General features: G+C 40.1%; 1 protein-coding gene across 5 annotated transcripts; it reads right to left on the bottom strand.

The window, feature by feature from the left end:
- Positions 1-4,783: 4,783 nt before the first annotated feature.
- LOC139456172 (RILP-like protein 1) lies at positions 4,784-58,535 on the bottom strand. Of its 5 annotated transcripts, XM_071237730.1 has the most exons (9): positions 58,128-58,535; positions 41,144-41,294; positions 39,269-39,387; positions 37,975-38,247; positions 37,150-37,328; positions 32,567-32,593; positions 24,990-25,094; positions 17,201-17,250; positions 12,599-12,687 (listed from the first exon to the last, which is right to left on the bottom strand). In XM_071237730.1, exons 1-8 carry the CDS (start codon positions 58,419-58,421, stop codon positions 17,202-17,204), a joined length of 1,197 nt encoding a protein of 398 aa, XP_071093831.1. In that variant the 5' UTR covers positions 58,422-58,535; the 3' UTR covers positions 12,599-12,687; position 17,201. The 5 variants fall into 5 exon arrangements, with proteins under 5 accessions (XP_071093829.1, XP_071093828.1, XP_071093830.1 ...); XM_071237728.1 differs by lacking the exons at positions 17,201-17,250; positions 32,567-32,593 and adding an exon at positions 35,634-35,654 and having other exon boundaries at positions 4,784-12,687; XM_071237727.1 differs by lacking the exon at positions 17,201-17,250 and having other exon boundaries at positions 4,784-12,687.
- Between the last annotated feature and the right edge of the window lie 6,357 nt (positions 58,536-64,892).

The following is a 64,892-nucleotide window of genomic DNA, read 5'->3' as shown; positions in this document are numbered from 1 at the left end:
CCATGCAGAGTTCTTTTTATGCGTGAAGTCGATGAAGACGCCACCAAAGAACCTTACACTTACCTGTTCTTGGACCTGAAACCAACCACCTTGCAAGAACATGAGTGTACACTTTGTTGTTCTAACTTGTACACGTGTTGTACTGACTTGTACACGTTGTTGTACTTATTTGTTATTGTTGTTGTATTTACTTGTACACGTGTTGTACTGACTTGTACACGTTGTTGTACTTATTTGTTATTGTTGTTGTATTTACTTGTACACGTTGTTGTACTTATTTGTTATTGTTGTTGTATTTACTTGTACAGGTTGTTGTACCTACTTGTGCACGTGTTGTACTGACTTGTACACGTTGTTGTACTTATTTGTTATTGTTGTTGTATTTACTTGTACACGTGTTGTACTGACTTGTACACGTTGTTGTACTTATTTGTTATTGTTGTTGTATTTACTTGTACACGTTGTTGTACTTATTTGTTATTGTTGTTGTATTTACTTGTGCACGTGTTGTACTGACTTGTACACGTTGTTGTACTTATTTGTTATTGTTGTTGTATTTACTTGTACACGTGTTGCACTGACTTGTACACGTTGTTGTACTTATTTGTTATTGTTGTTGTATTTACTTGTTATTGTTGTATTTACTTGTACACGTGTTGCACTGACTTGTACACGTTGTTGTACTTATTTGTTATTGTTGTTGTATTTACTTGTACACGTGTTGCACTGACTTGTACACGTTGTTGTACTTATTTGTTATTGTTGTTGTATTTACTTGTACACGTTGTTGTACTTATTTGTTATTGTTGTTGTATTTACTTGTACACGTTGTTGTACTTATTTGTTATTGTTGTTGTATTTACTTGTACACGTGTTGCACTGACTTGTACACGTTGTACTTATTTGTTATTGTTGTTGTATTTACTTGTACACGTGTTGCACTGACTTGTACACGTTGTTGTACTTATTTGTTATTGTTTTTGTATTTACTTGTACACGTGTTGCACTGACTTGTACACGTTGTTGTACTGACTTGTACAGGTTGTTGTACCTACTTGTGCACGTTGTTGTGGAATCTGTTGTAGCTGCCGAGAGCTATCATGGTGCCGAGTCCCAGACCATAGGAGAAGAGGATCTGGGACGCCGTATCTATCCACACTTGTAACAATAAGTCGTACTCGTAGTGATGCTTCGGTGACTTCTCCTCCTGCTACTACTTCTCCTTCTCCAACCCGTGAAGATCCAGGTACCGAAAAAGTCTTCAGCAACCCTTGCTTGCCATAAGAGGCGACTATACTTGTCGTAAGAGGCGACTAACGGGATCGGGTGGTCAGGCTCGCTGACTTGGTTGGTATATGTCATCGTATCCCATTGCGAGGACCGATGCTCATGATATCAGTCATTGGATTGTCTGGTCCAAACTCGATTATTTACAGACCACCTTCATAAATAGCTGGAATTTGGGTGAGTGCGGCGTTAAACAACAAACAAACTTCTCCTCCTGCTATTACTAATGCTGTTGCTATTTCTCCAAATCAAACTTGTAGTCATTTTTGAGGTTGCATATACTTCAGTCTATATCTGTCACTGCTAACGGCAGTCTATGCCACTACAGTGAAACAACGCTACTCGAATTGCATTACCTCGAGCTCGCTTGTAAGACCATAGTTTCATGGTAGAGTGAGAGCCGTAGACAAACCAAAGATCAAAATCGCAGCAAATTCGGGGTTCGATCCCACGTTCTGTGGATCCTGACAAGTGCTTGACGTTAGAGGCGACTAACGGGACCGGTGATCAGGAGTGCCGATGTAAACATACCGTGTCAGTGAGGGGTATATACTGGGACAACACGTCTCATTGGTTGAAATTCGATCCACTTTTTCACCCAAGTCTTCACGGGTTTGAGTTAACACTTGATGTAACTCTCTCCAAACACGACTTTCTTCAAGATAGAAAAGCTAACAGCCAACACAACGTTAAGAACATAATAAAAAAATCTAGTATCTTTGCTTGGTGCAGTTCTCACAGTAATATAACAAATGTTATATTTGGGATAACACTTTCTTAGTAAAGTACAGATTCTCGTACTTTTGGGGGCTTGAGACCCATCCGGGAATTGAACCCATGCTTGCCAGAGGGAGGCACCTAATCGCCAGCACACAAAGTCAGCGATCTAACCCACTCAGCCACCGAGGCTTCCACACAAATGAAAGTCCGACAACTGGTAGTCTAGATCACGTACTTTGAGTACCCCTCTGACAGGACTCAACCCCCCAAAAAGTACGAGAATCTGTACTTTACGAAGAAAGTGTTATCCCAAATATAACATTTGTTACATTTGACCACTTTCTAGATGGCATTGTGTATTCATCTCACAGTAATAGCTAGAACCACAAAAGGATGTCATGGTAGTGATCACATCAAAGTGGTCATAATGATGATGGCATAAATGCAAAATGGTGGCGCAAGGTGAAGCCTCATCACTCTTGTACAACAGTCTGTTGAAAATATCATGACTGTAGATTTTCAGTTGGTAGTTCCATTTGGCCAAGGCACGTCCCACATGTTCTAGGGTGTCCAGGCCCTGACAGCGGCCTTCAGGGATGCCAAGGCGCCGAAACAATTTCGGTGCCAGTTTTCTTTGAACATCCGCTCGATCCGTTCTCGTCAGTCTCTTTCTCTGGCTTGACCATTCTTTGGTAGGGGATTGTGCCACAATAATGGCCCTTTGTCTTTGTTCTTGATCCGTACAATGCACTTTTTGCGATCTAAAAATGCTTCCAGCCCAGCCACGTTATTCAGAGATAATCCCACTTCCATTGCGTCATCGATTGCAAGGTTCATGTTGGACTGCTGGACTTTTTCCACAGCATGCAAGATATCTTGGCCATGGAGATCTTCAATGTGGCGAAATGGAATCCGTATTGGGTACTCGGGTACAAATACCAGTACGGTTACCATCCTGGGCTGACACATCTTGGTAGATGTCATGAAGTACTGTCAAATACGCGCTGCAGTTCTGTTGACAGGTTGTATGGTGGAACGTCTTCCAAGTAGCCTTGGTTAAATTCCAAAATATGGTTTGGTTAGATGTTCTTAGCCGTCTGGCTCGAGACACCTCTATTTTCTTCAAGCTATACGGTTCACTCTGCTTGCCAGCCATGATGTAAATGATAGCCTGAAGAACGTGTGCTTTTTTTTTAATTTAAAGACAAGGCTTCCAATTTCACCATGGGTCAAAATCCACCAATCGCCACTCAAGAAAATGAACCAGTCAGCGTGCAGAGTTATGGTCCAATTAAAACATTGGGACAGCACCCGAGTTGTGCTTTCTCTCCCATCGGCTGCACGGCAATGCACCATGTGCAGAGGCCGTCTGCCGGTGTACGTCCATGGCACTGTGGCATGTGATAAGTCATTTCAGTGTGCTTATTGCCATTCCAAACTGAAGGACACTTACGTGAGGCGTTTAACCCACGCCAGTAAGTGTCCAGTCAGGAGAAAGATGGCGACCCATCAGTGCCTGTGCTGTACAGCAAATATGTGGTGAGGTAGTCTCACGATCCAACGGCCCTTTTCAGAGCCATCGAACTCTCCCGAAAGAACACTTTGATCATTGCAAACCCAAAAAACAAACCCACCCTCCCCGCCAGCTTGGACGCCCACGCCTCCCGGAACCGGAAGTGCCGCCATTTTTTTTACCGGAAGTGTCGCGATCTCGGATGGATGCCGGGGTGCCGGTGGTCCCAGGGTAGCACACCGTACTTGGGTACACACCTATGCTACTGAGGGTGTTACTTTGTGTTCTTAATGCCATCAGTATATTCAAAAGGAAGCATATCTTCAAACTGGTGTCCCACAGCTGGGATATCGTTTATAGTGGTGTAAATCCCAAGTCACTCCCCTTGATTTCCAGGCAACGTATCGGTACTGTAAGACCTTAATTATTTCGAATAAAAATTCTCAGCATGATATCAACCACAAGTTCCGATTATTTACATGCCAGAAATCCGGGATAGAATAGGTCTTCAGCAACCCAGGCTTGTCGCAAGAGGCGACTAACAGGATTTGGTGGTCAGATTCACTGACTTGGTTGATGCATGTCATCGTATCCCAACAGCGTAGATTATTTACAGATTGCCATCAAATAGCTGGAATATAGCCGAGTGCAGCGTGAAAAAACAAACAAACAAAACAAACATAACTTGAGTCTTGTCGACTGGAACACAACACCACAATCTCTCGCTGGAAGCTAAATGAAAAAGCACAAGTCAGTTTGATTTTGAAGAGATTTTATTGAGTGATGAGCTTATGGCAGTAGAATGAGACAAATACTAGCACGCATTGTTCACTGGAGGCTCCCAGCATCTGCACAGATCTTAGCCCTGGCTGTTCTCAGCTCCCTGGGGAGAGTACAGTTCACCACAGGCAATAGTACTGTTTAAATGAATATCCATACAACCTTGACCTAATGCTAGGGTTAATGTCAAGATGAGAGCTGAGAATAGCAAGGGTTAAGTTATAAAACAGTTCACACAACATACAACCACACAACATTCGTATATTGTATCAGAATGCAAACTGCACAATTTTCATTGGGAGGTGGTCTTCTCATTACAGCTGATGACCTACTTAAACAAATACACAACAACAAAATTTTCTTTAAAAATATTCGTCACTTTCTGTTTTTTCCCTTTGAACAGTATATCAGTGTTAGGTGGGGCAGGGCTTGGTATGGATTTTGTATCTAGATCTACAAAATATATTCATTATATATTCAGAATTTTTAAATATAGAAAAACACCTTGCAACAAAGTAGTTTTTGTGGCAGGCAATGTTTTTTTTACAACAGTCTGAAGAATAACTATTTTTTTCAAGAATTTTCAGGGACAATTTATTTTTTTCCATAAAATCTCCCCCACAAGAATACCAAATGGTCGATCCCTAAACGACAAATTATGAGAAAACATTACAATTTCTGCTGAAAATACAGTCAGTCAAGTTTAATTAGGCAGCAAGAATGTGTTCAACCAAGAAGCAAGTGAACACCACCAGAATGACAAGACGACCTCAGTGAGACTTGAAGTTGCATACAGCTGTAAGTTAGGAAGATATTTGCATAATAATTGAGGCACATGTACACCACTTCTTACACTGATCCGAGAATGAATAGAAGCAGGTGCTTGTATGGTGGACACAAAGCTGTAGTGTCTCATAATAAACCAGAATTCTATTTGTTCTTTGGTAACGTGACATCTTTCTTGAAGACAATTGGTCCAGTCCTTCTAGACTAACATGTAGTGTCTGAAATGAACATATTTTACAAACAAGAACAGTTGTTAAATTACAGTTGTAAAAATGTGATAAAAAGGAGTCCAGAGAATGTTGGCAATAATCTAGACTTGCCTAATATTATAGACTTGCCTGGGCTATTTTGGATATATTTGATTCAGGGTCTGTATGACAGACTACAGGTCTTCCTGCACACAGTGATACTTCTATAATGGCAATTCTGCTTTGTTAAAATCATTGAACTGTCCCTGAACAAATGAGTTCCAGTGCTGTGATGATCTTATTTCTATACTTAGGTGAGTGAGTAGCGAGTTTAATTTTACGCCGCTATTAGCAATATTCCAGCAATATCACGGCGGGGGACACCAGAAACGGGCTTCATACACTGTAACCATGTCGTGAATCGAACCCGGGTCTTCGGCGTGACGAGCAAACGCTTTAACCACTAGGCTACCTGACCGCCTGTTGGGCACCATCATCAAGACTTCACTGCTTTGTATATGCAATGTCTCCATTTCCTGTGAAGACACATGGCCACTTTGCAGCATAGTTGCTATTTTCAACCAACCAATCAACCGAAGGCCTGGCTCCAGAGAGGGGGAAGCCGACAAGTGCTCCGACCAATCAGCATTTAGATATGAGAATGTTTCCAGGTGGAAAACGTGTGCAATGTTCCATAGCCTTGTGGTGTCTGCTCTACACATGGCATGGCATGGAGGTCTTTCATGCACGGAGGAGGACTCATTAATGTCCAGAAGTTCACGCAGCCTCAAGTCAGTAGTTTATGAAAAAAAAGACACCTCACTACTACACAGCACAGCAGACATATGTACTGACAGGTAGAGGAAGGTGGTGTATACAAGACTGATTGTTGGACGACCCCTGAAGATCCGGGGTAGAATAGGTCTTCAGCAACCCATTCTTTCTGTAAAAGGCGACTATGTTTGTCATAAGAGACGACTAACGGGATCGTCAGGCTCGCTGACTTGGTTGATGAATGTCATCGTATTCCAATTGCGTGGATCATTGCTTATGGCAATCACTGGATTGTCTGGTCCATACTCAATTATTTACAGACCGCCATCATTTAGCTGGAATATTGCTGAGTGCAAGCTGATTGTTAAGACACAGACCCTCAGAGAACTATGCAGCACCATACAAGCACCTGCCGACAGCCACGATCCCAGTATACAGCTGGGAGACTGAGGGGCTATATGCATACAATACTTAAATAATAAGATAAGTGCCACGGCTGACGGTCGGATCATTTACCCTCAAAACAAAACCAGAATAGCCATAAAGATAGCTGTTTCAAAATATTTAAGACTGCCTTAGAAATGTCAATTTTTAGTTAATTTTGGCCAAACCAATTTGTCCTTCTTTTACAGATTTTCTTGTCACGAAGCAAAATAATAATAGATAGAATATTGTAAGGGTTTACCAGTAAACAGAAAATGGGAAATATAAGTCAAAAAGTCAAAAAGTAGAAATAATGTCTTGGCAATATTTCAGCCATCAACTGAAAGGATTTTAAAGGCTTACATGTGCTTCACACACTGTACCCAGGAGGGAAGAGACCTGGAGGTCTCAGCATGAGTGAGTGAGTGAGTATGGTTTTACGCCGCTTTTAGCAATATTCAAACAATATCACGGCGGTGGACACCAGAAATGGGCTTCACACATTGTACCCAGGAGGGAAGGGACCTGGAGTTCTCGGCACGAGTGAGTGAGTGAGTGAGTGTGGTTTTACGCCGCTTTTAGCAATATTCAAACAATATCACGGCGGTGGACACCAGAAATGGGCTTCACACATTGTACCCATATCAGGATTCAAACCCGGGTCTTCGGCGTGACATTCAACGCTTTAACCACTAGGCTACCCGACCACCAATTCTCGGCATGACGAGTGAACAATTCGTTATCAGTGAGCGGTCACACAGATTTTAAAAGTTACATAGAACTTCAAACAAAAATATTTTCAAAATAGTCTTATGTTCAATTAGACATGGTGTTTAAATATTTGAATGATTTGTGGCTGACCTCTCTGTAAGGCAAGACACAAATTGGCCTGACGCTGGTACTTTTTATTGTTGAAATCGACTGACTAGGTTCTTTGGTATGTAGTTCAGAATGTTACTAGAACTATGTAATAGGTTTAAATACCCCATGCATGACACCAGTGGCAATTCGAAGACAACTGTCACCACAAAATGCAAAGGAGAAATCGTAAAATCTTATCACAGATGAGGTGTTCAAAAATCTGTATTCTGGGCACTCGTTTTGAGAAATCAGTCCACTATCTACATCTCACAAATGCATTTCACACACTTGTAATAGCAGACTTAAATATTTTCAACAGTCATAATTATGCAAGAACAGCAACAAGTTTATCACACAACCTCTTGTATTAGCCATGCCACTCTAACAAAACAAACATAGCTCAGCTATTTACAAACAAGTAACGTTTTAACAACAAAGTTTGATGCAACCTATCACAAACTGGCTTTTATTAAACCTGATAGGAGTTCTTGTATACAGTTCTATACATAAAAGCAAACTAGGTAATAATTGTCATCTCCATGGATACTGAAATTTGGTGTTTGTGAAGAGATCCCTTATTTACACATCACTGTACTGAAAAAATGTCCTGACAACTTTAAAATAATTTTGTGATAAAATTTAAAAAAAGTAAGAAATACTAAACATGCTTGATCCTAGCAAATACAACATATTGCATGTCAGACAGGTGGGGTGTCCAATCTCATTAAACTCTGATCCTTTACATTGATGTGAATGCAAACAAATACCGTATTCGACATAATAAGCGCCAAGGGCGCTCTTAAAATTAGAAATAGGAGGCTCTTATAAGAATATTATTTTGGTGATTAAAAAAATGGTGTTGAAAAATCGTAAATTTCCTGGTTTATGCTGACAGCCTAGAATGTTTATATATACGACAGATATATTTTTCCAGAATTTAATTGCCCATAATTAAGGATGCATATAACACACGTATTATACACGAATAAATAAGTCTTGTGTACATTGATCAATCGGAAGGGGTGCTTATTGGGATTGTTCACTAGCCAATATATTAGCAAATATCACCGTGGGCGCTCATTAGAGCGGGTGGCTTATTACGTTGAATACGGCATAGCCTATCCTATTGTGGATATTTTATGCATCCTGTATTCCCCGCCATGACTTATGAAGATGTCGTCAGATCTTCATGCAGAGAAGTATCATATTGGAGTTAAAGATCTGATTTTAATGTGATTTGCGGAGCGCCCACACTTGGTCATCAATTCATGTTTATATTGTGACACATTATCTCCTATGTCATGTGACTAACATGACCTCTGACCCAAATGGTAAGACGATATGAAAGTCTGGGACATCGATTTGGAAGTAAACTGCAGAAATTTAAAAAAAAGTTTCAATAAAAATATGTATAAAATCATTTTTTTTTCCAAAAAAATATGGTTGATATCCTTGTTCTAATGAGTTGATGTTCTCTTGGGAAAAACAAGATTGAATCAAATATACTGCATTGAAATGTAATGTCATCAATAAGTTCCCAGGGTGGAATATTTCCCCATTCCGTGCTCAACACGGTCTACAAGACTTCTGTTCAGCTAACGGTGGAACATGACATCTCATCTGCATTGTAAACCCCGTTAACTGAAGTATACTAGACTCGGCCTTCAGGCCGCCGTTTCTTCTCTTATACTACTCCACTTTATACACAGATACTGATTTGTTCGATTTTGTGGAAATATTTGGTAATGTTTATTCTAATTTGAAATAAAGCTAAAATTTGAAGTTTCATGAGAATATCAAATATTATTTGAATGACAACATATCCAATGAGTGACAATCATTCCCGTTCTGGAACACAAGGAATATTTTTATTCAAAGTTGTGAAGCGTATGTTTGATTCACACAAGATCACCACATGACACAGAAGAATTCAATTTGGAATTCAAAACAATCTTTCCAAGGCAAAAAGTACTCGTGCTGTTTTCACTTTTTGAGGCTTTTTGAGACACTGGATTTCACGGATGACTCATTACTTTAGTGGGCTGCAACTGATAACAGCTTTCAGTTGTCTCCCTTAGGATTATACCCACGTGGGAGGGTTTTTCAACCACTCCAAAATTACAGCATGTGGATATATTTCACAACTCATATCATATACGAGGACACAGGAATTAAGTCATCTTCTCCACTAAACATATCTCTATTGCTGTCTATTCGCCAGATACTAATATTTTAAATAGTCTCATTCATTATTAGTCAGAAAAAATTATCATTACCAAATCAATCATTGTTAATTCCTTATTAATAAAATGGGTCAAAAGTTTCCCAAAAGAATATTTGAATGTGAGATGCTAACATTATTGGTTCATAATGACATGAATCTAAGGCCATGATGACTGTTTCCATGGTAACAGAGAGACACGTAATAACATACTGTTGCATGTAGTGGCAACATTAATCATACAGATTTGGCTCCGAGACATCTATGGATGACAATCATCAGCTAAAAGAATACAACTGAATAATCTGAAACAGTCCTACGCATCTGTACCAGGAGGAAATAGTATACTTTAATGTGGTTCCACTATTAAAAAATAATCTCCCTTCTGTATACCAATTTTTTTATTTTTTTCAAATTGGAGAGCTGAAAATCATTTGTAAAACTTTCAGAAATCTGTTTTTCACAAAAAATGAATTCCATTTTACTGTAACCATGGTTACTAAAAATCACAAATCACACCACAACACAAAACAATGCAAGCGATTTTCAGATTTAACACCCTCACTGTCAGACTTGAGTTTGATACAGGTGGAGCATGGCATGATGGTCAATAGCACCAAGTACTAAATAGCTGGCAATTGTTACCTCACATTGTCCTAAATCCACTTCAATGCTATAAAGGAGCTCTCTGAGTGTGAACGCTATAGTACTCAACTATGACAGGAATGCTGGGATATTTAATACAGCTGCAAAACTTTGAGGACAGCTTATAGAAATGTCTACATATGTCTCTTCTCATTTGAAACAAGCTGAATATCTTCAGTTCCATGGCAATATCAAATATTCATTATAATTGCATCATAGAGACTTCCTAACTGGAATGTCCCAAACATAAATTGAGTAATAATATATATAATACGGTGAGTTTTTACTGCAACATCGCTGATATATATACAAAAGGTAATAACCACTTTGGCCCCTGATCTGCAGCCAAGTTGCCATGAGTTACCTGCTCTTGGCAACAGCTTCAGACAACAGGGATTGAGAAGACTAACATCTAGTCTCTGAAATGAACATATCGTACAGAAAAAAACAGTTGTTCAATTATCTTAATAAAAATAAAATAAAAGGGAACCCAGAGACTCTTCATTTTCAGATACTGATATATATTTGTATCAGGGTCTGTACGACAGACTTCGGATTGAGGTACTTTAATATAGAACACTGGACGTGTCTGATGACACTCACAGAGCCCCTTTAGCTGGGCCGAGGAAGCCCAACCTTTATATATATATATATGTCACGCTACATCGGCAGTTCAAGCATTAGCCTCATGATCAACTGTTTTTTCTTTCCGCCACTATTTCACCTGATGAATCCTACTTTTAGCTTCAACCATACATTCATCATTTTATACCATTAATACACTGCCAGCATCTTTGATATAACACTTCCGACAATGAAGCATCCATCTTTGTTTTTCTCTTGATGATTCTGTTGGGGACAGCACATCACCTTGACAGCAACAGGGATGCTATTTTCCTCAATACAAGCGATACCTTCTTGTTCTCGAACAAAACATCCAGGAACAATTCCAAGTTTCAGGATGGGTTGATTCAGGTATGTTATTGATACAAACATGTCTAATTGTGCTTTGTAAGAAAATTCAGTGGAATGTTTCTTTCATTATTGTTATTGCACAATATTATTGAAATAATTATCACTTCACAGGCAAGATGAGAGAGTTGGCAAACCAAACCATGACTTAAACATGGTTGTAATATTGCAGTCTAAGTAAGTAGAATCACCTGACTATAATACGCACATAATAATAATTGAATACTCGATTAAAAGCATCGACCACAGCTAAAATTACTTGATCATGTCAATACTAATTATTTAATTATCTATCAGCTAGAAGTGTACATCATTCATTCAAGAGATCAATATCATGCATGCAGTGTCTGTTTCAAGTAGTCAGTTCGTAAAATTAATTTAAAATTGCATGACATTGTTAATCATGAATACAAAACTTAGTTTCAACAATGCCAAGATATGCAGTGTTTGTGTCCTGTAAGACACACATCTTTGGCGAGATCAGTACGGAATGTTTTTCCATATCACAATCAGAAAACTAGTTTGAGCTATTTTTAAACGAATTAATGCTGACAATTACCTCACAAAGTGTGCGAAATGGTTCTTGCTTGTCCCTATACATCTGCCTCATCTCCTTCAGTTTCATTGAGTATTGATGTCTGGAGTCTGACGAAATGATGTCTTAACCTATTCATGCTCCAAGTTGAAATAGAAAGTCAATCCGTGCAGTAACACCCAGTCACATTTGTAACCAGATTCCATAAGTTGTATTCAGGTTATTTGTGTCAAGGTTCAGAGCTGGGATACTCCCCAGGAAGCTGAGAATACTCTGCTTGGTTGACTGTATAATAGTACTATTATGATTATGGTTATTAAATTCATTAAAATTATTTCAAATCAATTTTGCACACTGTAATGACAAGTAAATCACCCACTCTAAATTGTCTCTCAAAAATTTAAAAGATCGAAAAACATTTTATACTGTAATAATTATGAATTAACTTTGTGTTTAGACCGGTAGTTATTTCAATGTTATGTTCTAGCCAATCAGAGTACAGATATGACTGGACAATCAAGCACTTGAATGACATCAGTAGTTAAACAGACAATTATGTCGTACTGTACAACTGGTAAAATATACACAATATACATATACACAGTATAAAAATAAAACATAAACACATCATATAAAATGTCCATATCTGTATGATTGTAATCATTATACATATGTTATTAATTATACACTTCTACATTTCCATTCCCTGGGTTAAATTAAATGTGTACTCAAACATGGACGAGTATTAAACTAGCAATGGTCCCTACTCCATACAAGAAAAAGCTATAAACTGCTTCTTTCCCAAAATGCAACAGGAGACAGGAAGTTTTGTCGGAGCTCCTGTTCATCTTCTGAATCTGGCTGGTCATCACAGAGGTCGCTTGTATCGAGGTCCCACAGAGGTCATTTTGCGAATGTGGCACTGCGTTGGCGTCGCGGGCCTTGTCGTGGTGATGGTCCATCCCCAAATATAAACCCGAAACTAAAATTAAAAAGATTCATGGAAATAATTAGCAGAGTAAAAATTGGAGAAACACAATCGGATTCTGGAAATTTAATCCAAAGATTTTCAACAAATGATAACAATTATTAGAATATAATGAAGTAATGAAATCATTCTTTTAAAAAGCAAACATGAATTCTTTTGTAGATTAATATTCAAAGATTTTAACCTTGATTTAACCATGATAACATTCAACCCAGTTGAGCTACACACCATTCACACAATTCAACGGTTGATAACATTCAGGACTGATAAGTTATCACAAAACGACTAAGGAAAGGTATTAAGGTAATAAGATAAATTGTCTGCGAAACTAAACAGTGAATGTGTGACTGCAGATTAACAGCTGATCCAATCATATCTGAAACAAACACACAACAGTGACAACAGAAAGAAAGCATAGTTGTTGCATCCTGCAATCAACTCCTAATGTGAAAAAAGCTTTGTGGTGTACCACTCGACAACAGAACCCACTACAGGCCACACCAAGTTAATAACTTGTTCTTTGGATTTTCTTCTCCAAAATGATGATACTGGGGACCGCTTGTTTTAAAATGATAATACACTGCAATAGATCACATGAAATTGTGAGTGAGTGAGTGAGTGAGTGAGTGAGTGAGTATGGTTTTACTCCGCTTTTAGCAATATTCCAGCAATATCACGGCAAAGGGACACCCGAAACGGGATTCATATATCATATCCATTTGGGGAATCAAACCCAAGCCTAAAGTGAGATGAGCAAACGCTTTAACCACTAGGCTATCCCACCAACACATGAAATAAACATTATGGTTCATCTGAGTATAATATTTTCAATCAAAGATTTAGATAAGATTTTATTCTTGCTGTTCCAAAAACATTGCATTAGCTACATATTAAGCCATTTTCAGTAAATGTTGACAATGTGACAAAGCTGAACACAATTTCTGTTCACTGCTATATCTCCTTTGTAAAAGCATGTTATGACTTTACTAAAGACATAATCAACTTGTTGTGGCCTGAATGTATAGTTGTGGGGGTGATGTAGAGGTTGACATCACTATGCACCATAAAGCCTTGTGTACGCTGCTGAGATACAAATGTGAGATCAAATAATTAAGAAAGATAAAAACTATGTTACTTATCAAAACATGACTATTTGCCCAATCTCATTAAAATAAGATCTTTCACAGACACTTTTCCTCTCTGCATGAAGATCGGACACCTCCATAGAAGATCATGTCGGGTTTACTTTCAAATCAGCCAATCAGCATCAAGGTATCTAAATTCTTGGTATGAATGAGCGAACAATTCAGACCAGCATATCTAATCTTTGTATCTTGATGATTACCGTATTCGATGTAATAAGCGCCTAGGGCGCTCTCAAAATTAGAAATAGGGGGCTCTTATAAGAATATTATGTCGAAAAAAACAGAGTTGAAAGTTAAATTTTGTGGTTTATGCTGACAGCCTGAAACGTTTATATACGAGAGAGATATTTTTCCAGAGTTTAATTGCCCATAATTAAGGGTGCCTATAACACATGAGCGCGAATAAATAAGTATTATGTACATTGATCAATCGAAAAGGGTGCTAATTGGGATTGTTCACGAGCCAATATATTAGCAAATATCGCCGTGGGCGCTTATTACGTCGAATACGGTAACTTAAACCTGTTGAGAATAATAAAGACTGCACCACATGACTTTCTTGTGGACATTATACACCATCTCTCATTTCTCAGCATCATGGTATCCACCAAAACGACGGCAAAAGGGAGTACCATCTAAAGATTATCTTTCTTTTTTTTTCTTGTGATGAAATCAAAACTTAGGAGCCAAGGTGGTAAAAAATGAAGCCAAATATATTTAGGAAGCTGACATTTGATTGGTTCATTTAGATTCGGGTGTCAAAGTTCATCAGGGTTTGCCCGACCTTCATCATGAGATCTTCATGCAGAGAGTGAGTGAGTGAGTTGGGTTTAACGCCGCTTTTAACAGTATTCCAGTTATATCGCGGCGTGTCAGCTTAATGTGGGGGGAAAGCCCGAAGTGATGCAAGTCTCAGACGTTTTACCACTTCGGTGAAACCCACGAGCACGGGTATGGTGCTGACAAACCTAGAAACATAATCGGGGTGAACCGGGATTCGAACCCACAATCATAGGTTTCTGGCGTGTCCAGGGGACGCAACTCTGCACAGCGAATCGCGGCGCCTTAGACGACTGGGCCACCCGTGCCCCCCTTCATGCAGAGAAGTAGTGTACCAGTGTAAATAGATATTCTCTTAATGAGACTGAAGCCTGCCATGCATGGCCCATGCATAGCTTTTAAACAAGAGTCTTCACCACTGAATGGTAATCCAACATGTGTCTGCCATGCGAAGCATCAACAAAATGAGGAAACGGTGCTCATAGAAGTAAATAGTACATCAACACTAAATGTTAGAGTGATCTCCCCTGAATATGAATCTTGCCTCCACTGCCAGACAGCAAAGATACACTTCCTCAATGTGAGTTGATTTGTCGGACATACGCAGACGGGACAGAGACAACAAGCAGCATACTACCGGGTACCCACCATTAACAGACAGTAAGAACATGAATGAGTGAGTGAGTTTTCTTAACTTTGCTTTGAACAGTACATCATTTATATCACGGTGTGTCAGCTTGATGTGGGAGCCAAAGTCATAGATGTTTATTACTTTGGTAAAACCCAAGGGCATGGGTATGGTGCTGACAAACCTAGATATATAATCAGGACGAACCAGGATTCGAATTCATGATCACAAGCTTCTGGCAGCCTAAGTGAGTGAGTGAGTGAGTGAGTGAGTTGGGTTTAACGCCGCTTTTAACATTATTCCAGTTATATCACGGCGTGTCAGCTTAAAGTGGGAGGAAAGCCTGAAGTGATGCAGGTCTTAGACGTTTAAAACTTTGGTGAAACCCACGAGCACGGGTATGGTGCTGACAAACCTAGAAACATAATCGGGGTGAACCGGGATTCGAACCCACAATCATAGGTTTCTGGCGTGTCCAGGGGACGCTACTCTGCACAGCGAATCGCGGCGCCTTAGATGACTGGGCCACCCGTGCCCCCGGCAGCCTAAGTGACACACACAGCACAGTGAAATGCAGTGACGCCCGTGCCCCAGGAACAATACTAAGTACTGCTCATGACGTGAGATTTGTTGCAATAAAATGTTTGATACACTTTAGGGGGAGCTCTCAATAATATTCCAGCAATATTATGGTGGGGCATGCCAAGAACTGGCTAAACACATTGTACATTTATGCGAATCGATCACTGCTTCATCCTCGATTGTCCAGTGATTACATCACTGTTCTACTGTGATAAATACCCCGGACCCATACACCCCCATAGCTTTATTCTGAAAGTGATGTCACCTGGCACGACTCTTCTACCACTAACTAACACACAATTTATCTCGTTCATGATCTTGGGTGTGAGTGAGTGAGTCTGATTTTATGCAGCTTTTAGCAATATTCCAGCAATATCACGGCTGGGGTCACCAGAAATGGGCTTCACACATTGTACCCATGTCGGGAATCGAACCTGGGTCTTCTGCGTGTCGAGCGAACGCTTTAACCACTAGGCTACCTGACCGCCCTCATGATCTTGAAATCAACAGTCTGTCAAAAATTTCTTTACTAAACACGAGCCTCACATAGATCTACATTCCAAATGGCAGCCCTGTCCGAGCAAGCCCTTGATACACAATTGAATAAGAAGACTATCATAATGAAATTTCAGCTTAAAAAAATATCATGAGGGTAGTATATACTACAAGACATTCCGGTCGTATTTGAGACGGCACACAAAAGTCAAGTCTAGTACGGCTGCTTGCATCAAACATGATTTCTTTGTTGTTTGTTTGTCTAACACCACACTCAGCAATATTACAGCTAAATGGAGTAAAATTTAGCGACATTTCTTTTGACCCCTGGATTCCCTGGATAACCGAGGATGTCTTCAGTGCACGATTCCTTGTGGACAGGCAACCATTACTGTATAGCGTCGAAAGTGGACACACTACGAATTCAGCCAGCAACTCGTCAGACATTCACATTCAAGCAGAATCAAAGATACCAGATGATTTCCTTGAAAATAATGATTTTGAAAATGTATCTTTTACAAAAATAAATAAAGTACTTTCATGTTGGGCCCTGGAAGAGGCTCTCTAGTACTGAATGAGGTATTTTTACCCCTTAAAACCTACACAAACTCGCCAAAATAAATCCCAGAAGACCAGTGCTACTGATAACTGAATTTAACCATCCGGCCTGGAAATTTACAGATTATAATATGAGTACAATATGTGAACCCCATTTAGAACATTGCTAAAATCAGCTTAACACCACACTCACTCACTCACAATTATTAATGATGACAACTATTTCAGGCCAAATATTCAGGGGAGATAACTGCAGTTGCAAGCAAACAAAGCAAAGACCAGAACTGGACAGTGACTGACGTGGGTAACCAATACATACATTACAAATCCAGTTGTGGAAGGCTCAAGTTATCCAATAAAGTCTGAAAGCTAAGAGGAGACAACAAGCTATCAATGTTTCTCATCTGCTAAAAAAAATTGCAGAATATTTTTAGTATTTGTTTGTTTGTTTAACGCCACACTCAGCATTATTCCAGCTATATGACACGGTCTGTAAATAATCGAGTTTGGACCAGATAATCCAGTGACTGACATCATGAGCATCGATTCACGTAATGGGGATACGATGACATGTATCAACCAAGTCAGTGAGCCTGACAACCCGATCCCGTTAGTCGCCAGTAGGATATATAACCAGCTGATGCATGTTTCTATATATACTACTCACCATCTGATAAGGGTATTCTGAGTGTTCAGTTGGAAGAATAAATCTGACAGGTTGTTAATGTTGTATGAAAAGGAAGTGATTCAGGCATGACAGTGACTCATGTTAGTGAGTGAGTTAGTGAGTGAGGGAGTTCTGTTTAACGTCGCTTTTAACAGTATTCCAGTTATATCACGGCATGTCAGTTTAATGTGGGAGGAAAGCCCGAAGTGATGCAGGTCTCAGACATTTACGGGTATGGTGCTGACAAACCTAGAAACATAATTGGGCCGAACTGGGATTCGAACCATCAATCATAGGTTTCTTGTGTGCCCAAGGGACGCAACTCTGCATAGCGAATCGCGTCACCTTAGACGACTGGGCCACCCGTGCCCCCAACTCATGTTAAACTTCATTCAAGTAATAACAAACAAAAGTTAACATTTATATACAGTGTTCCCTCGTTATTGCGCCCTTCAATATAGCGCTAACTCGGATATGGCGGTACATCATGACTCCCAAAACTTACTAACATTTTTAATAAACTCAAGTTTTCAAATGACAAGATGTTTTCCCCATCTCAGAAAACTTTATCAGCCGATCACCGCGATCACGTAACACCGGAAATACCAGTTAACAAATCCGAACTGAAGTACGCAATTTAATCCTAGTTATGATTATTAACTGGTAGATCTAATAAAAAAAAGTTCATTGTTTATCTGGACTAATGTTTGCAATATATTTTTTTAATTATATTCAAAATTTCATTCAATAATTATGATAATGTTTACAATAATTTCGGCAAAATCGTATGCAAAGTGATCAGTAGATCGCACAACTCACCGTTATTTACAGCAACCACGATCATATTACCGCTAATGACGCCTTGAAACGAACTTTAGTTGCAAGAGAATAGATACACATATCATAAATGCCGTACCACGACTCACTAAAAGTCATATTTGAGGCAGTTTGACATTTAAATGTCAACATAACGTTTTCGCAATCGAAATACATGTAGCGCGGGAAGTCCCTACAGTGACTGGTCAAAATCGTTCCATACGTCAAAAAATATCCTGCATACAATCTGTACCAAAGTGCTTATGGTTCTTATAACATTAAGTAAATATGATGGAAGCTCCAACTAAAATAATACGAGACTGGAATATATTATTCCTGATAAAATAATATTTTCAGATACAATCTCTTCCGACAATCCTGCTTCAAAATTCTTTGAGGTTGTATCATTGGGTGCGTTTTAACTGAATCACCGGTAGATACAGAGGAAACGTGTGCACAGCTGATTGCTATTTCCCGCTTAGTTTACGAGAAAATACACCATACACTTTTTTTCACTATGAATCGTAAATAACTCCTATTCTTATCTTTTTTTGAAACTCTGAAACCTGCAATGTAGATTGTGTTAGGTAGGCAGAGCATGTACTATTTTGTTGATCATCTACCACCAACGACTCGACCTTTGTTAAACCGCTGATCATCTATAACCCTCATCAATTATTTGGACCCCGAAGGTAGCGTTTTAGCGAGGGATCACTGTAAGTGTCTCTTGACTTTCGTAAGCATGTGAGCTAGCACAGTATCCTTATCAGGAGTTGAGCAGTATATATCACATCCTATAGTACTACCTCATCTTTCATCATTGTGACTATTAGAGACGTTACAGGGAAGGTCATGGGACCGAGCCAACAGTGTCGACTTTCACGGACTTCTAATTGTTTCACACCGCACTCAGCAATATTCCAGCTACATGATGGCTGCCTGTAAATAATTGTGTCTGGATCAGACAATCCAGTGATTGATTGTAGGAGATAAGATCCACATCATCGGAGTACGATGACACACAAGCAACCAAGTCCTTAGGCCTGATCACCCGATCCACTCTAATGACCAACATAAGTGCCTGGGGAACAATTTTAACCCTGAATCACAACAGGATTTAAGGGCCTCGAAAATGTTCTACCGGTAATTATCAGGAAACTACTTAAACAATACTAGTTAACAGAAATTGTAATATGATGAATATAGATTGACTCAGACAGGGCTATACACATGTATCTAGTTCCCTGGTGTTTTTTGTGATGAAGGAAGCGTCAACACTCGAGAGGAATGAATACAGAATTTTTAATTTGTTACACATCACAGGTTGAAATATATTGAAACTGACCTGTAATGCTTGTTTTATATATACTACTCAAAAGAAGTTAAAGAACACCCGATTATTTCATGCATGACAGATTAACTATAGTAATATGAAAATAATCGGTCGTCTTTAACTTCTTTTGAGTTGTATATTTAGAGCCAGACACAATATGACACAAACATTGTTAGTCAGAACATCATGATGTCATCTCTAATCTGGACAACTTAAATCAATCAAACCCTTGTCACGATCCCAACAATAGAAACATACATGTGATAAAAACATATAACCACACCAACCGCCATCTATCAAACATTACGGACAAAGGTTATATGACGATGATAACTATCACAATTTCAAAATGCACGATAAACACAGACCATAGTGAGATTTACACAACAGAACACTGGGACTTAATTAGCACTGATAGACCAGAAGATATAACTTGTGGAAAGGGAGACAACTCATATGGAATATATACAGATTACCACAAGAAAATAACTGAAACTGGCAATGGAGGCAATTCATGTCCTATTCAACATGCAATGATCCCAACAGTGGGCATAAGTGAACAGATACATGTGCATACAATGATTATAATGAGATTATATTAGGGTATCAGTGCAAAATGATATTTAATATATAGGTGTTTGAACTGTAAAACTTGACAAGAAATAAAAGGTGCACACATTTAAACTTTCAAGAGCAAACCATTCATGAAGCATCTTATGGAGAAAATATTAGTCACTGACTACTAAATATATAAAGTCTTTAATGCTTTTGGTCATATATGATGTATATCTCATCCAGTGAAATCTGAAAACCATACTTTCTGTGTAATTTAAGGACAGGGAAATGTGATTTTTGATGAAAATAAGACTTTTACTCTTTTCATATTATTTCAGAGTTATGTTGTTGGTTGTTGTTTTGTTGTTTAACGCCGCACTCAGCAATATTCCAGCTATATGATGGCGGTCTGTAAATAATCGAGTCTGGACCAGACAATCCAGTGATTGATATCATGAGCATATGTACACCATGTACATACTACACTATCATCTCATTTGGGCCAGTAAATATTTATGACATATTAATTGCATATTAATTAATATTGCAAACTGTTTGAACACTAAAAAAAGAAATTATTCTTGTTAGCCAGTATTAGTGAACCAATATTATTGTACTATTGTGCCTGAAATCTACTTGGCAGCAACTATCAAAATTCAACTGAAGTTTTCTGTTTGACTAAAACAGAAGTTAAATTTCACCCTTTTTTTCTTATGACACAGTTAATCTGTCAGGTCAGGCCAGTTTAACTTCAGTCACATAAAAACATGATGATGTTCTTTAACTTCTTTTGTTTTATTTACTACTCAAAAGAAGTAGAAGAACACTCAGTTCTTTCATGGCATGGCAGATTAACAGATTCAGTAGTATATAGTAATAGAGCAATCTATAGACAGACTACATCAAAAATGTCTTGTAACAAATATATTCAATAAAATGATTCAAACTATAAAAACTGATACTTTGTCATCATTTACATTACTTAAAATTATCTCCATTTAATTTTAAAAAAAATTAAGGCCACATATTTTTTATTTTTCATTTCACAGGCCCACCTCCCCTATTGAAAAGCAGAAAAAGAAAAAAATATAACACATACAATACATAGTCTCCCACTAGTAATATAGACCCTCTTATACAAACATAAATGTTATATATTCATTCCATGTCTACATCACTATCAGTGATTCAAGACGCCAGCAGCAGTTTTAACTCCAGAATGACATTTATGTGTATTTATAAATGATTGACATGGCTATTCATTTATATTATGACCGACCTTGTGTAGAAAGGCTGGTATACATCCGTGAAACATAAAACGAAAAAAGTGTGGCCTAACTGCTATTTGGTCCCAAGTCATGGTGATAGACTATGAGTAGACTGTACGTCATATCAGCCGACCTCATCCACATCAACTTGAGACACCACGCCAGCAGCTGATGGAGGTCACAACGCAAGCAAAGGTCACCCTGGCAACAGGTCAGATAAGGGCCAGAGCTCCGTTCCATGATCTTAGCTCTACGACTATCATCAGTTTCATTCTTATGACAGTCGTAAGCACAAGATTGTTTTGTGGAATGGAGCGAAAGGACAGTTTCTTAACGCGAACTTAGTGCTAAGAACTTACCTCCCATAGTTTAATTTTTAAAATACACTTTCAAACACATAGAAATTACATGGAAATGTGGAATTGCAGGCCCCAGTTCCCCAACGTAATCCTAGTGTTAAGACAATCATAACTCCAATAGTTTAACATAGACTTATGACAGTCGTAGGGCAACATTGCTCTATAAAACTGGGCTTGAGCACCCGGGCCCACTTGCACAAAGCGATCTTAGCGCTAAGACTACTGTAAGCCTATGTTAAAGTATGGGAGTTATGATCATCTTAGCACTAAGATCACAAAGCGATCTTAGCGATACGATGATCATAACTCCCATAGTTTAACATACTTTGAGAGTCATAGGACCAGGACTGCATTGTTGAAATACAGGCACGTTCCACAATGCAATCTTAGTGCTAAGACAATGTTAACTCCCATAGTTTAACATAGACTTTGAGAGTCATAGGACCAGGACTGCATTGGTGAATTACAGGCGCGTTCCACAATGATATCTCAGTGCTAAGACAATGTTAACTCCCATAGTTTAACATAGACTTTGAGAGTCATAGGACCAGGACTGCATTGTTGAAATACAGGCACGTTCCACAATGCAATCTTAGCGCTAAGACAATGTTAACTCCCATAGTTTAACATAGACTTTAAGAGTCATAGGACCAGGACTGCATTGGTGAATTACAGGCGCGTTCCACAATGATATCTCAGTGCTAAGACAATGTTAACTCCTACAGTTTAACATGGACTTTGAGAGTCATAGGGCTTTGTCGAATGGGGCCTAGACTCAACCCAATATACACAAGACTGTCTTCTTGTTCTTGGCTTGTTCTCATTTATTTTCTGAATTTCAAGGAGTCCCATATGACATTAATGACATTATTTATGGTCACCATTTTCACAAAAGCAAATAATGTTTGTTCTGCTATTGTTACTGTGAGTCAGACAGACCAGTATTAGTGTGTTCTGCAAGGCAGTCAATAATGAAGGCCACATTCAAAATGTCACTCGGCAATAACATGGTGTTAACAAATGAAGATGAGTCATGGAAGATAACAGACTGTTTACAGGTGCTAGATGTACATAGTACTGTTATATAACAGCTATACATATTCAGAGGTATTTTAACATTGTTTTCTTATGTTGTATTTGTTGCAATAAGATAAAACTAAGCATTAAAACCACTTCCTATTTATTGGTCCTGTTATCAGTGAAATACAGGCTACCTCTACAAAGCTACACATTAGTCATTAGTGACATACATTGACATGAATTCAGAAAATTTTAATGCTGCGGATTTGGGCCTAAATATCAGGTCTTTATTAAAAACTGAATGGTAATCTTATTTGATGCAATTTTCAAAATACTGCTATTTCTATTTACGATGAGTCATATTTAACACAACATATTTTTGTTCGACATTCCTAGTTTGTAGAGTAACATGGAACTTTTTAATTGTTTTTAATAACATGTGTTTCAGCCAACGTAGTATTTTTTCTCCTACCAGAGTCTTGGTGACTAAACCCATGCAAGATATGTGATTTTTTTTATTTACTTCACTTTATTCAGTACTTGTAGGCCTTTTTGTACAGACGAAATACAATTTAGGTGCAAACAGTATAAGATGTAATACATTTTTTTGCTTTATTTAAACAAAAGCTGAGTGAGTTTTAACATAATTGCACATTATACATGTTGGAGTATTTGTGTTCTTACAGCATTGGCATAAAACAAGTACTATGCTGTATTCATATTGATAATAGGGTCTTGTGATGACAGTAGTGTATTAAACTTCAGAATATTTGGAAAGATGTAAAATTTACATTCTATGCAACTTTGCCTAAGATGGCTATCAGCTGGACAAATTAACAAAAAGTGATATTCATTTTTGATATGGTTTAAGTTACAAACTTTACATTTTCTAAATTCACGAGGAATATTATAATGTCTTCACATTCAATTTCTAAATTGTGAGAACTAAGCCGAAAACGAGTTAATTTGGTTCTGAATGTATTCACAGTAATACTACTCTAATAGTAGCATGTAGTTATGTGATATCCTGGTACTGTTCCAGCCTGAATACTGGTTTTGGAAAAGATGGCTGCGGACTTGACACCATGCTCCACGAAATGAACGAACAATTTGTTTGGTAAACTGGTGTTGAAAACATTTCACCATTAGTTTTGGTTATATGTTGCTTTTTCACCTTTGGCATGTTTGGCATGTTTGGCATATGAAGGGCAGACAAGTTATTTTTCTTGTATCACAGATTCTTTGGACCCAAATTTTGAAGAAGAAAACTAAAACTAAAATAAAGACCTCATGAATCAAGATCTTTGGGGGTGTTGTAAATATTTCCTACACGTTTCGAAGAAGGATAAAAAGAAGAAACCGTAAATCAGACCAGATGGGGCATGTGGTCATGACATTCCATGACAAATCCCCATCTGTGTCAATAAGCTTCATTTCAGCTGTTTCCTAGGTAGACAGCTGTTCTGTTTAGTGAACGTTACGCTAATGTTCTTTGTTGACCGCCCTAGAAACGCCCTAAGCAACAGATTCCCAAAACTGCCGCCATTTCCAGCGATGTACAAATGTACATACAACAGTAATGAACAAGAAGTGATTTGATGGGCAGAGACACAGCTGTCGTCCATTGAAATGTATTCACACGTCTGCTAATGGCAAGTGTCCATTGCAGAAGACATCCCTTTCATTGAGAAACCGATCAACATTTTAGTGATGGCGGTATAACAGTTAAAAAAAAAAGAGAAAGAAAAAAAATCAAGCAAAATTCATTGAGACAAATCCATAATACAAGAACAAAAAATTGTCTGTCCTTTTGAAGAAAATATAAGGAGGGAGCGCTCACCCCTGCTCCTCCCTTCCGGACCTATCAGTGTGTATAACAGTTTATAGGATGTCAGCATTGGAATGGAAATACTAGCTATCATTATATCTTATCTACGTCTATAGTAAAGTGCAAGGCGAAAAAAACATACTGCAAACATGTCATGCAAAGAGGAGTTACCAACAAAATGCTCAAAATTCATACACCTATTTGTCATAGTGACATTTGTTTTAAATGGTCAAGGTCGAACTTTTAGAGATATTCAACTTACAATTTGCGTATGCCTCCTTCCCGCTTGGCTCCTGGCACCTTTTCTTCCGGCTCTCTGTTGATTGGTCCGTACACAAGCACCTCCTCCCCCCGATATGAAGACGTCCTGCAGGCAGCAACAAGTCACATGTAGCTCGGCAATAAAGGGTGAATCAATAAGTTTAACCCCTCTTTGAAAAGTATTTCGGTTACCGTATTTCCTCTAATATCCACACCGGGATTATTCTTTGAACAAACTTATAAGCGAATGAGTTTAACGCAGCTTTCAAAAGTATTTCATTCACCGTATTTCCTCTAAAAAGCACCCTGGGATTATACTTTGAACAAACTTAAACAGGCGCTCAATATTTCTAATACATTGTTGCATACAATAGAATTTTATGCTCTTGATACAGAATATTGCCACTTATTGTGTTGTACGCTGCTTGGTAGGAACCGCTTATTAAAGGCTGGTGCCTATTAGAGACCCGGCAAGTATTAGAGTAAATATGGTATGTCACAGGGTATCAGGTTGACATGGGATGAAAACCTGGAGTGATAATCATGAGTATGGTACTGACGGATCTAGAAACAATCAGTTGCATCTGAGATTCAAATCCTAGGGGATGCAACTCTGCATGCCGATTTGTGGCACCTGAGATGACTGTGCCCCCCCCTGGCCCCAAGTTAAAAGTCATGCATCTGCTACATAAATTTCTTAATTTAAGTTGACACCCCTTGAAAATGGGATTTAATAATCTAGCTTCAGTGAAACCTTGTTGACACAAAGTCGTTGACACCATTAAGAATACGTTGAGTATCATTAACTGGAGACAAGGGGTGACGATATCAGACCACTGCGCTAATAAGGATTTCTGTACATTGTGAACATGTGTAACAATTAATTTGAATATTAGTTAAGGAAAATGTATCAAGGTACATTCTATTTTTAGTACCATAGGAGGGTCTGCAGGGGTGGGTAAGTGTGTTTTAATATTAAACTAATTGTGGATATATCAGAGGGTTTGGAGGGGAGGGTATGGCAGAACAATACAAAGGCTGGTTATAATGTAACAATGGACACTTTAGGAGGGTCTGGAGGGGGGTATGACATTATAATACTAAGGTTAGTATGTAACAAGGGACACTTTAGGAATGTCTGGAGGGGGGTATGACATTATAATACTAAGGTTAGTATGTAACAAGGGACACTTTAGGAATGTCTGGAGGGGGGTATGGCATTATAATACTAAGGTTAGTATGTAACAAGGGACACTTTAGGAATGTCTGGAGGGGGGTATGGCATTATAATACTAAGGTTAGTATGTAACAAGGGACACTTTAGAAGGGTCTGGAGGGGGGTATGACATTATAATACTAAGGTTAGTATGTAACAAGGGACACTTTAGGAGGGTCTGGAGGGGGTATGGCATTATAATACTAAGGTTAGTATGTAACAAGGGACACTTTAGGAGGGTCTGGAGGGGGTATGGCATTATAATACTAAGGTTAGTATGTAACAAGGGACACTTTAGGAATGTCTGGAGGGGGGTATGGCATTATAATACTAAGGTTAGTATGTAACAAGGGACACTTTAGAAGGGTCTGGAGGGGGGTATGACATTATAATACTAAGGTTAGTATGTAACAAGGGACACTTTAGGAATGTCTGGAGGGGGTATGGCATTATAATACTAAGGTTAGTATGTAACAAGGGACACTTTAGGAACGTCTGGAGGGGGGTATGACATTATAATACTAAGGTTAGTATGTAACAAGGGACACTTTAGGAGGGTCTGGAGGGGGGTATGGCATTATAATACTAAGGTTAGTATGTAACAAGGGACACTTTAGGAATGTCTGGAGGGGGGTATGACATTATAATACTAAGGTTAGTATGTAACAAGGGACACTTTAGGAGGGTCTGGAGGGGGGTATGGCATTATAATACTAAGGTTAGTATGTAACAAGGGACACTTTAGGAGGGTCTGGAGGGGGTATGGCATTATAATACTAAGGTTAGTATGTAACAAGGGACACTTTAGGAGGGTCTGGAGGGGGTATGGCATTATAATACTAAGGTTAGTATGTAACAAGGGACACTTTAGGAATGTCTGGAGGGGGGTATGACATTATAATACTAAGGTTAGTATGTAACAAGGGACACTTTAGGAGGGTCTGGAGGGGGGTATGACATTATAATACTAAGGTTAGTATGTAACAAGGGACACTTTAGGAATGTCTGGAGGGGGTATGGCATTATAATACTAAGGTTAGTATGTAACAAGGGACACTTTAGGAATGTCTGGAGGGGGGTATGACATTATAATACTAAGGTTAGTATGTAACAAGGGACACTTTAGGAATGTCTGGAGGGGGGTATGGCATTATAATACTAAGGTTAGTATGTAACAAGGGACACTTTAGGAATGTCTGGAGGGGGGTATGACATTATAATACTAAGGTTAGTATGTAACAAGGGACACTTTAGGAATGTCTGGAGGGGGGTATGACATTATAATACTAAGGTTAGTATGTAACAAGGGACACTTTAGGAGGGTCTGGAGGGGGGTATGGCATTATAATACTAAGGTTAGTATGTAACAAGGGACACTTTAGGAGGGTCTGGAGGGGGTATGGCATTATAATACTAAGGTTAGTATGTAACAAGGGACACTTTAGGAGGGTCTGGAGGGGGTATGGCATTATAATACTAAGGTTAGTATGTAACAAGGGACACTTTAGGAATGTCTGGAGGGGGGTATGACATTATAATACTAAGGTTAGTATGTAACAAGGGACACTTTAGGAGGGTCTGGAGGGGGGTATGGCATTATAATACTAAGGTTAGTATGTAACAAGGGACACTTTAGGAGGGTCTGGAAGGGGTATGGCATTATAATACTAAGGTTAGTATGTAACAAGGGACACTTTAGGAGGGTCTGGAGGGGGTATGGCATTATAATACTAAGGTTAGTATGTAACAAGGGACACTTTAGGAATGTCTGGAGGGGGGTATGACATTATAATACTAAGGTTAGTATGTAACAAGGGACACTTTAGAAGGGTCTGGAGGGGGGTATGGCATTATAATACTAAGGTTAGTATGTAACAAGGGACACTTTAGGAGGGTCTGGAGGGGGGTATGGCATTATAATACTAAGGTTAGTATGTAACAAGGGACACTTTAGGAATGTCTGGAGGGGGGTATGGCATTATAATACTAAGGTTAGTATGTAACAAGGGACACTTTAGGGATGTCTGGAGGGGGGTATGGCATTATAATACTAAGGTTAGTATGTAACAAGGGACACTTTAGAAGGGTCTGGAGGGGGGTATGGCATTATAATACTAAGGTTAGTATGTAACAAGGGACACTTTAGGAATGTCTGGAGGGGGGTATGGCATTATAATACTAAGGTTAGTATGTAACAAGGGACACTTTAGAAGGGTCTGGAGGGGGGTATGGCATTATAATACTAAGGTTAGTATGTAACAAGGGACACTTTAGGAATGTCTGGAGGGGGGTATGACATTATAATACTAAGGTTAGTATGTAACAAGGGACACTTTAGGAATGTCTGGAGGGGGGTATGACATTATAATACTAAGGTTAGTATGTAACAAGGGACACTTAAGAAGGGTCTGGAGGGGGGTATGGCATTATAATACTAAGGTTAGTATGTAACAAGGGACACTTTAGGAATGTCTGGAGGGGGGTATGACATTATAATACTAAGGTTAGTATGTAACAAGGGACACTTTAGGGATGTCTGGAGGGGGGTATGGCATTATAATACTAAGGTTAGTATGTAACAAGGGACACTTTAGGAATGTCTGGAGGGGGGTATGGCATTATAATACTAAGGTTAGTATGTAACAAGGGACACTTTAGGGATGTCTTGAGGGGGGTATGGCATTATAATACTAAGGTTAGTATGTAACAAGGGACACTTTAGGAGGGTCTGGAGGGGGGTATGACATTATAATACTAAGGTTAGTATGTAACAAGGGACACTTTAGGAGGGTCTGGAGGGGGGTATGACATTATAATACTAAGGTTAGTATGTAACAAGGGACACTTTAGGAGGGTCTGGAGGGGGTATGACATTATAATACTAAGGTTAGTATGTAACAAGGGACACTTTAGGAGGGTCTGGAGGGGGTATGGCATTATAATACTAAGGTTAGTATGTAACAAGGGACACTTTAGGAGGGTCTGGAGGGGGGTATGACATTATAATACTAAGGTTAGTATGTAACAAGGGACACTTTAGGAGGGTCTGGAGGGGGGTATGGCATTATAATACTAAGGTTAGTATGTAACAAGGGACACTTTAGGAATGTCTGGAGGGGGGTATGGCATTATAATACTAAGGTTAGTATGTAACAAGGGACACTTTAGAAGGGTCTGGAGGGGGGTATGACATTATAATACTAAGGTTAGTATGTAACAAGGGACACTTTAGGGATGTCTGGAGGGGGGTATGGCATTATAATACTAAGGTTAGTATGTAACAAGGGACACTTTAGGAGGGTCTGGAGGGGGGTATGGCATTATAATACTAAGGTTAGTATGTAACAAGGGACACTTTAGGAGGGTCTGGAGGGGTGGGTGCAGGTGTTGCAGTATAATACTGATTAAGGTTAGTATATGACAGAGGACACTTTAGAAAGATCTGGATGGGTGGTGTTGCAGTTTAATACTATTATGTCAGGATAGAACAGGGGTCAATTTATGAGGGTCTAGAGGGGTGGGTAATAGTGAGTGCAGTAGCATAATACAAGATGACGATGATACAAAGATTCTTTAGTGGCATCTGGAGGATGGGTGATTGGGGTTGTTGCAGTATACTACTGCCACTTCGAGCCCTGACAGAGGAAAAGTAGAAGGCACTTTGTTCTCCATCACTGAGACACACAACACCCACTCCCATGTCATACTCCCACCTCGTTCTACATCCGTATACAGCACAACCAAACAATAACACCGGAAGTGAAACTCACCAGGAAGAAAGAGAACAATGAAAGAAACTAAGTATTAGTCGTGGATGTCAGGGGTCTAACAACAGTGTTTGAGTCGAAATTTTCTGACAAATCAACATCAAAAGGTCAGTGTATCAGTTGAAAGCTGTTTGTTCACAAAGCGAACTAAATAGATCAATAGATTACAGCAGAGACTCGGATTGATGTCAATACTATAAAAGTATGGTCCAGAATTCAGAAATACAAGGCTAGGGGACCTGTATTACCCAGAAACGGAGTGAGTGAGTGAGTATGGTTTTACGCCACATTCAGCAATATTCCAGCAATATCACGGCGGGGGACACCAGAAATGGGCTTCACACATTGTACCCATGTGGGGAATCGAACCCAGGTTATCGGCGTGACGAGCGAACGCTTTAACCACAAGGCTACCCCACCGCCCCCCAGAAAAAGAAGGACCAAGGAGTGGATATAACTCACATCTTCACTTCTCTAACCTGCTTGTTGCAGACATGGAAGAGAAATGGTTCAGCGTCTGGACGCATTTTAACTAAGACGATGCCAAGAAGAGACTTCGAAATATCCACTGTGGCATTGAACCTATGAAATGTCTGGGTTGGGTTTTCATAAACAGGTAGTTAGGTCCTTATTCGTCTACCCATGAAAGCCCAACTAGATCATAAACTCTTCAGGTTCTGAGAGTGAAAGTCAAACACATACTGATCCATTGATTGTAAGTAATGGAGTTATAATAATGTAGCACTTCTAGCTTGCCCCTGTGTGATGTGGAAATATGGCGCTACATAAAGGGAGATACCTTATTCGACGTGATAAGCACCCCACTAATAAGTGCCCACGGCGATATTTGCTAATATATTGGCTAGGGAACAATCCGAATTAGCAAACCTTCCGATTGATCAAAGTACACAAGACTTATTATTCGTGTATACTACGCACTCATGTGTTATATGCACCCTTAATTATGGGCAATTAAATTCTGAAAAAACATATCTGTGGTATATAAACATTTCAGGCTGTCAACATAAACCACGAAATTTATGATCTTTCAACTCTGTTTTTTTCACCAAAATAATATTCTAATAAGAGCCCCCTGTTTCTAATTTTGAGAGCGCTTGGGCACTTATCACGTCGGATACGGTATGATGAATATTATCATATAGAGTAAGTGCGCACAAACAAGAGCTGAATAAGAACTAACATAATCACCGCTTCAACACAACTGATACCATAACACATCACAACCACTTGGGGAAAAGAAGAGTGGAAATGATCTGTCTAACCCAGTGTGCAAGACTTTGAAATATTAGAAAATTAAACCAAATAAATTTGTGATGAACTTCAGACATGATTAACAGGAACAAGACCTATGCATCTTGAAGGGTCAATCAGCGATAGTAATATTCCTCAAAAGAACAACAAATGATTATTTGTGTAGCTCTGTACAATGACTATGACTAATTTAATTCATACATCATTTAGAAGAAATACAAGTACCGTATTCACCGTATTAAGGGCACTGCTCCAATAAGTGCCCCTGACAAACATCTCGTCCAGTCTCTATATATTCCCTATAAGTAACCCCTTCTAAGACTGAAAATTGACATGACAATCCATAGTCTTGTGTATATTAAACAATATTTGACAGAAAACAGTGCAGAAAGGATATATAATCGCCTAGAAAATATTATAATAAGTTTCAGTTTCAACTTTGTGTAAACTAAGTTTGTTCCTTACCACTCGATCTCTGAAAACAAATTTAACTCATTGTGTATGGTTGTAATAAGTGCTTCCTTTAGTAAAGTTCCTAAGTACCCTGGCGACCTTTACTACTCTAAACAGTTCAGAAATAACCCATTAACTAAAAGGATAAACAGATAAAATTAACAACTTACCTACTTGGACACAAAGAGCAAGTTATATTTGTGAAACATATATTAACCAGTAGGGGTGACTTTTGGTCTGAAAATCACTATTGCGATAACTATTAATATTGAAATAAACTCGTGCGATAACTATTGATATTGCAAGCAACTATTGCGATAAATATTGATAGTTTTTAGATGGATTTTAGAGTTGAATTAAACCTTGGAACTGAAGTTTCCTTTGAATGTAATAACCATCAGACTTCCAAACACTCGATTTTCCACCCAAGTTTGTCACAAACTCCACTTGACTGTCACCCTCCACCATTTTACTTAAGAAAGACCGGTTGCTAAGCATCAAGGGCAGTTAACTCTAATCCTTACTCCTTGCTGTTTCGGTGACTCAATCGCATGATACGGTAAATACAATCGAAACTATCGATATTCCTAACTGAAATCGATACTATTGATCGGAAACTGATTTAACAATCGATTTATTGACTTCAATTGCTTACCAATAGCAATATATCAATATTTTGATTTATCGTGACACCTCAATTAACCAGTAAATGTCATGTGTTTTCATTCTTATAAGGTAAATAAGGTACTGCTTTTTAAGTCATCACAAGCGCAGCAACTTATTTTAATCACTTTCTGACTGACCCTTCAAAATAACTGGCAAGTATAGTTCAAACACAGCTCTGAGGATCAGAAAAGGGAGGTTACTCACGCATCTCCTCTACCGTCGCTCGCCTCTCTTCAGGGAAAGAGATAAAGAAGTTAATACCAGCCACATGCAACATGCAAACAGTACAGGCCACTAAACATGCATGATTCTCAACATGATAGGCAGAATAACCATGCCAACAGGCAAGGGTACTTTGTATTCAATAAACATAAATATCTCTTCAAAGGATCCCTTTCAATCCTGAGAAATTCTGACACTAAAGAAAATATCAATCAGGCATTTTCTATTCATGAATAAGTTTACAGATTCACTGATTAAAATTTCACAAATGTTGATATATATATCGTTTTCAATATTGAGAAGTCATATCGATAATCGTTGATATTTTTCTCATTGACATTAATTCCGATTATCAACCTTTTAGCCAGCCCTACTTGTCAGAATAAAACTTTCATTATTTTTCTTTATTGCAGCCAACTAAAAATCTTTTCACATGAATTCTGTAAACCATTTTTTTAAATGTATTCACTATCATGTTGAGACAAGAGTTACATTACAGACAGATAGACAATCTTCATTAGAATGAGATCTTTTAATCTGACATGATATTTCTCTGCGTGAAAAAATAAAGACTCCATAGAAGGTTGTGTCAGGTGAACTTTCCGAAAGTTAAACAACAACCAGTTCCGAATGAAGATAATTAAGGCACTACCATTACATAGGCTCTGTCATTACTGATCACCATGGCTTCTGAACCCCAAAGGGAGTGCCACCAATCTCATTCAAATTAGTTCTTAGTTCTCACTGCCGCTAAACAAAGATCTGATGACATCCCATTATGGGTCACGTCAGAACGACCTTTAATCCGACCAATCAGAGCACTGCTTATTAGGTTATGAAAGTGACAGTTGGAATGTGATTTTTTTATCATGCAACCTCATGAAAACCCCCCAAAAACATACCGTTTTTTTCCGAATGACAGTTATGGGCTTTATGACTCTATTCATACAGTCTAGACAATCTAATAGCCATTCCAGAATGTTTTTTTGTTCAGTCTTTAATCAAGTATATGTCAAAATATGTTTCGAAGCGTAGTCGCCAGTTTGAAACTCAAGCCATTAAGCTCGATTAAGCTGCCTTCTGATTGGCTAATGGCGACTTCTTGTCAATCATTCCATTGGTCGGTCAAAGTACGCGAAAGGTCAGTCTGACATGACCCGTAATGGGATGTCCTCAGATCTTTGTTTAGCGGTTGCAAGAACTAAGATCTGATTTAAGAGACTGGGAGTACCACCAAAGAAGTACTTGTGTACTGTTTTTGAATGTGTAAAAAATCAATCTAATCTTATCAGAGCAAAAGATCTGATCTTAATGAGATTGGAAAGACAGCATGATTCTATACAGATACTACTAAAAAAAAGCTGAGGACCACCCCCTTTTTTGCATATTACTATAGTTAATCTGTCATGACATGAGTGAGTGAGTTAGTTGGGTTTAACGCCACTTTTAACAGTATTCCAGTTATATCACGGCGTGTCAGCTTAATGTGGGAGGAAAGCCCGAAGTGATGCAGGTCTCCGATGTTTACCACTTCGGTGAAACCCATGAGCACGGGTATGGTGCTGACAAACCTAGAAACATAATCGGGGTGAAGTGGGATTCGAACCCTCAATCATAGGTTTTTGGCGTGCCCAAGGGACGAAACTCTGCACAGCGAATCGCTGCGCCTTAGACGACTGGGCCACCTGTGCCCCCGTCATGACATGACATTATGTATTATGAAAGAAGCGGGTGATCCTTAATATTTTTTTAGTAGTATACAAGCATGAGCTAGTATACAAGGAATACATAGGCGATGTTTTAAGTCTGAGATGAGATTAGTAGTCAAGACACCACTTACAAAACGTTACGAAGCAAGCACTATTACTATTAGCGAGACCTATATTACACTCTCATATTACAGCACTGGAATGGAAGTATAGTTGTTAGAAGCTTGTTTGCATTTGCACATAAAATAAGCAGAGGAATTTGATTGGCTCGTCATTTACAATGTCATTTACCATCCAAGATACCAGGATATTGAATAAATATATCAAAGAGTGTTTTATGTCCAGATAGAGGAGGTAACTCTATTCAGTTAGCAAGGGATTCAGATATCCGGAAAGTTGTTTATCCAGACAATATTTGAGTAAATGCAATTGTCCGGATAAGCGAGATTTGACTGAATAAGCAATCTTACAACTAGGTTACATGTTACATGAATACGTGGCAATTGTGCATTATAGTAGTTACTAGTAGTAGTCTATTTTCAGTCAGGCAAGGAAATGAGGCCGTGCCAAATGATGTACTCCATGCGGTGACTTTGTGTGTACACTGCCGTGGCCTCATACTGAAGGTGAGGTGAAATGGGGCACAATTCCAGCTATATGACAGTGATCTGTAAATAATTGAGTGTGGACCAGACAATCCAGTGAGTGACATCATGAGCATCAACCTATGCAATTGGGATACGATGACATACATCAACCAAGTCCACCCTGACCACCCGATCCCGTTAGTCGCTTCTTACAACAAGCAGAGTCACTTTTTACAGCAAGCATGGGTTGCTGAAGACTTATTCTTCTTCACGGGCCCATTCTGATACAAACACAAGAAAACCTCTTCAAACCGGATCTTCACGGGTTCATGAATACTATTGCAATTGATGGACAGCCTTACAGATGAGGATGTGCTAGTTTGATTGACAGGAATGATAGAACAATGATACCAAGGATATGTTAGACCACGGGGAGGTAATTTGAGCAGTGTCAACCCGTGACATAGCTCAAACGTGTACTTCATCGCTGGATGAAGTACTGTAGGCTCGTTTGATCGTTTAGCAAAGCATCTCAGAAACATTCATAACAAATAATTCAACTAACAGTTGAGCACAGGGCCCCTCATGCAGTGTAGTGCAGCTGTACCTGGTACACTGATTCAGTGACAGCTCATCACGACCGGTTACATGCACAACAGCTGATGGCTACAACACTAAGACTGTGGGAACACTAAGGGTGTGACACTACAGGGGCGTGGCAGGGGCGTGGCAGGGGTGTGGCACAATACTTACATGAGGTCATCATTGAAAGTCCTTGTAGCAAGTAATAGAGATGAGAACACACACTCATACACAGAAGAATGAATACACTGGACAACAGGTAGTAGTAGTAGTAGTAGTAGTAGTAGTAGTAGTGGTAGTGGTAGTAGTAGTAGTAGTAGTAGTAGTAGTAGTAGTAGCAGTAGGGGTGGTAGTAGTAGTAGTAGTAGTAGTAGCAGTAGGAATGGTAGTGGTAGTGGTAATAGCAGTAGCAGTGGCAGTGGTAGTAGTAGTAGTAGTAGTAGTAGTAGTGGTAGTAGTAATAGTAGTAGTAGTAGTGGTAGAAATTAGTAGTTTGTTTGTTTGTTGTTTAACGCCGCACTCAGCAATATTCCAGCTATAGGACGGTGGTCTGTAAAATTCGAGTGTGGACCAGACAATCTAGTGATTGACATCATGAGCATCGATTTTCACAATTTGGATACGATGACATGCATCAACCAAGTCAGCGAGCCTGACTACCCGATCCCGTTAGTCACCTCTTATGGCAAGCATGGGTTGCTGAAGACCAGCAGTAGCAGCAGTAACAGTAGTAGCAGCAGCAGTAGCAGTAGTAGTAGCAGCAGTAGCAGTAGTAGTAGCAGCAGTAGCAGTAGTAGTAGGAGTAGCAGCAGCAGTAGCAATAGTAGTAGGTGTAGCAGCAGTAGTAGCAGAAGCAGTAACAGTAGTAGCAGCAGCAGTAGCAGTAGTAGTAGGAGTAGCAGCAGCAGTAGCAGTAGTAGGTGTAGCAGCAGTAGTAGCAGAAGCAGTAACAGTAGTAGCAGCAGCAGTAGCAGTAGTAGTAGGAGTAGCAATAGCCGCAGTAGTAGAAGTAGTAGCAGCAGCAGCAGTACTGCAGTAGTAGCTGTACTGTTGTCACAGCAGTAGCTACTGTTACAAGGCCAATAGTGAGCAAATCCTTTTACACCACAGTCAGCAATATTCCAGATAGGTGACAGCAAGACCTAGACATAAATCTGGGGCCAGCAAACCTATGCTGTAGTAACATGGAACACTATCACACAATCTAATCCATCCTCTACATCTCCACAGCTCACACTTCGGTAAACCTACACTAACCCATGGATCAATTCCCGTCGTTCTCACAATCGCAAATTACTCGCCTCGATAGTAGCAAAGGAGAGCTGTCATCGCAAATTTTAATGGACACGAAGACATCATTTCCACAAAAAGATTTTTGAGGGCTTTCTTTTGTGTGTCAGTCAGTTTTTCAATATTGAATTACGTAGCAAATCATATTGGCTAATGAAAATCAAGAGCGGGTAATTCGCGATCACGAGAATTGATCCAGGGGAAGTTCAGGTTTACCAACATGCGAGCCCTGGAGACAGAATGAATCGGAGCACCCAATTTTCATTTTAATTGGCTTCTGAAACAAGACCAGACCTCTTCTGACTTTGTACCTGATTTGAAGCAAGGGGATTCTTCAACAGCTGTCCAGGCAGCGACTAATGCATGACCAGACACCGAGAGATATCTCAACACTTACTTTGGCTTGTACACAGACAATTCCTCTTCCACCTCGATGAGCTTTGTCTTGAGCTCATTGCGTTCCATCAGCACCTGGCGAAGTTCCTGCATGGTGAAGCGGGGCCGGTTGGGGTCCGTCAGGTCAATGATCATCTTACCCTGGTTGTTGAGACGGCTTGCAATATCCTCCAGCGTTTCCTGCATCAAATTCATGTATCTGATCAATGCCTGAGCATTTCTGTAGCAAAGTAAATAATATTGAAAAATCAAAAGGTTGAATCATGGAAGGCAAAGCACTAAGCACGAACGTTTCTATACCCTGGTGGGATGGGGGGATGGGGGGATGGGTGGGATATGTTTTCAGTCACTTCTCCAAAACACACAATTTTTGGGGGGGGGTCCAGTAATTTTTTTTTAAATTCTAAAACCTGAGGCGAGGTTACTTTTTTTAAAATTCGAAATTGAATTATTTATTTTTTCAACATTTCCCAGGTTCCACCCAGAATATGAAATGGTTTTATGTTATAAGCAACAATCCACCTCGTTGGGACATGATGCCATGCCCTCTACCAAGTCACTGATCACCTGATCCATCACCCAATGATGCCTCATAAGACAACTGTAACAAGTGGGTCATCTTATTCCAAGCGGTGGGGTAGCCAAATGGTTAAAGCCTTCACCCGTCACGCTGAAGACCCGGGTTCGATTCCCCACATGGGTATAATGTGTGAAGCCCATTTCTGGTGTGCCCCGCTGTAATATTGCTGGAATATTGCTAGAAGCGACGTAAAACCCTCACTCACTCATTCCAAGTGATCACAGATGACAAGAACCTCCTGCTCACCTGTGACGCGGCCTCGTCATCTTCGTCGTCGTCTTCGTCCCCGTGGATGCCGTTCCTCTTCCTGCGCACGTCGCGGGCCAGCTTGAGCTGGTCCATGTTCTCCTGCTCCTTGAGGATCTCCTTGATCTTCTCCACCTCCTCCTCCTTCCCCTTTAGCTGTACCTCGATGTCCGCCCGCTCGTCCAGCAACACCGCCGTCTGCTTCTTGTGCGTCTGGTTCTTCCGACGCAGGTCAGAGTTCATCTTTGCTACTCTCTCTAACTGGGCTCCCAGCTGGATGAAAAATACTCGAATTTTGGTTTGTTGTGTAACGCTGAGCAATATCCCATTTATATGATGGTAGACTAGCTAAGCAACAATCAACGCTGTCTGGGTAAGATGACACATATTTAACCAAGTCACAGAGTCTGACCACCTGGATCTAATTGCACAAAGCGATCTTAGCACTAACGTGAACATCACTCCCATATTTTAACATAGACTTATGATAGTCTTAGCGCTAAGATCACTTAATTCGAGTGGACCCTGATGCATAAGGTTATCTGCTTACTCACCTCAATGCTAAATATGAACTAGGCTGATCCATTCAATTTCTAAAAATTGCATTTTCTGCCTTCATATTGTCAATCGTAACCCTCGTAATCCTAACAAATGTAAACGTTTCTATGACCAGAGCTCCAGATAAGCTGTGTATCTGCGTAAAATACGCATCAGAAATTGAGAAATATGCAGTAAAATAAAATCCAAGCGTATCAAATACGCAACGAACATTACAGATACGCTACAAAAATAAAACTTGTTCGTATCATCAAAATATTGTGACGTAACCCTGTGTATTCGATTAGGAAATCAGCAACTTATTTTGAAATTATAAACTGGCATTCCATCAACCTTGCCAAACTCCACAATGACAGTTACATCATGATCGTTTGCCATCACACTTGCTTGTGGAAGTATCGTGGTATTTTTGAGTCCTATAAAGCTCTTGAACCCACACGACACCAGTTTGCAGAGACTAAATGAATAGTGTTTTTAAATAATTAACTTAAATACCCACATGTGTAAAAAATAGTGGGTAACAGAAATTTGAATACCCAGATAGAATTACTGATACCCAATGATTTTAAAATGCATGGGTAAAATATCCAAAAGCTTATCTGGAGCTCTGTATGACAGTGAATAACTAATGTAGTATTGAAATTCATACATTTGTATTGATTCAGTATCAGTATCAATATTAACATTTTATCGATACATCAATATCACGATAAACAAAGATTTCCCAACTACTTACCGCCTCACAATCAACTCCTTTCTGCTCCATCTCGCGTCGCAGTGTGCGGAGCTCCTCCCGCTGTTTGTCTACTGTGTCTTTCAACTTTGTCAGCACTTTGATCTCCTGTTCCTCCGTCTCTGTAGACAGATGCACGCAGTCATTGTCTGATATTCACTGTCTGATATTCACTGTCTGATATTCACAGTCTGATATTCACAGTCTGATATTCACAGTCTGATATTCACTGTCTGATATTCACTGTCTGATATTCAGTCTGATACTCACAGTCTGATATTCACTGTCTGATATTCACTGTCTGATATTCGATAGACATACATACACACATCATTATTGTCCGATGGTGGACATACAAACATATAGACAAACGCACATATAGTCGTCATCTTCTCAACAGAAAGACAGACACACACACCTAGTCATTGACTGATTACCTTGTCCATGACAACCTTATTAACTCATGCTTGTGTTGAAGGACCATGTCCTTGTATTTCTAGTCACGTTTGTGCTAAAGAACAACCTTGTCTATGATGAGCTGTTTCTACTAATATTTGTGTTCATGAACAACCTCTGATGGCCTGTTTCTTTTCACATTAGTGTCCAAGGACCACCGTGTCCATGATGGCCTGTATCTACTGAAGTTTGTGTTCAAGGACAAAGTCTACGATGGCCTGTATCTACTGAAGTTTGTGTTCAAGGACAAAGTCTACGATGGCCTGTTTTTACTGAAGTTTGTGTTCAAGGACAAAGTCTACGATGGCCTGTATCTACTGAAGTTTGTGTTCAAGGACAAAGTCTACAATGGCCTGTGTCTATTCACGTTTGTCTTCAAGGACAACCTTGTCTACAATGGCCTGTATCTATTCACGTTTGTGTTCAAGGACAACCTTGTCTATGATGGCCAGTATCTATTCACGTTTGTGTTCAAAGACAACCTTGTCCATGATGGCCTGTATCTGCTCACGTTTGTGTTCAAGGACGACCTTGTCCACGATGGCCTGTATCTATTCACGTTTGTGTTCAAGGACAACCTTGTCTACAATGGCCTGTATCTATTCACGTTTGTGTTCAAGGACAACCTTGTCTACAATGACCTGTATCTATTCACGTTTGTGTTCAAGGACGACCTTGTCTACAATGGCCTGTATCTATTCACGTTTGTGTTCAAGGACAACCTTGTCTATGATGGCCAGTATCTATTCACGTTTGTGTTCAAAGACAACCTTGTCCATGATGGCCTGTATCTGCTCACGTTTGTGTTCAAGGACGACCTTGTCCACGATGGCCTGTATCTATTCACGTTTGTGTTCAAGGACAACCTTGTCTACAATGGCCTGTATCTATTCACGTTTGTGTTCAAGGACAACCTTGTCTACAATGGCCTGTATCTATTCACGTTTGTGTTCAAGGACAACCTTGTCTACAATGGCCTGTATCTATTCACGTTTGTGTTCAAGGACAACCTTGTCTACAATGACCTGTATCTATTCACGTTTGTGTTCAAGGACGACCTTGTCTACAATGGCCTGTATCTATTCACGTTTGTGTTCAAGGACATTCTTGTCTACGATAGCCAGTATCTATTCACGTTTGTGTTCAAGGACAACCTTGTCCACGATGGCCTGTATCTGCTCACGTTTGTGTTCAAGTACGACCTTGTCCACGATGCCCTTGTCTGCTCATGTTTGTGTTCAAGGACGACCTTGTCCACGATGGCCTGTATCTGCTCACGTTTGTGTTCAAGGACGACCTTATCCACGATGGCCAGTATCTACTCACGTTTGTGTTCAAGGACGACCTTGTCCACGATGGCCTATAAATACTCACGTTTGTGTTCAAGGACGACCTTATCCACGATGGCCAGTATCTACTCACGTTTGTGTTCAAGGACAACCTTGTCCACGATGGCCTGTTTCTGGTCCTGGAGGTTGTCCCGGAGACGCCGGTTCTCGTCCTGCAGTCGACTGATATCCCATAATAGTTTCTTCACTTCACTTTGCCAGTTCTCTTCAATCTGCTCTAACTCCTGAAACCATGGAAACAGTAATATTGAGCTACAAGACAAACCAAACATCCAACGAAGTCAACACAATCCCAGGGTGGTACCAGAGAATCCTGCTGAAAGTGCTGCAAGGCTTACGGTAAACACCATTGGTCACCGTTAGTTTGTCCACAGCTCATTTCAAGACAAGTGGCTTATACAAAATGACAAATTTTAGTTTAAAACAATTAGTCCCCAAGATTGTGACCAGTTGCAAACTAACAGACTTGTAGCGAGTCTATCTCTGAGGATTCTCGGTCATGGGTGGTTACAGCATTCGCTCATCACAAGAAGGCCAAACTCTAATTATCACATGGTTCAAGGTATGAAGCCCATTTGTCCCCTCTTGTGATACTGCAGAAATATTGCGAAAATTGAAATACAACCATACCCTATCACTGACTCACTTTTTCAAAAAGACCAATTTTTAAGTCATTCAAAATCAAGTTTGTCTGCAAAATCAATTAATGATGTTTATCAATCTAGCTGTATCAATAAGTCAATAAATTAGTTAATTTGTCATGGCATGACATGCGGCGTGTTATTAAGTATCAGAAAAGACAAAATGTAATGCAATTATCAGGTGCTTTGATAGACTGCAACAGCTATAATTGTTTCAACCCTCAGATACAAACTTAAACCTATGTCATCCTTAATTGTCAAATTGATGAGAAGCATTGCATATCTTCCTTATCACAATCGTCATGGGACATGTTCCATGTTATGATGAAGCTTAAGGGCAGTCCATCCGTCACCAGTCATCATGTCAAGGACCTGGCAGATGCTGATTGATGTGGGCGCCAGACATGGTGTAACTAAACTGTAGGTCGCGTAATTGATGATTCACTTTACAATTCACTCCATGTCAGTCAGTGAATCAGGCATCCAAGTAGGAACCCTAATGTCTACTAATCTGTACCTCGGCCTGTTGAGCTCAACTGACAGTTATTCATATGCTCAGACTTATAAAAGCCCCAACTGTTGCGAACCAGTTCTATTCAGTGAGTGAGTGAGTATGGTTTTACGCCGCTTTTAGCAATATTTCAGCAATATCACGGCAGGGGACACCAGAAATGGGCTTCACATATTGTACCAATGTCAGGAATCGAACCCGAGTCTTCGGCGTGACGAGCAAACGCTTTAACCACTAGGCTACCCGACCGCCCCTTTTCTGCTACTGAGTTACTAGGATGTAGACTAGCCCACGTCCCCCGACAGATTTCCCCACTGTATGGCGCACAACAGGGCTGGGATGTGTAACTCGGGTACTTGGGCCGGGTTGGTACAGAGTAGGACCCAGGTACCAATAAGACTATCCGGACACATGGTTAGTCACGTGATATATTGTTTGATGACAAAATTATCTATTAGAAGTCCATGGTTACACTTCAAGTCAGTAATGTTCGGATTTCTTTCTGACTATGCACACATTCCTTCTGACTTTCATATGTTTGAATAAAGATAAAACTTCAGTAAACTTCATTGCATACATGACCAGATCGTTTAATAGGTGTATCTACGGTAAGTGCATTCTGATAGTACATGTACTACGGTCAAACAAGTCCCAATTGCAGGTATCCGGGTAGGGTAGGGTAGGGTAGGGTAGGGTAGGGTAGGGTAATATAAATTTGGACTCGTCCCAGCCCTAGTGCACAACCTGGACGTGTAACAGCTGCATCCTCATCATGACTTCAAGCCTGACAGAACAGACACAAGTCCCACGTACCACTTAGCACGGTCTGTGAACAGCTTGGTTAATCAACTCCCAATTCATGTGTGAGACCAATTAGTAGCAGTACCTCTGAGGATGGACTGGGAAATACATTAACCATGTTACATGTATGCAGTGTTCCCGTTTACCAGATATTAACAGTTTTATACTGGCAAAATTAAGCTTGGACCGGTAATTCATGTGACTGCCGGTCCCTGTGGACCGACAAATAAAGTACCTCATAAAGTTTTGTTTTTTAACAAAGCAAGTGGCGATATTCACACATGATTCAGATAAGCATATTTTCCAAATGAAATCAGCTTGTTTGTAACTATCAGGGTTCCCCTTTTATTACTTGCCCGTGAAGAGATCACCCGTTTAATAAACATACGGCTGTATTACACATTGTGTAATACCAAAACGCGTGCTTATGTACTCTCAGAACACGTTTCACGAACAAATATTGAAAACTCTCAACATTCCTTCGGCGTATTCAACGACATTGTGTGTGGAGTTGATAGATCACTGAGAGGAGCTTATGCACACTCGATGACCCCAGCAACCTTGTTGCTAGGCTGACGTCACATGGCATTGTTTCCCCGGGGATCTTGCAACAAAATTCCACAAATTACGTCATCGGGTACAGTGACATGATTGTAAACTTTGAGGTTCAAGGCCCCGTTCCACAAGGCTATCATACTGGAGCATTTTCAGATAAATAGTTCCATTTCTTATGAGTGAGTGAGTGAGTATGGTTTTACGCCCCTTTTTGCAATATTCCAGCAATATCACGGCAGGGGACATCAGAAATGTGCTTCACACATTGTACCCATGTCGGGAATCGAACCCAGGTCTTCGGCGTGACGAGCCAACACTTTAACCACTAGGCTACCCGACCACCACCCCTCTTCTAATGAAACTAGCAAAAGTAAAACGAGTCCTAATCATGTGCACTCTAGAACAGGGTTGGCGGATATTGGACCTTGGCGATATCTGGTGGCCAGCCAGTAATGATTCCTTGTACATGTAGTAATAAAATCTTTGATTCTTCAACCTTTTAAGCAGCAAACAAGATCACCAGAACAGGTACCAGCCTTGATGAACGTGTTTGTCTTAACACATATCAGGAGCTTCAAGAAATTATTATAGCCACACGACACACGTTTTTGAGCCTCGCCTCTTTTCGAACCCCTAAACAATATTGACCACACGCTTACTGACGTAATCAAGGTAGACTCTTCAAAGCCCACTAAAGACATCAAAGTGTTTGCCACTTGCTGCTGAAGTTATGTTGCGAATCTATTAGCTACACGAGGAAAGATATTCAAAAAGTAATGAAAACATACCTCAAAACTTATTTTTTCACTAGTGGACTTTTTAATAAAATTTGATCTGATGAAAATTTTGTATCAGAACAATCATATGTACCAGTTGCTGTCTGTGAACTTCCTGTATGTAATGTCATGTGACTGGCCATGTGACTATAATGTCATGTGACTGTAAGAAAGTGAGTCTTAATCATGTGACAGTAGCAAGATGGCGGAAAAATTAAATTTTAGGGTATTGAGATTGTTATTAGACACGTAATCAGAAATATTTCTAAGGGGCTAGAAAATCCATAACATGAGGATACAATGGCATACCTTCGGCCATGGTTTAAAATCTGTGTAAAAGTGCATTACACAAAACGCAAACTCACAATGTTGATAACAGTGGAAAACATCTTATCACTACTACATCGATCCAACTTCTACACTTGGGGAATGGGTCTTCAAAACTTGATTCACCCAAACCATTTAGTCGTCTCTCAGTTACGCAAGCATAATGGTTGCTGGGAACCTATATTCACACCCGGAATCCCCATGGGCTAAAAAACCCGCCTTACCTTCCATAAAATAACATGCTTGATGTTTTGACAAGCTCATAATGTAACGTCACTGAGTGAAATATGAACCTTTACCAAAAGCATTTATTAAATCATTTTTTACTGTTTCTCCTTGTGTGGGGGCTCATGAAATTCAAAAACTTTGGTTGACATTTCCAAGAGTTATGCTTAAGCATCTTAAGGACCAAAGCAATTAATTTTTAAGATCAGTGTGCTGTACTGTTCACTCAAATTTCATTTTGGCCCCCTGGGGAGTATACACACCAAGCTGCCATATGAGTTGCTAGGATATTAAGTCTCATCCTACCGGGTACCCATTAACTGCTGGGTGAACAGAGGGCTATTTCCCTTACGCCACATGTACCATGTGTTTCAGTGTGGAGCATGGTCAAAGCCTTAGCAACTCTCAGGAGTCAAGCTGTGTGGAACATGGTCAAAGCCTTAGCAACTCTCAGGAGTCAAGCTGTGTAGAACAGGGTCAAAGCCTTAGCAACTCTCAGGAGTCAAGCTGTGTAGAACAGGGTCAAAGTCTTAGCAACTCTCAGGAGTCAAGCTGTGTAGAACAGGGTCAAAGTCTTAGCAACTCTCAGGAGTCAAGCTGTGTAGAACAGGGTCAAAGTCTTAGCAACTCTCAGGAGTCAAGCTGTGTGGAACATGGTCAAAGTCTTAGCAACTCTCAGGAGTCAAGCTGTGTAGAACAGGGTCAAAGTCTTAGCAACTCTCAGGAGTCAAGCTGTGTGGAGCATGGTCAAAGTCTTAGCAACTCTCAGGAGTCAAGCTGTGTAGAACAGGGTCAAAGCCTTAGCAACTTTCAGGAGTCAAGCTGTGTGGAACAGGGTCAAAGCCTTAGCAACTTTCAGGAGTCAAGCTGTGTAGAACAGGGTCAAAGCCTTAGCAACTTTCAGGAGTCAAGCTGTGTGGAACAGGGTCAAAGCCCTAGCAACTCTCAGGAGTCAAGCTGTGTAGAACAGGGTCAAAGTCTTAGCAACTCTCAGGAGTCAAGCTGTGTAGAACAGGGTCAAAGTCTTAGCAACTCTCAGGAGTCAAGCTGTGTAGAACAGGGTCAAAGTCTTAGCAACTCTCAGGAGTCAAGCTGTGTAGAACAGGGTCAAAGTCTTAGCAACTCTCAGGAGTCAAGCTGTGTGGAACAGGGTCAAAGTCTTAGCAACTCTCAGGAGTCAAGCTGTGTAGAACAGGGTCAAAGTCTTAGCAACTCTCAGGAGTCAAGCTGTGTGGAGCATGGTCAAAGTCTTAGCAACTCTCAGGAGTCAAGCTGTGTGGAGCATGGTCAAAGTCTTAGCAACTCTCAGGAGTCAAGCTGTGTAGAACAGGGTCAAAGTCTTAGCAACTCTCAGGAGTCAAGCTGTGTAGAACAGGGTCAAAGTCTTAGCAACTCTCAGGAGTCAAGCTGTGTGGAGCATGGTCAAAGTCTTAGCAACTCTCAGGAGTCAAGCTGTGTGGAGCATGGTCAAAGTCTTAGCAACTCTCAGGAGTCAAGCTGTGTAGAACAGGGTCAAAGTCTTAGCAACTCTCAGGAGTCAAGCTGTGTAGAACAGGGTCAAAGTCTTAGCAACTCTCAGGAGTCAAGCTGTGTGGAGCATGGTCAAAGTCTTAGCAACTCTCAGGAGTCAAGCTGTGTAGAACAGGGTCAAAGTCTTAGCAACTCTCAGGAGTCAAGCTGTGTGGAGCATGGTCAAAGTCTTAGCAACTCTCAGGAGTCAAGCTGTGTAGAACAGGGTCAAAGTCTTAGCAACTCTCAGGAGTCAAGCTGTGTGGAGCATGGTCAAAGTCTTAGCAACTCTCAGGAGTCAAGCTGTGTAGAACAAGGTCAAAGCCTTAGCAACTCTCAGGAGTCAAGCTGTGTGGAGCATGGTCAAAGTCTTAGCAACTCTCAGGAGTCAAGCTGTGTGGAGCATGGTCAAAGCCTTAGCAACTCTCAGGAGTCAAGCTGTGTAGAACAAGGTCAAAGCCTTAGCAACTCTCAGGAGTCAAGCTGTGTGGAGCATGGTCAAAGTCTTAGCAACTCTCAGGAGTCAAGCTGTGTGGAGCATGGTCAAAGTCTTAGCAACTCTCAGGAGTCAAGCTGTGTAGAACAAGGTCAAAGCCTTAGCAACTCTCAGGAGTCAAGCTGTGTGGAGCATGGTCAAAGTCTTAGCAACTCTCAGGAGTCAAGCTGTGTGGAGCATGGTCAAAGTCTTAGCAACTCTCAGGAGTCAAGCTGTGTAGAACAGGGTCAAAGTCTTAGCAACTCTCAGGAGTCAAGCTGTGTGGAGCATGGTCAAAGTCTTAGCAACTCTCAGGAGTCAAGCTGTGTAGAACAGGGTCAAAGTCTTAGCAACTCTCAGGAGTCAAGCTGTGTGGAGCATGGTCAAAGTCTTAGCAACTCTCAGGAGTCAAGCTGTGTGGAGCATGGTCAAAGTCTTAGCAACTCTCAGGAGTCAAGCTGTGTGGAGCATGGTCAAAGTCTTAGCAACTCTCAGGAGTCAAGCTGTGTAGAACAGGGTCAAAGTCTTAGCAACTCTCAGGAGTCAAGCTGTGTGGAGCATGGTCAAAGTCTTAGCAACTCTCAGGAGTCAAGCTGTGTAGAACAGGGTCAAAGTCTTAGCAACTCTCAGGAGTCAAGCTGTGTGGAGCATGGTCAAAGTCTTAGCAACTCTCAGGAGTCAAGCTGTGTAGAACAGGGTCAAAGTCTTAGCAACTCTCAGGAGTCAAGCTGTGTGGAGCATGGTCAAAGTCTTAGCAACTCTCAGGAGTCAAGCTGTGTGGAGCATGGTCAAAGTCTTAGCAACTCTCAGGAGTCAAGCTGTGTGGAGCATGGTCAAAGTCTTAGCAACTCTCAGGAGTCAAGCTGTGTGGAGCATGGTCAAAGTCTTAGCAACTCTCAGGAGTCAAGCTGTGTGGAGCATGGTCAAAGTCTTAGCAACTCTCAGGAGTCAAGCTGTGTGGAGCATGGTCAAAGTCTTAGCAACTCTCAGGAGTCAAGCTGTGTGGAGCATGGTCAAAGTCTTAGCAACTCTCAGGAGTCAAGCTGTGTGGAGCATGGTCAAAGTCTTAGCAACTCTCAGGAGTCAAGCTGTGTAGAACAGGGTCAAAGTCTTAGCAACTCTCAGGAGTCAAGCTGTGTGGAGCATGGTCAAAGTCTTAGCAACTCTCAGGAGTCAAGCTGTGTGGAGCATGGTCAAAGTCTTAGCAACTCTCAGGAGTCAAGCTGTGTGGAGCATGGTCAAAGTCTTAGCAACTCTCAGGAGTCAAGCTGTGTGGAGCATGGTCAAAGTCTTAGCAACTCTCAGGAGTCAAGCTGTGTGGAACAGGGTCAAAGTCTTAGCAACTCTCAGGAGTCAAGCTGTGTGGAGCATGGTCAAAGTCTTAGCAACTCTCAGGAGTCAAGCTGTGTGGAACAGGGTCAAAGTCTTAGCAACTCTCAGGAGTCAAGCTGTGTGGAGCATGGTCAAAGCCTTAGCAACTCTCAGGAGTCAAGCTGTGTAGAACAGGGTCAAAGCCTTAGCAACTCTCAGGAGTCAAGCTGTGTAGAACAGGGTCAAAGCCTTAGCAACTCTCAGGAGTCAAGCTGTGTAGAACAGGGTCAAAGGCTTAGCAACTTTCAGGAGTCAAGCTGTGTAGAACAGGGTCAAAGCCTTAGCAACTTTCAGGAGTCAAGCTGTGTGGAACAGGGTCAAAGTCTTAGCAACTCTCAGGAGTCAAGCTGTGTGGAGCATGGTCAAAGCCCTAGCAACTCTCAGGAGTCAAGCTGTGTAGAACAGGGTCAAAGGCTTAGCAACTTTCAGGAGTCAAGCTGTGTAGAACAGGGTCAAAGCCTTAGCAACTTTCAGGAGTCAAGCTGTGTGGAACAGGGTCAAAGTCTTAGCAACTCTCAGGAGTCAAGCTGTGTAGAACAGGGTCAAAGCCCTAGCAACTCTCAGGAGTCAAGCTGTGTAGAACAGGGTCAAAGGCTTAGTAACTCTCAGGAGTCAAGCTGTGTAGAACAAGGTCAAAGGCTTAGCAACTCTCAGGAGTCACGCTGTGTGGAACAGGGTCAAAGCCTTAGCAACTCTCAGGAGTCAAGCTGTGTAGATCAGGGTCAAAGCCCTAGCAACTCTCAGGAGTCAAGCTGTGTAGAACAGGGTCAAAGCCTTAGCAACTCTCAGGAGTCAAGCTGTGTAGAACAGGGTCAAAGCCTTAGCAACTCTCAGGAGTCAAGCTGTGTAGAACAGGGTCAAAGCCTTAGCAACTCTCAGGAGTCACGCTGTGTGGAACAGGGTCAAAGCCTTAGCAACTCTCAGGAGTCAAGCTGTGTAGATCAGGGTCAAAGCCTTAGCAACTCTCAGGAGTCAAGCTGTGTAGCACAGGGTCAAAGCCTTAGCAACTCTCAGGAGTCACGCTGTGTAGAATAGGGTCAAAGCCTTAGCAATTCTCAGGAGTCAAGCTGTGTAGAACAGGGTCAAAGCCTTAGCAACTCTCAGGAGTCAAGCTGTGTAGAACAGGGTCAAAGGCTTAGCAACTCTCAGGAGTCAAGCTGTGTAGATCAGGGTCAAAGCCTTAGCAACTCTCAGGAGTCAAGCTGTGTAGATCAGGGTCAAAGCCCTAGCAACTCTCAGGAGTTAAGCTGTGTGGAACAGGGTCAAAGCCTTAGCAACTCTCAGGAGTCAAGCTGTGTAGAACAGGGTCAAAGCCTTAGCAACTCTCAGGAGTCAAGCTGTGTAGAACAGGGTCAAAGCCCTAGCAACTCTCAGGAGTCAAGCTGTGTAGAACAGGGTCAAAGTCTTAGCAACTCTAAGGAGTCAAGCTGTGTAGAACAGGGTCAAAGCCCTAGCAACTCTCAGGAGTCAAGCTGTGTAGAACAGGGTCAAAGCCCTAGCAACTCTCAGGAGTCAAGCTGTGTAGAACAGGGTCAAAGCCCTAGCAACTCTCAGGAGTCAAGCTGTGTAGATCAGGGTCAAAGCCTTAGCAACTTTCAGGAGTCAAGCTGCCAAAAGCAGTCACCGATCCACCTACTCCGTGACCAACGATGCTGAACGTCAACTGACACGTGTCCTGTGTGCTGCATACAGGACCATGTGCCATCATATGCTATCAGGTATCAGTGACTTATCTACGAGACCTCAGAGCCCAGCAATCAGCACCAGGTCTGAGTCATGAATTAGATTATTCCCCACATCGGAAATATCAACATTCCCAATTTAGCATTTGTTTAGGTAACAGGATTTCTGATTACCAATCAAGGGTGCCGTTGTGCAAAACCTTAGGGATATGACAGTTGTGAGTCTACGTTGAGGGATGAGAGTTACGATCATCTTAGCGCTAAGATCGCTTTGTACAGCGGTTTCCTGGGCTCTTCTTCCCAAGGCAAGGGAGTTAACTGACTATAAAAGTCCAGTTTCCACCCTTGCCGAACTAGATTGGTATCAATGATTTACATTATGGCTGGACTAACGCTTCTATGCATAGAGCAATCAAATTCGCGTAACGAAATCGTTTTATCACATTATAGACCTTGATTATCGATCAGATTGTCTTGACAGGGCTACGCCATTTTGTTTGAAGCAAATGCAAGTGATACGAGAGGTGGAATCTGATTGGTTCATGGGAGAAAGCCACTTGTGGCGCTGCAATCGAACCCAGGAATTCCAGCCTAGTTTGGCAAGGGTGGAAACTAGACCTTTATAGTCAGTTAACCCCCTCGCCTCGGGAAGATGCCCTGGGCTATAATGGTCATGTGTTAGTTCTGCACAGATGACATGACATAACGGCATAACAGAAACAGAAAACAGAAAATGACTAAACAAATTAGTTTTACATCACATCACCGATTCCAAGGAACATAGGACTACAAAAAAAGTATTTGCTCAAAGCCGTAATGCATCATGAAGCTAATATAATACTTCATAATGTTCAATATTGAATAACAAATATTGAATAACAAAAGTAAAACGCATGATGATATCTCCATACAATCAGTTAGATTTCTGTATATAATAACAAGACACATTAACATCACTTGAACATGTTGTATATATCTCACATATAACAAGATACCGGTATATAAATAATTATATCATAACACATCTCATAGTGTGGATGGGCTGTCGGGTAGCCTAGTGGTTAAAGCGTTCTCTCGTCATGCCGAAGACCGGGGTTCGATTCCCGACATGGGTACAATGTGTGAAGCCCATTTCTGGTGTGCCCCGCCGTGATATTGCTGGAATATTGCTAAAAGCAGCGTAAAACCATACTCACTCACTCACTCACATTCACAACCCACCAGGACACTCAAGATATCCTTATCAAAGGTTGAGTAGTTTACAAATGGATAATGTCAGTCCCTTCAGCTGCAACTGTCACTAGTTATGTGGGTGTGTTTATTTCTGAGTTACATTAGAAGCATCTAGAATACACTAATGAACCATGCTTTCAACCCCTTGTAAAAGAGCACAGTACAAAAACTCAAAATTAGAATATCCATCAAATTGAAATTCATAGCATGCCCACCAAATTGAAATTCAATGAAAGTCCAAATAACAGTATTTGATTTGCAATGTTTCCCCTGAACAGCCAAACAGAAGAACAAGGAAATCGTTTGAACAGCGAGATGAAGTGTCAGTTGCGATTAGTGTATACAATCAGCAGAGGTAGAAATGCTATTGATTCAGAAAAACTCATGTAAAGTATGATATTGATAAACAATTTACTGAGTGGAAGCTGATCAATACGCCACGTGATGTGTCGTCCGTGACTCAGAACCTCGTGCCAGTAACAAGCTGACAAGACCACATGTCTGACATGTTACGTACACATAACACGCCCATCTCTGTCAACAGCCTCGAAACAACACACTTGCCACATCAGGCTTTTGTCATTCGGGGATAAATGCTAATGTTAGGAATGATTGGGATTTCAGGAGCTGTACTGACTGAAGGGGCTGGTACTGTCATGGTACGCTGTGAGACTCACTGATGATGTAATCGTCTAGCCCAATGGAGATGAGCAATAGTTGCAGAGATCCAGATAAGCTGCGTATCTGCATAAAATACGCATCAGAAATGCAGAAATATGCAGTAAAATAAAATCCAAGCGTATCAAATACGCAAAGAACATTACAGATACGCTACAAAAATAAAACTTGTGCATATCATCAAAATATTGTGAAGTAACCCTGCGTATTCGATTAGCAAATCAGCAACTTATTTTGAAATTATTACCAGGCATTCTGTCAACCTTGCCAAACTCCACGATGACAGTTACATCATGATCATTTGCCATCACACTTTCTTGTGGAAGTAACGTGGTATTTTTGAGTCCTATAAAGCTCTCGAACCCACATGACACCAGTTTGCAGGGACTTGATGAATAGTGTTTTTAAATATTTAACTTAAATACCCACATGTGTAAAAAATAGTGGGTAACAAAAATTTGAATACCCAGATAGAATTACTGATACCCAATGTTTTTAAAATGCATGGGTAAAATACCACAACACCAAAAGCTTATCTGGAGCTCTGAATAGTTGCGAAACTTAACATGGCACTGTTGCATGAGATGGGGACTTTCAACAGTAGAAATTCACCTGAATTCTTTGCTAGTCTAAGTAGTCACATGTTTTAATATAAACAGTTTACAGGTTGTGTTTACTTTTGCCTTGTGTTGGTTGACATGGAAATAAATATAAATTTATGCAGCTCATTTTTAAAATATATTATTTGGCATGAGTGATTAAGAGGTTTTTATGCTGCTTTTAGCAATATTCCAGCAATATCATGGCGAGAGACACCACAAATGGGCTCTGGCGTGATGAACGAACGCTTTAACCACTGGGCTAACCGACCACCCCTTATTTGGCATGAACAGAAGTCCTTTGGGTTGATCAGTTAAGTCAAGTCATGTTAGACTTTTGGGAGGGTTTATGAATATTTGATCCCACAGGTTGGTAAGTTAAAATCTTTTTAGAAACCTCCAGTTTAAACTATGTTTCTTATTCATCAAAATGGTAAACTGGAGAGGATAAAGACAGAGGAATAGGATTCAACATGATTTGTTTTTAAGTTTTTAAGATAAATTTTCCATAATTTTTAATTACAGTCTTTTTTTTAAAGAACTTATTTACATTGATAGTGACAGAAAATGAGTCTTTTTTAACATTTGACTTATTTCCGGTTAGCGGAATAAAAAAAGAGAACTGCTTTTCAATTTTTCAATTCTTTCCACATTTCAATTGTTAAGTCGGCGGATTTGTAAACCAATTTTTAACAAAGGTCTGGCCTTTATCATGAGTTTATAGAAGGAAAATATAATAATAAACAAGATAAAGCTGACACTGTTGACCAGCAAGGAAGTTTAGTATGATGTTTACAACAACACACTGTGTTATCTGTGTCCATGGAGTTACTGCTTGGAAGGCCATGTTATCGCTATCAGAATTTTGCTGTGACAACTACCAGAACATAAAATGCATGTACCATATTCACCATAATAAGTGCTCTGGGCACTCAAAGAATTGACAATGAGGAGGGGGCGATTGTTAAAACACATCAAATTATATTTGTTGTCAGTGATCAAGCAGTAGTTAACTTACTTATTTCAAACGTCGGTGAACCTAACATTTTGTAGTTGTATCATCTTATTCAAGCAAATAAACAAAAATCGAAACTATAATTACCGTATTTGCCCTATTAAGTGCCCAGTTCTATTTAGTACCCACTGACCAACTACTAGTCCAATCAGCAAGTACTGGTAAGGTTTTTGAGCGCACCCTACCAAAACTGAAAATCTACATGACAGTCCGTATTTTATTGTGTATATAACACAATCCAGTAGTGTATAAGAGGGTATAATCATGATAATTGCCTAGTAATTATCATAGGAAACAGTTTAGTTTCACTGATGTTTAAACATGTATGGTACTGGTCCAGAATAATGCCGGTTTTATACTTAAAGTGCCACTGAGATACCATGTCAGTTTAACATGGATACCCCAGACAGAAGATATTGACTCCAAGCCGACCACACCTGGTTTTAGCCCTTTAATGCAGAGCATGAGATGAGGTGATATGGGGTTTAACGTCGCATCCAAGATTATTGCACTGATGCCGATTTTATAGTGCTGGCCAACTGAGATACCATGCCGCAGTTAACATGAATACCCCACTCAGACACATTATACTGACTCCGAGCCGACCAGTCCTTGTTTCAGCCCCTTTATGTTGAGTGCCAGACAGGGAAACAACAAGTACCATCTTTTAACGTCTTTAGGTATGACACGGCCAGGGGATTCAACCTGCTGCTCTCTGGGCAGACACTCTACCACTAGGCCGGGAGGGTACAAATGCAGAGTGTTCGGCAGGGTAAGAACAAGTACCATCTTTTAACGCCTTTTGGTATGACATGGCCAGGGCTCGAACCACCGACCTTTTTCCCTCCAGACTCTAGGCTACAGAGGCAGGACTTAGCATAGACTATAAGACAGTGACAGTATACTGCTTAATAACTTGGATGTTTAAGCTGATTTAGTACAAGTTGTCATAATAAAAATGTGTTTCAGTGTTATTGCCTGAAGCCCACATACAGTAACCTGCACATGTGGGACAACTTAATTTATTACTGGTATTGACCCAGGACCGCCTTCGTGGTCTAGTGGTAGAGCGTCACCCCGGAAAGCGGAAGGTCATGGGATTGATCCCCATTTCACCTCACTTTTCAAAAACAGAGAAATGAAAAAATAACTTCTTTCCATTTTCCATTCCCAACACTTTTGATATTAAAACAGTAAAATGTCCCTCCGCCAAACTGCAAGAAAGTCAAGGAATGTTGGTCATACACCTACTGATGCTAAAAGTTTACGGGGGGGGGGGGGGGGTAGATTAAAATACTGTAGAGCAATTTTCAAGAACAGAAGGAACTGCACCTTACTTTTGATGCAGAACAATCAGGGTCTGATGCAAGCAAGCAGCATTAGAAATTGGCACTAGTCCTGTAGTCCTTACCAAACTGCCCAATAGTAATGGTATCATAAGGACTAGTAGAAATTGGCCCATTTTAAGGGTTTTGCTATATGTTATCATTATAAGGCCTAGTGGACAAAAACTGTTAGTTTCAAACCCTGGCTAGTGTTCCAATGTTGGAGGACACTTGGAATGACAGCCCACAATCTGTTATGTATATGTTAAAGAAACCACTGCCCTGAAATGAGCTATGGGCTAGTTTGCTATAACACCTAGTGTCACCGCTGAGAAGGCCTGTAAGCTATTTACCTCATATTAACCTAGATATCCTTTGAACCAGTATAAACTCATAAAAGTGTTTACAGATATTCCAACAGTTTCTCATATTACATTTAGTGCGACTTAAACGGAACCAAAATGTTTGGGATCATGAATATTTGGGGGATATTTCTAGTAGTGAAGACTGAGCACACAATTCATAAAAATATCCCCCAAAATATTCATGATCCCTTACTGTTTTTGTTCAGTATATCAATCATGATGTAAGTAACCATGGTAACAGTGTCAAAACAACATCAAGTTTGAATCCTTAGCTTTTTGGCTGTAATACTGATATTATAAATTTAATTAACAAACAAAACACTGTCTCATCTGATTGGTATAATTTATGACGATTTTAATTATATTTTATTCAAGTAAGGCACTGGTGTATGTGTTGAGTGATCTGCAGAATGCTGGGTACCTTAAAACTCACACAAGACACTTTTTTAGGTGTCTTATATTGCAAGATTAATCAAAACAGTTACAAAATACGAGACTAAATCAATACTTGCCCTGCACTGAAAATTGCATGTATAGGTCTACTTCCTGGTCTTTCGAAGACTTAAAATCTTGAAGTTTGGCCAAGTGAATTTAAATTGTGGGCAGGTAAAAGATCAAGTAAACATTTTCAGAATTGTTAACTTTTAATTTTTGTGCTTGGGGTATTTCATTCTGACCTTCAGGTTTGCTGGCTTCTCGACCTACATCAGGGATTTCCCTGGCCTGTCAGCTGTCCATGCACCTTGCCCAGTTGCATAATCAGCTGATCTACGTCAGTTGCACTAATCTGAGACTGAGAGCAATAACCAGGACCTGACTACACTATGGCTGGCATTGTCTACTGTCAGTCATATATCATCTGTTGTTTGTTGTTCATTGCTATTGCTGTCATGCTGTCATGCCTACAGAAAGATCAAAGTTGAGGTGCAGAAATTTGAATACTGTAGTTCAGTGTGCACACCTGTCACATTGATAGAAGGTTAATAATGTTAGTATGACATTGTGAACAGATGTTAGATCCAAATGATTAAATCGGTAAGCAAGAAGAATCTCTACAGAATTTCAGCATTTACTATCTAGGGGCCATGATCAGTGATAATCATGATAATACTGGGTGAGAATCAAAATTTAATGTCGCATCAGCATAATTTCAGCCACATAGCGAGTTAAATATGGAATATACCAATCTTACCGATAGATCATTATCAGAACATTAAACATGTTACACATGTTACAAGCACAAGATCAGGTTTGGTTTTTTCCAAAAATTAGAGACCATTTTCAGATTTAAAACAAATGAAATAATGTTTTCGATGTATATAATCATGATAACTGTTCTGAATATATAGGCTTGACTAAATTAGCTTGTAATTGTGTTTTGTAAATTAGCTCCTTTGAACGCATGCTGGAAAAGCTTCAGTGGGTATTTACGCGTGTTTGTTTTATACATTTGAGTTTTTCATTTAATGCATGTGTTTCTGTATGCAAGTTAATTGAAAGTAATTGGGTTTTGAATATTTTGGGGGGTATTTTATGCAAATATGCCACTTATCTGTAGCTCTGCACTCTCATCATATCCTGTGCTAAAACTAACAGAGCACAAGCCCTGTGTACAAGTTCTGACTGGAAAGAATTTCGGCTACCAAAGAGACATAAACTTGTTTTGAGCCAGCATGCTGAGAATTAACTGTTTGCTAATGTTCAGTCAAAAGTATTTGGGAAATATGAAAGGTTGACAAATATTATCCAACAAGACATCCCAAGCAATCAATCAGCCACAGAAACCAGCCCACAATGTCCCATTTGCCATGCATAATGAACTGCATCTCGATGTGTTAATGAACATTGCTAGTGGACTATTGATCCAATGTGATCAAAGACAGAGATTGGGAAGGTGTAGGATACTATTGATCAGTTAGTCTGTGCAGTTTGTTAGCGGCCATCTGTCAATATGCAGTGCCAGTCTGTAATAATAGATGGGGTTGTTTAGTGAATTCAAAATAATCAATGGTTGTGAAACAGTACAGATGCAATGATTCATGGTGAGACTCTGAAATATTTCATAGTTATTAAATGTTCAAACAATTTATCATGTCTATAAATACAGCCATGAGAATTATAACAAATAGTTCTTATCAATTTGCAGATTACTTCAAACTACTTAGTGAAAGATTCTTATGACAAAAATAATGTTTGTTTGTCATGTAAAAATCTGTTCTTTATGAGAAAATAGAAGAATTAAGCCAGGTGATCTGTTAAGATCCTTAATACAAAATAACCTTCTGAGAAATGATTACTTTGAGCATGGGTAATTACCTGTCAACAAAATAATCATAATTAAAAAAGAGCAGGCGCTTCATAAGGAATAAGACATTTCAAAAAATATATTTATCAGTCTGTGCCTTGGACATGTTTGACAACCAGATAGATTTTACTACTTCCTGCCCGTTTAGAACCTGGCCATGTCAGCAAGGTTAGGACAAAACAAATAAGACTTAGCTGAGAGAAGTTGAAGTAAATTATCAGTCTGTAAGACCTGAAGTTTTTATGCCAGAATTTGTTTCTTAACATGTCGTGTCTGTTTATCATGGGGTTTTTTTATCAAATATGAGACATTTGATTAATGATATTGTTTAATGTTCATACATTCCAATGCTCGCACCTGTGAACATAGGGTTTAAAATATCTTCAAGTAGGCAAATGTCAAATAGGGTTGTTTGGAAACTCTGAAGCCGTCATTATTATATTATATTTTACCTTTAAACACGTTAACCAGCTGTCAACATTGTTCAAAAGGTGTTGATTGTTACCTCAAACAGAAATTGTGACCTTATTCGAGATAATCTGACAGTTTATGATATCAGCATGTCAAAGGTTGTTTGTATATTCATAATCATCAACTTTAATATAGTATATCTGTAGCATCTGTCATTGTCAGGCGGTGCCTTTGATCTTGTGGTCATATTTACCTGTTCAAATCTTGCCCTTTCTTGAGCCTTGCCCGCTTTTTCTGCCTTTAAATTATCCACAAGAAGCCGAAGTCCATTTATCTCGTCACTCTCTGTCTCAAAACGACTTGCGAGTGTCTCTAATTGTTCCAAAGCCTTGATCACTTTTGGCATCAAATCCGTAACGGCATCAGTTCCGTACGTCGTGATGAGTTTATCAAATTCTTGAGCGATTCCGGCAGCCTGGTCATAAACGTCGGTGACCGAAATGGACGGGTCGCTCGACATACTACGATCACTGAATTGTCGCTCCATTGGTTTTAGTGAGGGAAGTAAATTCCATGGCAGTCTTGACTTCAACAAGGAAACGGTGTCTTGACAGTTATCATGCTGGCTGATTGGAGATCACGAGCTTCGAGTACCTGCCCACTACTGTTTACCTACGACTAGTTATGTATGAATAGCGCAATGTGGGCGTCCAGTGGCGCTCGCTGAGAACAGCGATCGACACGTATAAACGCATAACAGTATTCGACATATTTTACCGTAACGATAATTATACAACTTGTTATAATTTAATATACTATTTTATATTTCTATAAACAACAAATACTATTAGATTTATATAAAGTGTGTTACTATGAGATCCAGGATGGGAACTCTTTCGCCATATATTTTGCCCATAAACTAACGCTCACATTCATCAGGTCCCGTTCCAAAAAGTCATCTTAATGTCTACGTATATCAAGCTAAGAAACAGAGCTCTGGCTGGTACTCAAGAAAGGGCCGCGTTTGTATGAACCTTTAAACCTGCTAAAGACTCAAGTACCCGACCAAGGGGAGGTAACTCACATCATCACTTCTCTGCATTTTGCAGACATTGGAGAGAAACGTTCCAAGTACTTTGACTTGTATGATGCTAAGAAAAAATACAAAATGTCGACTGTGTGGCATTTTATCGTTGACATCGGGTAGTCGATTTGTTTCTACCCTTCAGGGTCGTGTTAAAATAACGGAAGTTTCAACAGTTTTAATATACATATTGCGTTATGGAACGGGTCTCGATCACTGCTTGCTACGAACATTCCTTCGAAGCATACATCAACCGGGAGAAATGGATTATAGTCTCCTGGAATTACCCGTCTGCATCCTGATCGTAAAGCGTACCAGTCTACCTGTGGATTACACGATACACAAGAGTCTAATCCCCGCACAATGTCGACCGCCACAGGTGCGATGCAAAGACCCGATAATCCGACTGTTCATTGTTTTAAATTGCCGTAACTCGCGGCGTAAGGCAGATATCAGTGTCATGCGATCTATGCGCGCGCGCTCCAGCACGAGGGTTCTCTTCTGAAATGAAATATTAACTGTCTTGTAAAATACAAGTTCAAATTACGTTTGGGTATCTCAAATGTTCTCTTCTTATCACCAAGTTAAGGTTAAAACAGTTCTGATTGAGGGAGGGAGGGAGGGAGGGCCTCCAACATGCATTTGGTTTTCAAAAGGGCATTCGTGTGTGTGTGTGTGTTGGGGGGGGGGGGGGGGGACCTATGAGAATGACACAGGGAAAGAGGTTGTCTGGTTGTATTACAACTACGGCAGAGAGAGGGAGGAAAGTGCACGAAAAGTTGTCATTTTTAGTTTTAAAAATTAAAAATATAAATTGGCACATAAATTAGGTACTGGCAAATTACTATTGGGGGGAGGAGGGGCGGGTGTTGACTCTTTATGCATCCGAGGCGAGATTGTTGCACTTACAGCGACGTGCACACGTGTGTGTGTGTGTGTGTGTGTGTGCGTGCGTGCGTGCGTGCGTGCGTGCGTGCGTGCGTGCGTGTGTGTGGTGTGTGCGTGCGTGCATGTGTGCGTACTTGTACTTGTCCAAGTTGTTTCCAATTCGAAATGGGGAGAGAACCAGTCCAGCCTTCTTCACTTGTATAAATCACTAATCCGTTCGAAACTCGAGTATGGCTCCATCATTACAGAACTTCTCCTATTGACAGCCTTTCCATTGAGGCTGATGAACCGCCTCTTAACAGCACCGTATCAAATTATCTTTACATTACATGATCGTACATAACCAAATTATATTCAAATGAAAGTCGTCAGTTATTCCACCCCTAGAAACCAGAATTAAACCTTCCATTTCCGCTGCAAATATTGAATATATCACCTGCTTTTGCTTCACCTTGGCAAATGGTAAAGCCACGGGTGGATCTTACATTATCAAAACACAAGAATCTGAAACAAATCAATTAATATATCAACAAGAATATAATCCGTTAACAAGGCCGTAGATAACTTTTTTTTGACAAGGAGGAGGGGGCAAATATTTGTACAAGTATCACCTGTCCGCAACTTGATATATAAAAAAAATCCAGGGGAGGCAACCCTCCACCACCCGACTGTCTATGGCACTGGTTAAGGAGCTAATATAAGACTTACAGATGTATATTTACAGATGGATCCAAGGATATTGACGCTGTTGTCAGTGCCATAACTGGATCCAGAACTTATCAACTAGATCACCGGATAACTCCGAACCAGCCGAACCAAAGGTTATTTTCATTGCTCTTGAATATATAAATAAACAGACTAAACATAAGGAATTTATTATTTTTTCAGACTCGCTGTCCTGTCGTCAGGCAATATAAAATACAATCAGCATCCAGTTTTTTCTTGACATCAATGAATGATATAATAATGTTGATACTGGTTAATACAACATCGTCTTTTGTTTGCCTAGCCATGCTGGAATCGTTGGTAACACAACGGCTGATGCTGCAGCTAAAGCAGCACTCAACAAATCTGTGACATCACTTCTTATCCCCTACAGTGACTATAAACCTTTAATTAGGTGTTACATCAGAGATCTAATGCCGAAGAAGTGGGACACCCAAATGGGTATAAATAAATTACATGCAATAAAACCAAATATCGGTTACACCTACTTTGTTGTCAGTCCAGATTTGAAGAGGTCATATAGAAGAGTCGTATTGGCCATTCACGACATACTCATGAATATTTATTAAAAGATGAGGATCCTCAATTCTGTATCCCTTGTGATGAAAGAATCACAGTCATGTTTTGGTTAACTGTGTTGATTTGGCCACCACAAGGGATAAATAAGTTCCATCCAAAAAGGGAAAGGGTCTTGTTAACAATATCGGCTTTCAGTTAGTTTGTGTTTTATTAAAGAAATAGAGTTGTTAATGTTTTAACCATCTGTTTTATATAATAAATGATCTTTTTAGACTTGGTAGTGAGAAATTTGATAGCTGATATTGTTAGTGGACGTATCCTCGGTGGGTGTTGATGTAGTGTAAAATAATTGTCACCCGGAGAGGGTATGTAAGACCACGTCATTCAAAGTAGTAGTATTTCTGCCACAATTTTAATCGTATAATACTTGCTATTTTTAATTTCGGCTAAATTTGTAAATAATCGCCAACACCTGAAGGGATTGTGTAAATCCTGCTGGGGCCCATGCAGGTAGCAAAGGTATGTACTGTAAGTCCCCATGGTCCCTGGTATGGTGATCTACCGTCTGTGTCTGGTGATCTATAGTCCGTTTTTATATTGTTTACTTATAATTTATTGTTTTACATATTTTCAACTAGTTTTAAATCGACTCTGTGATATTCTAGTTGTACTGTCCATCGAAGACAGGTTTTTATTAAGACTAAAGATATGTATTATTAATGTATAACTTCTCGTTACGATATGGTTGAACTATTGCCGATCAGTTGACTTTCAATTCTAACTCACTCACTAGTTCGGACTGATGCCGATTTTAGCGCTAGCCCACGGAGATACCATGCCGCAGTTTAACATGAAAACCTCACTCAAACATAGTATACTGACTTCGCCTTGTCCAGTCCCCGAATGCCGAGTGTCAGGCAGGGTAACAACAAGTACCATAAATAATATATTTTATGGTATGACGCGGCGGACTATCGAACCCACGACCTTCCTCTCTCCGGGCAGATGCTCTATCTTAGACCACGGAGGCGGACTGTTTTTAAAGAAGAGATAAAATGTACATTTGTAGAAATTCAATTGGTGCTAAAATGCATATTTTGTTGGGATGTCACAATTAGTCAAATGTTAGGAGACCCTTGAAGATCCGAGGTAGAATAGGTCTTCAGCAACCCATGCTTGTCATAAAAGGCGACTATGTCGTAAGGGGCGACTAACGGGATCGGGAGGTCAGGCTTGTTGACTTGGATGATGCATGTCATGGTATTCCAATTGCGTAGATCGATGCTCATGATGTCAATCACTGGATTGTCATAATCAGTGTGGGCGGTGGGGTAGCCTATTTGATATTTAACGTACATAGGTATTGTTTCTATAGCAACACAGTAGATGATTTGGTTAACGCCGCAGTCTGACATATTACAGCTCTGTCAACTTGTCAATAATTGAGTCTGGAACAAGCAAACCAATGACTGAACATGTGAGCAGCAATGCACACTATCATGGCACAATGACACACAATCAGCCAAGTCTTCTAGTCTGCCTGACTGTCCGGTCCAATATAGACGTCTCCATATCAATACTAGCAGCAATGGGGGCGGTCGGGTAGCCTAGTGGTTAAAGCGTTCGCCTGTCACGCCGACGACCCAGGTTCGATTCCCGACATGGGTACAATGTGTGAAGCCCATTTCTGGTGTCCCCCGCCGTGATATTGCTGGAATATTGCTAGAAGCGGCGTAAAACCATACTCACTCACTCACTAGCAGCAATGGCGTGTTGGGGGTCTACTCTAACCGACGTCCTCATTGGGTCAATTTACTGTAATTGTCACGAATGTGACATAGACACTGTAAATATACATCAAAACTTCCGTGATGTATCAACCAATGAGTACACGTGTCCGACATACTACTGAGACCGCCTCCGTGGCGTAGTGGATGGAGCGTCTGCCCGGGGAGCGGAAGTTCGCTGGTTCTATCCCCGACCATGTCATACCAAAATACATTAAAAGATAGAACTTGTTGTTACACGGTCTGGCGCTCTACATTGAAAATACAAGGACTGATCAGCTCGAAGTCAGTTTTCTGTCTCTGAGAGGGGTATTCACGTTAAACTGCAGCATGGTATCTCAGTGGCCTAGCACTGTAAAACCGACACAAGTCCAGACTGGTACAAGCATGCACGACGCTATATAGGTGAAATAATTTTGAACGCGATATTAAATCCCAGTTCACCTCACCTCTCACTTACTACTGGGTATTTAACGAGCGCTTCCAGCAAATGCTGAATTTGCAAGTGTAAAGCAACTATTTTTTAACAGGCAGATTATGTTTGAGGGAAATCGTGGGGTTTGATAACAGTATGATTGGTACACCAAGGGTATTGTCGGAACATACCAAGTCATCCACACACACTGTAAGCATACCCAGCAGAATAAATATAACACGAGTGTGTTCTTGTTTTTTTCACAAGGAGATAATCGGCTCCACTGGATACTGTCCGTTATCAGTCACGGTATATTTTTTATCATTTCCCTGTGTGAAACTGAGATAGAGTCACTGTGTGATAAGAATATCCAGTTACTGCTAAACAAATATACTACACAAAAGAAGTTCAAGAAACACAGGTTGTTCGTGTGACTAAGGAATCTGGCCATGACATAATAACTATAGCCATATGAACAAATCGGGCAGTCTTTAACTTCTTTTGAGTGAGTGAGTATGGTTTTACGCCGCTTATAGCAATATTCCAGCAATATCACGGCGGGGGACACCAGAAATGGGCTTCACACATTGTACCCATGTCGGGAATCGAACCCGGGTCTTCGGCGTGACGAGCGAGCGCTTTAACCACTAGGCTACCCGACCGCCCCCTTAACTTCTTTTGAGTTGTATACATAATAACATTTAAGTTAGCATACAACCCTATTTATTAATCAAACTATCTACAGATAAGCACAAAGTTCTATCACCATTACCCAAATACTTTTGATTGCTTACGTATATTTAGATACAGGAACAAATACAAGAACTCAATACCCAAAAGTATTCTTTCCACCTTGCGTATTTGTATTTCTTTACATATCTTTATTACTGCTCGTGTGCAGGCGTCACATATACATGAACTCTGCTGCTGTTTGTAATGCATAAAAAGTCGCCACCCGTCGCTTATGTTTCATTAGGTTTATATATCGACACTTAGGAGACACGCGAACAGCCACAAATTATAAGTCACACGAAAAAGCATTTCAAGCAGAATTGTTTAAAAAAATGTCTACTCGTGTTTGTAAAATACCCAATAGACTAGACCCAAGCGAGTAAAATATAGTGAATACCCAAAGAATACTACCATTACCCAATGTGAATGATGACATGGTGAGTAAAATACTCAATGGCTCAATTTAAAAGAATAATAATTAATTTCCATCGCGAAAGGGAATGTAGAGGCTGCTAAAAAAATTCGTTGGCGGACAGAAAGTATACCCATATCCTTTTAACGCGAATTGATAATTTTTTGTATTTTATTTTGACAACCAAAAATGTGTTTCTCTTCTGCGTTCACGTTTTATGATTTCGAATAAGAGCAGTTAGTAGGAATACAGTATTCGTGTCAATAATAAACATTTTCAGTATCGGACTCCACTTCCTCCATTTGTTAATAAACATAGAAAGCTATAACGAGCTCAAATAATGCTTGGTTTATAGTTACCTATCTGAATGCATGTACAACATACACAATACAACAAATAATTCATTTTATTTGAAAGATCCGGAAACGAGCACTTGTTCTTACCTGCGGTCCTTC

Source organism: Haliotis cracherodii, unplaced genomic scaffold, assembly GCF_022045235.1.
Source record: "Haliotis cracherodii isolate W230 unplaced genomic scaffold, xgHalCrac1.p SCAF_11, whole genome shotgun sequence".
Taxonomy (NCBI): Eukaryota; Metazoa; Mollusca; class Gastropoda; order Lepetellida; family Haliotidae; genus Haliotis; species Haliotis cracherodii.
The sequence above is the reverse complement of the archived record's forward strand: the minus strand, read 5'-3'. Positions and strand labels throughout refer to the sequence as shown.

Coding starts and splice junctions, on each gene's coding strand:
- LOC139456172 (XM_071237727.1), bottom strand. CDS start 58,421: ATGGAGCGACAATTCAGTGATCGTAGTATGTCGAGCGACCCGTCCATT. Junction 32,594..37,149: donor TTGTCTGTGTACAAGCCAAA/GTAAGTGTTGAG, acceptor CTTTCCCTGAAG/AGAGGCGAGCGACGGTAGAG. Junction 25,095..32,566: donor AGCGACGGTAGAGGAGATGC/GTGAGTAACCTC, acceptor TGCTGCCTGCAG/GACGTCTTCATATCGGGGGG.